Consider the following 72,089-nt stretch of genomic DNA (forward strand, 5'->3'; position numbering starts at 1 on the left):
CTCCTAGGGCAGTGTCAGCAGGAGCAGAGGGCTACTCTGCCAACTCCTGTTACATTAGTCCGGGCTACTGTCAAGGGCATCAACCCCTCACCCCCCAACACACACACACACACACACACACACACACACACACACACACACACACACACACACACACACAAACACACACACACACACACACACACACACACACACACACAGACACACACACACACAGACACACACACACACAGGCACACACTCACACACACACTCACACACACACACACACACACACACGAACCCCTCCACACTTTTAGTCATTGTCCCCAAGCTGGCCCCCCCTTTCCTCCTCCTCCTCCTCCTCGTCTCACCCCACCACCACCCTCGTGTCGACCCCTTGAGGATGATGATGATGCCCTCCAGCTCCTGGCTAAACAGCAGCGGACGGCACCTCAGAACGCACAGAATACGGAAGGGCGAAGGAGAGAAAGAGAGAGAGAGAGAGAGAGAGACAGGGAGAGAGAGAAAGGGACAGAGAGAGAGAGAGAGAGAGAAACAGGGAGAGAGAGAGAGAGAGACAGGGAGAGAGAGAGGGACAGAGAGAAAGAGACAGAGAGAGAGAGAGAGAGAGAGAGAGGGACATAGAGGAACAGAGAGAGAGAGGCCAGGATGGGGTTCAGTGGGGATAGAGAGAAAGACTAAAAGTGTAAACACAATTGAGGACCAAGAGAGAGGATACGGCAGAGGAGAGAGAGGGGATTTCAATTTGAGAGAGGATACGGCAGAAGTTTACATGGGGAGACGTGAGACGCGAGACCGGAGCACGTGGGCTGAGACCAGCTGCAGCAGAGGGGCTCCACCGGTCACGTGTGCGCAGTGACAACTGCTATCAAATGAGGGAAACAGGGCGCGCTCTAAAAACAGATGGGGTGTTCTTCTCTTTTTCTTCGTTCTCTCTCTCTGTCTTTCTTTCTTTCTTTGATTACATAACCCAATCCCTGTTGAATCATGATTACTGCCCCTTCGCACACAGAGCTCCGTGGCTCGTAAGGATTCTTTCGAGAAACAGCTTCACCCCCTGGGGACAGCAGTGGTGGTCGAGGATGCGGCTAGGGTGGTGGTTGCGATTTTGCGATGGAGATGGCAATGAGTATAGGTCTGCGAGTCCTCTTCGTTCGTCATCAGCAACTCCACTACCCTGAGCGCAATCTCCCAAACCGGCACGTTAATTCTGCCGCGGAGTAAAAACATGAGTTAATTACGCCTTTCCGTGCCCTGTGCCGCTGTGTTGATTCCGCTTGGCTGTCACCTGATTTGACAGGTCCAACTCAAGCCTCCCCTAATGAACAGAGACACCTGCTGGCCAAAAGGGATGGGGACGGGGACGAGGACGAGGACAGTCATCAGTTTATTTTTAGGAGCCGTTGACAGACACGCATGGGTCGATCCTGGGGCCTCGGCAGAACACTGCGTGTTGAGTAATATTATTTAACATAAGTTTTAAGCTCTGTAGGCAGTGTTTTCCCATCCCCCCTCACTCTTATTGTCCCTCTGTGCGTGTGTATGTGCGTGTGTATGTGTGGGTGTGTCGCTGCCTCGGCGGTAGGAGCTACATCGAGGAACGAGGACTCTCGCAGTGTGGCCTGGCTACTTCATAAACCATTTCTGTCAGGTTTCTTCCCACTGTGGTCACTCACCCCCAGAGGAAATGCCACTAAGCAACTTTGAAATTCAGATGATCTCAGATCAGTGAGACACACACACACACACACACACACACACACACACACACACACACACACACACAGCGGAAAGTTAGGTTGTATATGTGCCTGATCAGTCCAAGGTCCAGTCTCGGGGGGGCGGGGGTTCTGGGTAATTTTTTTGTGTTTGTGTATTTGTGCGAGAGTGTATATTGGTCAGTGTGTGTGTATGTGTGTATGTTTGTGTGTGTGTGTGTGTGTATGTGTGTGTGTTTGTGTGTGTGTGTGTGTGTGTGTGTGTGTGTGTGTGTGTGTGTGTGTGTGTGTGTGTGTGTGTGTGTGTGTGTGTATGTGTGTGTGTGTGTGTGTGTGTGTGTGTGTGTGTGTGTGTGTGTGTGTGTGTGTGTGTGTGTGTGTGTGTGTGTGTGTGTGTGTGTGTGTGGTTGTGCCGAGCAGCTGTTTGAAGCAGACTACTCGGGCAGGCACTTGTTGTTAATGCTCTTCAGATCTTCTCTGCCTCCCTATGTGTTTATCACTTTATCATCTCTTTATTCATTTTTTTCTTTCTTTCTGTCTTTCCCTCTTTCTAGTTCCCTCTCCCTTCTTACCCTCCTGGAGGAAGCCTCCTCCCACTCTTTCTCCGTCTCAGTGTGAGTCATGTGCACGGAAGAGACAGAGCGAGTGTGTGAGTGTGTGAGTGTCTGTGTGTGTCCGTGAGTGTGTGTGTCTCTGTTTGTATCCCGCCTCCTCTCCCTCCCTCTCCCACCCACCCTCTCTATGTCTATATCCCTCTTTCTTTTTTTCCCTTCCTCTCTCCCTCCTTTTCCTTCTCTCTCTCTCCCCGTCTCCCTCCCTCACTTTACCTCTCTCTCTCTTTCCTTTGTCTCTCTCTCTCTCGTTCCTTCCTCTCTTTCTCTCTCTCTCTCTTCCATATTCTCTCTCTCTCTTTCATCTCTCTTCTATATATTCCCTATCTCTTTCCTCTCTCTCTTCTTTATTCTCTATCCATTTCCTTCCTCACTCTCCTTCTCCTGTTACCATCTCATACCCTGTTTTCCATCATTCCTCTCTTGACTGCAAACACACACACACATACGATCACACACACTCATCGCACAGACCCACTCCCGCGCTCTCTCTCTCTCTCTCTCTCTCTCTCTCTCTCGCCCTATCAGCAGTGAAGAGGGAGTCCCTGTCACTCTCTGTACTTAACCTACCGAGACCTGTCTCAGTCTTCCTCTCTCTTCTCCTCTAATCCCTCGCTCCCCTTCTCTCTCACTCTCTCTCTCTCCCTCTCTCACACACACACCCTAACTCACTCACTCAGCACACGCTCACCTGTGATCACTCGTCTTTCCCTTTGACTCAGTTTTCCCGGCCGTGCAGGTTCTCGTCGTGGTTCCTCGTCGGGTGGAGGGCGTCCCTTCGCCTCCCAGCCGCTAGGCACCATTACCCCCTCTGAGAGACCCACGCTGGCATCCCAGCCGCTTCCGCGCCTCAGCCTGGGCAGGAAGACCCTGGTGGGGGCCGCCGTGGGTGTGATGCTGGTCCTAATCCTTGTGGTGCTCATTCCCGTGCTGGTGAGCAGCGTGGGCGACGACGCCGGCCGCTACGAGATGCTCGGCACCTGCCGCATGGTGTGCGACCCGTACACGGAAAAGGGCGCCGCCACCACCGGCACCGTCAGTACCAGCATCCAGGGAGAGGCGGAGGCGCTGAGTGACCACAGCATGGGCTCACCACTGCCCACCTACGCCCACGGGCTGCCGGGGAAGCCCGGTCGGCCCGGGAAGCCCGGACCCCCGGGACCGCCTGGAGAGCCTGGTCCGCTGGGTCCAATGGGTCCGCCGGGGGATCGCGGCGACTCGGATGCTGACCGGACCGGGATTTTAACGCTGGGGGGGCGGACGGGGGGGATCGGCACAGCGACGTACTCAACGGTTCCGCGTGTGGCATTCTTCGCGGGGCTGCGGAACCCTCAGGAGGGCTACGACATTCTGAAGTTCGACGACATCGTCACCAACCTGGGAAGCAACTACGATGGGGCTTCTGGGAAGTTTGTGTGTAAGATCCCTGGCACCTACTACTTCACTTACAATGTCCTGATGAGGGGGGGCGACGGAACCAGCATGTGGGCTGACCTGCTCAAGAACGGACAGGTGAGGGACGGTTCTGTATTCCATTAAACACACACACCATCTTCATCATCATCATCATCATCATCATCATCACAATCATCACTCCAGAAACTTAGTAAATATATCAGACATAGTAAATATATAGTATTTTGTATTGTATTCCTTTCTGAAGATTGATAAATATCACACACACACACATTCAATATAAACTGTACAACTGCACATAAATGTCACTCAATTCTTCCTTTGTATAGCTCCATTATTAATTACTTCATCACACTCACACTGTCTTGGTATCTGTCACCATTATCTTTGCCTTACAAAAGTTTGCGATGTATGTGTATATTTTGCTGCAAAATTAAACCTGACTAAATACACTTTCTAGGCTTACTCTAGATTACCTTTAAGGTTTATATTGATGTATTATCAAAACATTTTTACTTTTTGGTAATAAACTGTTTGTATGGACGAGGCTTTACATGGTTGTCCATTAAATCTTAAAGGTCTGACTGTGGGGAAAGTAGGCATCTGTATTCAAGTATTGAAAACGGGTGTGGGGGCGACAGTGGTACAGGAGGTAGAGAAGTTGTTTAATAATCAGAAGGTTGCTAGTTTGGTTCCCTGTCGAATTGTCCTTGAGCAAGACACTGAACCCCCTAATTGCTCCTGATGTGCAGTGTGCCATCAGTGTAACTGCAAAAATCCTTGTAAGTCGCTTTGGATAAAAGCGTCTACTAAATGTAAATGTAAATGTAAATCTTAAAGGTCTGACTGTGGGGAAAGTAGGCATCTGTATCCAAGTATTGAAAAGCGGGTACAATATGATGCTCCCGGCCAACTATAGTGTGATCAATTATTTCTGCTGATCCAGGTGGGCTTGTTTTACCCTGAAAGTTGACACTGAAACCTGCGCCCTTGCCCGAGTGCCGTTCTATCTGTTAAAATTAGACCTGTCTGCTTCTTCAGGACCATCACGGCATCTCCTCTCCATCTGCTCCGTGCGGAGGCGTACAGAGAGAGAGAGAGAGAGAGAGAGACAGAGAGACAGAGAGAGAGAGAGAGAGAACGAGAGAGGGAGGCATAGTTTGTTTAAAATAAAATAAAAACATAGATATTTCTTATATGAGTTTCAGACTCATTCATACCAATAAAGTGATTTGGTTTGAGAAAGAGAGAGAAAGAGAGACAGAGAGAGAGAGAGAGAGAGAGAGAGAGAGCACGGGGAATGCTTGTCCAGTCTACTCTATCCTTGATATATCTTCATGCAGGGAGTGGAGTGGCGTGCCCTGCCTTTGTCCATGTTAAAATTAGCCTCATGCGCTTAATGACATCAACTTTCTCCGGGGGCAGGTTATGCACTGAGGAGGCATTCATCCTTTCCCCTCTCCTCTCCTCCTCTCCGTTCACTCTGGTCTTCTCTCTTCATCCCTTCTTTCTCTGCACCAAGCCTGCCCTTCTCTCCATGCTGCCGTTTTATTTATTATTAGTTTTAGAAAAGCAGTATAAACAGCACTTATGAAATGTTTATAGATGATATTTCTAACAAGCAAACTGGTTACAAATGGCAGATATGATTATTTGTCCCGATAATCTGACCTGCTCTGCTATTTGCAAATATTCATATATATTCGTATTCCTGTGCGCTGTAACACTAGGGCATTCTAGATAGAAAATAAACTGTTCCTGGCGCTCAACTGGTTGCATGAGGTGCTACGACCACCAAGGTCAGAGGTCATGGGTCTGATTCCACAGGGCACGTGTAGCCTAACGCTAACATGCCATGACACAAAAACCTATACTGCGAGTCGCTTTGGATGACAACTCAGGGGCCAGACCTATAGGTTTATATTGATATATTATCAAAACATAAATATATCATTATCCTATTTCTGTTTGTGAACATGAGGGTAAACTGTTTGTATGGACGAGGCTTTAAATGGTCACATCAAAGTATTGAAAAGGGGGTTATCTGAATGCAGACAGCGTTAATGCACATGGAAAAGTCAGGTCAGATGCAAAAGCACTCACAGAATGGGGCAGAATGGGGCAGAATGGGGCAGGCCCGAGGCAGTTGAGGTGTGGCAGCAAATTGTTAATTTTGACAGATCACTTTCTTAAGATGAAGTAATTTGTTCACAAGAGAATGCAAAAAAAGGCGAACGGAGTCAAAGTCCCCCAGCGGATCAGCGGAGGGGAACAGAACCCAGACGAGTGACAGCTGAATTGCTGCAATGTGACATGAGAATGCGGAACAAAAGATGAGAAAAAACAGAGAACCCAAAAGTTGAACAATTTCACAACGCCAGCAGCCTCACCCCATCTCTCCCCTAAGCCGTCTGCAGGGTGTTCAATCACAAAGCAATTCTGACAGATTGTTGTTGTTTTTATTTATTTATTTACTTGTTTTCCCCCCTCTTTTTCATCCATCTTCCTTTCTTTCTTTTTTCTCCCGGTTGTTGTTTGAAAGGGTTCAACTCTTTCTATGGCCAAATCGTGGCCATTACAACTTTTCCCACTGGTATTGATTCTGTCCTATTAGTAGTACTGTACAAGTAGTCAGGGCCCAGGAAGTGACTATGTGCCTCTATTGTGCCAATATTTTGTCCAAAATATTGATCCAAATTTCCTGTTGAGCTTTTGTTTGCATCACAGAACTGAACACAGAGCTTACACTTAAGTGTTTGATTTTGGAGAAAAAAAAATGCACCTTTGTGGCATTGGTCTTGCTTTGTCTAAGTGGAACAAAACCGTTTGGGATTTGTTTTAGAGACTGAATCAGATTTGTACTTTGAAGTGAATACTAGTAAAGACCTCTACAAAACGCACAGGTCCAAAGATGGAGGATAACAACTGTGTGTATGTGCATCTGTGTGTGTTTGTGTTTGCAAGCATTTGTGTGTGTATGTGCATCTGTGTGTGTGTGTGTGTGTGTGTGTGTGTGTGTGTATATATGTTCGCAAGCATTTGTGAGTGTGTGTATGTGCGTCTTTGTCTGTGTGTATGTATGTTTGTGTTTGCAAGCATTTGTGTGTTTTGTGTGTAAGTGCATCTCAGTCTGTGTGTATGTGTGTGTGTTTGCAAGTATTTGTGTGTTTGTGTATGTGCATCTCAGTCTGTGTGTATGTATGTGTGTGTTTGTAAGCATTTGTGTGTGTGTGTGTATGTAAGTGACTGGAGATCATCAGACTGGAATTTTTCATTAACCTAGTTGTATAGTATTGAGTGTGTGTGTGTGTGTGTGTGTGTGTGTGTGTCTGATACTTTGGTACCAACCTGCTGTATTGTGCAGGGGGGAAAGGAGTGAGTGTGTGTGTGCATAAGTATGGCGTGTGCCTGTGCGTGCATGTGTGTGTAATGTCATCAGAATGAGACTTTAGAACCGAGAGGGCAGAGTCCGAAGACTCCTTGGACAGAGTCATCACCCTGACAACCGTCATTATGTCATTCTCAATCACAGGCTTCTCTCAACACCCCTGGCCATACAGGAGCTTCTGACAACACCCAACACCCCTGCCTCGCTCACACACACACACTCATACACTCACACTCACAAACGCACACTCACACACTCACACGCACAAACGCACATGGACACGCACACACACACACACGCACACACACACACACACACACACACACACACACACACACACACACACACACACTCACACTCACGCCCTAATGCAACTATAAACACCCCCTCTCTGTCATACATTCTAACCCACTGTTGTTTTTTCAGTCATAGGTATATATATATATATATATATATATATATGCCCCCTAACCCATACTGTCTCACACTGTCATCCTCTCTCATACACACATCCATGCTATATCCCTACATAGATTCACACAATCATATTCGTTCATACACACAAATAAACACACACACTCATTCTCTCTCACACACGCACATACACAGACACACACACACACATAAACACACACACACGTATATCTTGCATGTTCACCCAGAACTAATGAGTGTCTGTGGGACCAGAGTTTGGGCATGTGGTCTGACACACAGCGGTTATAAATAATCGGGGCAAAAAAAGATCAGGTGGAGCTAGACCATTAAAACACCCAGACCTCCAGGTGTGACAAGCCACAGGTTGGGAGCCTAACGACACACACCAACACAGTAACACACACCAACACAGTAACACACACACCAACACAGAAACACACACACCAACACAGTAACACACACACCAACACAGTTACACACACACCAACACAGTAACACACATCGACACAGTAACACACACCAACACAGTAACACACACCAACACAGTAACACACACACCAACACAGTAACACACACACCAACACAGAAACACACACACCAACACAGTAACACACACACCAACACAGTTACACACACACCAACACAGAAACACACACACCAACACAGTAACACACACACCAACACAGTAACACACACACCAACACAGTAACACACACCAACACAGTAACACACACACCAACACAGTAACACACACCAACACAGTAACACACACACCAACACAGAAACACACACACCAACACCAGTGGCGGCGCCAGAGATTTTTTTCTGGTGGTGCTATGGGGGTGCTCGGCGTTTTACTGAGGGTGCTATGAAATTAGGGTGAAAGCATATGAGTCTCATTTTTCTCTACTACAACACCTCCCCACCATATCGTCACATATGTTTACACGTTTGATCTCTAACGCGTCTTTGGGGTACATAAAAAGCGTCATTCAAATCGATCGTATTATTACTATTATCATTAGGCTACTTCTGACGGACGCGCACAAAGCCGCGTTCATCTCCGACGGTCAAAATGGATGCAGCATGTTATAGATAACGTAATCCCAAATACTTCACTTACTTCAGTGTGTGGATTAAAGTTTGCGCCAGATGACTAACAGGTCACCACTACCATGTGTGACAAATTAAACTAAACATACCAAGTTCAATACACTTCTAACTAAAGACGGCAGATTAGAATATCAGATATAGCCTAATTAACTTAAACAGGCAAAGAGTCAGAAATGCTTTCAAAAAGTGTATATTATTTTAAGTCACAATCAATAAAAACATGAATGAGACCAAACAGTAGGCACTCAAAAAACAATAATAAGAGATCAAAAAGTGTATCAAAAAGTGCACAAAAAACTATGCTTAAAACATCCCTTAATTGTTTCCTAATCATTTCTGCCATTACATTGATGATCTCATTCTGCACGTCATGGTGCACATACTTTGCATTTGACGGGTTGTTATCTAACTTTTTCTGAACGGTTTTATCAAATTTTCCAATTACAGATAGCAACTCGCGGACATTACCCCTGTTTGCTGAATCCTCATCTTCAATGTGGCCTCGCGGTGAGATCCCCTGACAAGCAGTGTGTAGCGCAAGCTTTCCACAACATTTTTGTAATATTGGTCTTTTCGGACCATCCTGGGCGTTCATGCTTAAGTCACCCAGGATGCTAGCAGCATGGCTAGCAGCGCCCTCAGTAGAGGTGAAGGGTTAACTTGGACCAGGACGTTCCTCTTCTTCTACATCAGAATCAGAATCCAATACCTCTTGCATTTTTTCTTCCTCTTGAACATCTTATTCAACTCGAGGAAATTTGCGGATCAAATACCGATCCATTTTCGTGATTTTGTGAACGCTTGACCGATCGCGAGGATTACTGTTACTTAGCCTACTACTCATTGAACAATCACGTTCACGCGCAACGTGTCTGTGTCGTGCTACGTGAACAATCTGTTTATTTCAATCTGTTATTTTCAGTTATTTTCTTTTGTGATTAAAATATTATTATCACACAATACATTTTATTAAGAACTCAGAATGAAATTAAATAACAATAATAGGCCTAAATAAACCATTATTTTCTTGGGGGTGCTATGGGGGTGCTATGGCCAATCTAGGGGGTGCTCTAGCACCCCCTAGCCCCCCCCTGGCGCCGCCACTGACCAACACAGTAACACACACACCAACACAGTTACACACACACCAACACAGTAACACACATCGACACAGTAACACACACCAACACAGTAACACACACACCAACACAGTAACACACACACACCAACACAGTAACACACACACAAACACAGTTACACACACACCAACACAGTAACACACATCGACACAGTAACACACACCAACACAGTAACACACACACCAACACAGTAACACACACCAACACAGTAACTCACACACCAACACACATCAAACACAGCAACACACACTGACACAGTAACACACATCGACACAGTAACACACACCAACACAGTAACACACACCAACACAGTAACACACACTGACAGACACCAACACAATAACACACACTCACACACACATCAACACAGTGACACACACCAACTTAGTAACACACACACACTTAACAGCGACACACAATAACACAATAACACACACCGACAAACACCAACACAATAACACACACAAGCACACATCAACATACACAAATACACACCTGACTACCAGTATACACACCCACCATCACCGCAGTACCTGCAGTGTCAACACTGATTGGTTGCACAAATCTGATTCATTGCACTTACTAAATATAGGAACGGAAAGTCATGTTGGGGGATAAACAACACTGAGAAAGAAAGATAGAAGAAAGAGGAGGAGGTGGAGGAAGAAGAAGAGAAAAACAATAACAGGCATGGTTGATTCACGAGGCTCGCTTGTCTCTACGATGTCATCAAAGGCAGAGCGTGAAGAGCAAGACTAGAAGAGACTAAAGTCCACCTCCTCTTCTTCTCCTCTTCCTTCTGCTCCCGCGCTTCTCCAGGTGAAGCACTAAAGGCGCGGATTCACCATTCCAGATGCTCACTCGAGGTCCCGCTTTTTTCTTCTCCTTTTTGGCAAACATACATTGCAGTCGGCACTTGTGTGATGCCGTTAGCATCTTTGTGGGGATGACCTCAGAGTGTCTCAGTAGTACTATAGGTTAGATGCCTATGGAGACTGGGGGGGGGGGGGGGGGCATTCCCGGGTCCCACTGTCTGACTCAAGTACCCCCACTCCCTCCTGACCAGATGAGTCACGGCATTAGTCACAGCGGCAACAAGCACGTTTTCTGCCGACGGGGACACTGTTACTCAGCCACGACTTCAAGGCCTGACATTTGGCTGACATCTAAAAGCATCCATCCCTCGCAAAGACATGGAGAGAAAGAAAGAAAGAAAGAAAGACAAACAGAGAAGGAAAGTGAGAAGGCAAAAAACGAGAGAAGAGTATCTCATAAATATTGTAGCCACGTGCCGGGTTAAAACAGGTGAAGTAAGAGCATTACGACCTACGACCTCTCTGATGTAGCTGCCGCTTGCATTTCAGGCACAGATCGACGTGTTCTCTAGACTCATCAGAATCCTTATTAAAATTAAATTTTCTTGCCCCTGTCGCCATTGTGCTTGCTCTAAGGGGGTTCAGGCACTGGGCTTTGTAAAGCGCCTTGAGACAATTGTATTGTTTTGGCACTTTATAAATAAAATTGAATTGAACCCAAGTCCACTGCTAAAAGTCAAGTTTTTATTACACCCTCTAGACTAGCACACAGGGGTTTTGAAGTCTAGAGGCATTATGTTTTTGTAAGGCAAAAACTACGTATTGCACCTTGGACTTGTTTTCCATCTGTATTGATTGAATGAGATGGGTTTGAATGCGCAGTCTGCTTTCCTAATCAAATACACTTTTTGTGAAATTTTGCAAATTCACAAAGTGGCTTGTGCAGAGCCGGACATTATTCGGGCCGGTCAATAACGGACACTGAAGGGAGGGGTGTGTTTGATTGTCTGATTTTAATGGCAACAACCTTTCATCATAATTGCGGACTGGGCCTTTAACCTTTAGGATTGTTAGGAATTATTCGTTTATATCCTCGATCCCAGACAGACCCCCTCCTCGAGGCTCGTATGAAATCATCAGCAACAACACGTCTTTATGGACATGACAAAGCAATGGCTCATTAGGCCTACAGCCCACTTTACTCTTTCAAGTCACAAAGAGAAACAACCCCACAGAGAACACATACAGCTGGGACGTGAGTCCACACACGCCTCTGCACTGTAGAAAACAGCACCTCACTGTAGGCTACTGTACAGAGAAAGACATGTTCATTCTTAAGCTCGAAAGACTTTCCCTCGGTTTTGTATGCTGTGTGCACAGGGCCTTGTTGTCTTATTCAGAAATTTATTTTTGAATTTCACAGCTTTCTGCCTGTGAGAAATATGTTGTGTTTTCTTTGTTGTGGGACCTCTTCATGCTGTGATACTTATAGAAAGGCGATTGGCGTCACAGCAATTACCATAAGGCAAAGACAAAAAAATAGCTTCATTAACAGTTATTTAGATATTTGGATACAAAACAATTCAAATTCATAACGAAGCACACCTTATGACAAGCTGTTTCACAATTTTAACTTCTGGAAGCAGTGTTGTTAGTCAGTGAAATTGCTTGACACCAAGACTAGATTCAACCAAGTCAACCATCAACTGCTCAAACGGTTGATTAAAAGCTGCATTCCTAGTTTTTTCAGCCACATGCTTAAGTGCAACTACAATACAATAGCTACAATAATCAATCAGCCATTATGTATCTTATCAGTATGAAGAGGCAAATGCTTGATAAGCCTGCTCAGTTTTGCAATTAATCCTGTTACTTACCTGTATGCAGTCTTTTCTTGTCAATACCTTAGCAGCCATAACAGATTCTGCTAAAAAAATGAACTAAAAGTAAATAATAGTGTAATAGTTTTCTTTGAAACTGCTTCAGACGTTAAATCACTCCATCAACAATCAGTCCCTTCATCAGCTGTACTCCCTGCTCAGTATCAAGTAACAAATCCTATCTTTGTGTGTGCGTGTGTGTTCGTGTGTGTGTGTGTGTGTGTGTCTGTGCGTGTGTGGGGGCGTGCTTGCGTGTCCCTCAGGTGCGGGCCAGTTCGATCGCCCAGGACCAGGACCAGAGCTACGACTACGCCTCCAACAGTGCGGTGCTCCACCTGGACGCGGGCGACGAGGTCTTCATCAAGCTGGACGGGGGCAAGGCCCACGGAGGCAACAGCAACAAGTACAGCACCTTCACAGGGTTCATCCTCTTCGCCGACTAGAGCATGGTTCTGGGGGTGGGGGGGGGGGGGGGCAACGAGAAAGAGGGGCATTGTCAAGGACGAGGAGAACTTTTGGGGGGGTCGGGGGAATGCCAGCTAAAGCATTGGTGATGGTGGCGGGGCGATGGAGGATTTTGGGGGGATGGGTCGAGGTGGGTGTGGGTGGGGGTGGGGGGAGGTGTGGTGGTCATGCCAAAATCATCAGTCTTGCTCTAATTCATGTGTCATATGAAACGGAGGGGTGGGGGTTATCGCTGGTTTCACCCATCATGTTCACGACTGTTGGAGGGGTATTAGGGGAGTGGGATTGTCTTTCCTTCCCCCGAGATAGTGATGTTTCATGGGCATGAGGGTCAGAGAAGCCCCCTCTTGTCTCTTCCATTTCCCAGTTACCCATCTTGGCTTGAGAGGGGCTGACTGAAAGTTTGAGCGCTGGCACGGGTAGTCGGGAAGTCCAGCTGAGAGAAGCTGTAACATGTACACAAAGATGTCTTAGTCTCTGTTTCTCTGCTCTGTCACTAACTCTGAGATGATGTATTTGTTTGCCTTCAGAGGACTTATGGTCAATCATTTTGTGAAGTTGATATTGAATAACCTTAAGTGATATATTCTGTCCACCATGTTTTGACTGTGACGCAAAAGTGACAAACCCCAACCCACCCCACCCCATCTCCTCAGTCTTCACATCTTCCATTAGCATCTGTATCATCCCTTTGTGAGTAACATAATTATGTGGGAACCACATGAAAACCCCTTGATGTGAAGGCTTACAGCCCCCAAACCCAACGTCTGTCTTTGATGCAAGTGTGAGGTTGTGGGTAAATGGTTATTGCCAACCGATATGTATCATGTACAGTACATTCCATGTCCGTCACGTTGTGTATCATTCAGCAGGGAATTTTTGTAAGCCTGAGCCAATGAAAGCTAATGTGCAATTTATCAGAACGAAAGAAGGAAAAGAAAAAACAAGAGCGAGAGGAAGGTGGGAAGTAAAGAAGGAGTGTGAGAGGAAATGCTGAAACAATATAGAAAGATGTTGCATACATGTGGGAAAATATACATATATATCTGTGTGTGTCTGAAATGCTATGGTGTCAAAATGGATATATACTTTTGGTAATAAATGGACCTTTTTTAAAGACTTTTGATGTCATAATTACAAGCTCTGCAAGATAAACACAATTACAGATATCATTGCTTCCTTGGATTCCGCTGGGGAGAGTCAAAGCTGTGACATCTCTTTCATCTGACCTCGACAGAACACGCAGACGAGACAAAAAGGAAATGGCAAACAAAAAAGGAGAGGGGGAAAAGGAAGATACCGTTAGGTAACAGCGGTTGACAAATGGCAAACAACTCTAAGGTGTGACTGACTCCCCCTATCTAAACTGATCTGCGTGCACAACGCTCCAATAAGGCGGAAAGATGACGCATAGAGACACAGAGAAGGAGATTGAGTAGCTAGAGGGAGGGAGAGAGAGGGACGACAGGAGGACGGGTGGGGGGCTACGAGTGAGATTCAAGTGAAAGAGAGAGAGATAAGGAGAGAGAGAGAGAGAAAAAGGGAGAGATAGAGAGAGAGAGTGAAAGTGGGAGAAAGAGAGAAAGAGAGAGAGAGAGAGATAAGGAGAGAGGGAAAAGCTCCTGTGAGGGATTTAGACGAACTGTAGGGAGGGTAATGGGGCATTTTGGAGCTCAAAAACTTCCCACTGAGGAAGGAGAAGAAGCATCGGGTGTGCGGCTAAAGCAGGGCTTTGGTTCCCAGCGCAGAGTGTGAGTGTGTGTGTATGTTTGTGTGTGTGTGTGTGTGTGTGTGTGTGTGTGTGTGTGTGTGTGTGTGTGTGTGTGTGTGTGTGTGTGTGTGTGTGTGTGTGTGTGTGTGTGAGAGTGTGGGATCGATAGCCTCAACCCCAGGAGAAAGAGGAAAAGGATGAGACCAAACTAACACTCACTGATTAGTGTCGCTGAGCTCTTACGGTATTATTAGGGGGTATTAGGTGTCTTTGTTGAAGAATGGAATTATGGGTGAAACACTTAACTCTGGATGGGGTTGTTTTTCAAGCACCAACATCTTTTCAAATCTACAGTCAAATTACAACGTGTGCAATAACATCTCTTTGTATCCTACAACAAAGATGGACAAGATAATAAACCATAATAACTGTCAGAAACATTTAGATAAACCCTAGATGTTCTATTGGTCAACCATTTAGATTAAGCATAGGTTTTCATAGGTGAAAACATTTAAACCATAGATATTCACAGGTTAAAGCATTCAGACAATAAACCATAGAATAGATATTCACAGGTGAAAACATTTAGACAATAAACAATAGATATTCACAGGTTAAAACATGTAGATGATAAACCATAGATATCCACACCTTAAAAGGCACTACCTTGCTATGCAGCAAAAAAAAGAGAGCACTCTACATTTACACTTGCGAATCCTTTGCAGCCTACGCAGTTCATTTGAACCGAGAGGAATGGAACATGAGACTTTGATATGACTGGGCCCTTAACCAAGCTGACATAGTGTCACTGGATATTCAACGTCTTTGCAAGACACAAGAATGAGAGAAAAAAAGGTCAGATGAATACAGATTTCATACCGTGTCTCAGTGCGTGTTCCCTTTGATCTGGCCGTATCTCTTAACTCAAGTGTTTGTCACCAAGCAGGCCATCATAGTGACATTTTATGTCAATCAGTATATACACAAGCACTGAAGACAGCAGCTTATTCGCCACCTTTCACAGAAAACAGGGCTCTCCTGTTAGCCCTCTGTCGTCCAACACACTGCATTCTCTCCGGTAGACAAGCAGACATACTAAATAATATATGTCTGTCAATGTCCGTCTTTAGCAGATTCACCAACACTGCAAAAATTGAAATCTTAGTAAGATAAAATATCTAAAAATTAAGGCAATATATGCTTGTTTTTTGGCTGACAGGATATTTCTCCTTACCAGGCATTTTTTATGTTAGAGCATTTCACTTGCTTCAAGTGTTTCAGTCCTTAATGATCTTAAGAGGGTATTTTAACTTGTTACTGAGATTTTATTACTGGTTCTGAACACGTTAATGCTTCAAACTAGTTTGATAACCACTGACAATTACAAAACTGCTTTATCAAATTCAGAGTCAAGACAAATGTACTTGTTTCTGGTCTGGCCACACTAGCTTTAAGATATATTTGGGTTCTATTTTTTTTTTGTAATCTTGGTAAGTTAAATTTTCCTGTTCTGTTGGCAGATAATTGTTCTTATTTTAAGTAATACTCCCCATTTTATTACTTGTTTTCTTGTCCAACAGTCATGGACAGCCCTGCATCAAAAGCATCTCATGAGACTGACGAGGTGCATGTTTTGTCAGCATACGTCCTCCCGGGGAGAAGGGCCCGTGACACTGATGTCCCCAGTGTCTAGCTCTGACATCTGTGGAAAGGACTGTGTGTGGGTTGCTTTAGCATCTATTTTGGTGACAGCCAGAAAGCACCCTTCAGTTCAGTCAAGTCAAGTGGAGGCAAAAGAGCTCTAAATCGAGCCAAAGCACAATGTGTTAGCATAAAGAGCGTAACATCTTGTGTATCAAACATCTTTGTCGAGCCAAAAGAGCTCTAAATCGAGCCAAAGCATAATGTGTTAGCATAAAGAGGGTAACATCTTGTGTTTCAAACATCTTTGTCGAGCCAAAACATCTCAAAATCGAGCCAAATCACAATGTGTTAGCATAAAGAGTGTAACATCTTGTGTTTCAAACATCTTTGTCGAGCCAAAAGAGCTCTAAATCGAGCCAAAGCACAATGTGTGAGCATAAAGAGTGTAACATCTTGTGTATCAAACATCTTTGTCGAACCAAAACTGCTCTAAATCGAGCCAAAGCACAATGTGTTAGCATAAAGAGTGTAACATCTTGTGTATCAAACATCTTTGTGGTTTATATCATCAAATTGACAGCATTGGCATACCAGGCATGTGTCGATCTGTCCAGCATCAGCCGGCATAAAAAAAAAAGAAAGAGATCCTTATCTGTTTGTTGTTGTCTTTGATCCGCGTCGTCACACAGCAAATCAATTCTCTTCTCTCCTTCTGAAACGGAGTCACTGCTGATGAGTCTTGGGAGATAAGAGAAGAGGAGAAGAGAAGATACCTCCATACACATACCTCCATACACACACACACACACACACACACACACACACACACACACACACACACACACACACACACACACACACACACACACACACACACACACACACACACACACACACACACACACACACACAAAGGAAAACAAATAATTGTCCAACAGTAACGCAACTCATGAATACAGCTAACAAAAGCTTTGCATACACATGACAAAATATGATTAAACTAAAAATAAAAAGCATTATGTGCATGTGTAAAGGGTTTGTTGTGTATAAAACACACATTATTTTTTAAACAGGTAAATCCTATGGACTATTCAACTGAATTTTAATCCAATAGACATGGTAACCTGGAATAAATGTACTTTTTTAACAGGGTTAAGTGCACAGCTGCATGTTGAGCAAAGTATGGTGCATGCTGGGAAAGACACCCGACCCTGGACTCGTCTGCTAGGACCAGCAGGGGGAGGTGAGGGTTGTTTATGTATGGTTACTGTACATATAATGTAATGTATGAAGTCGAGGCAAGGGGTGCCTCCTCTCTCCTCTTCTGTCTCATGTCAGTCTCTCTCCTCATCCGTCCCATTTCCTCCTCTCTCCTCATTTGTCTCGTCTCCTCCTCTTTCCTCATCCGTCTCATGTCCTCCTCTCTCCTCTTGTCTCTAAACTGCACTCTCATGTCTGTGGTTTCATCCTCCCTCCACTTCTCGCTCCTCTCATCTTCCCCTCTTCTCGCTCCTCTCATCTTCCCCTCTTCTCGCTCCTCTCGTCTTCCCCTCTTCTCGCTCCTATCCTTTCGTATGCCTTCGCATTAGCGTCTGCTAAATGACTAAATGCAAATGTAATGCCTCCTCTCCTCTCCTCCCTCTTTCCTATTCTCTTTCCTTCCATCTCATGTTCCCCCTTTGCTCTCCTCCACTGTGGAGACATTGAGCCCAGCCTGAGCATGAACATAAAAAGCCCCATATATTTGTAAGCAATGTTTAGGGGCAAGCATGTCAGATGTCCTAAACACTAAACACAAGCCTGATATGGGCGGACTGCAATGGTGCGTAATACACCATGTACTGTACACACAGAACCACATGGCCTATGTATTATTTGTATTATCATTATTTTTGGTGTCGCTGTTATTGTTTCTATATTCACATTAATGCAAATAAAAAAGGAATGAGATTTAAAGATCACTGTGTTATTTTCATGTACTGTTTTTAAATCCATAGGTTTACAGTCTCCTAGCTTAAGTACCCTAGCCCTGGTGATATAGGGGCCCTGGTGATGTAGGCCGGTATAGACTTTATGGATATTTCCAACCGTCCACCAGCCCACCGGGATTTATCCAAGCATGCCTGATGGCCAAGTGACCACTGAACGAGGACTGTGCTTCGATGTTTCATCTCAAGTGACCACTGAGCGAGGACTGTGCTTCGGTGTTTCATCTCAAGTGACCACTGAACGAGGACTGTGCTTCGGTGTTTCATCTCAAGTGACCACTGAGCGAGGGCTGTGCTTCGGTGTTTCATCTCAAGTGACCACTGAACGAGGACTGTGCTTCGGTGTTTCATCTCAAGTGACCACTGAACGAGGACTGTGCTTCGGTGTTTCATGTCAAGTGACCACTGAGCGAGGGCTGTGCTTCGGTGTTTCATCTCACTAAGAGACCACCGAGCGAGGACTGTGCTTCGGTGTTTCATCTCACTAAGAGACCACGAAGCGAGGACTGTGCTTCAGTGTTTCATCTCACTAAGAGACCACCGAGCGAGGACTGTGCTTCAGTGTTTCATCTCAAGAGAATGCTGAGCGAGGACTGTGCTTCGGTGTTTCATCTCACTAAGAGACCACGAAGCGAGGACTGTGCTTCAGTGTTTCATCTCACTAAGAGACCACCGAGCGAGGACTGTGCTTCAGTGTTTCATCTCAAGAGAATGCTGAGCGAGGACTGTGCTTCGGTGTTTCATCTCAAGAGAATGCTGAGCGAGGACTGTGCTTCGGTGTTTCATCTCACTAAGAGACCACTGCAGCCCTGGGGCTCTAAGGCTACATCATCTCTTCTGCCAGCATCATACAAAACAGCCAAGAAGCACTTCGTCTGCACTCAATTAGCGGTAGGGAGGATGAGGGGGTTGTTACCTTGGAGAGGTCAGTCTGGGCCTACCCATGATGCCTGCCTGGCCTCAACTCGTCTTCCTCTTGTATGGCCTCTTCCGACCCGTGCTCCCAGAGGCAGTTGAGTGTGTTGTCAAATTAGAGACTTTATGTCATGACGTCAGAGCGCAAATGAACACGCAGCTCATGTGGATGGGAGAGGAGCTGAACTGGACATTACAGTGCGTGTAGGGTTTTGTTTTGTTTCATGGTTGTTGTTTTTTATTTTTTATTAACTGGACCATGTGAATTTGTATCCATATGTAAGCAGACCAGTTAAATACTTTGAGATGCAGGAAAACTGTCCAAAATAATAGTCACATAAGTGCTGACTTTAAGGTTTAAGATATTGGCTACACATAAAGGTTAGTAAAAGAATATATCACATCTAATAATACATGTTGTTGAATGAAATAGTTTGCCTTGCAATGTTTAAAACTGAACAAGTGTGTGTGTGATAAAAGGATGCGCCCAACCTTTGTAATCCCTCAACAAACAATCTGAGCACGGGGAGATTTGAATTCCTAACATATATTTTTTAAACGATGTTGAACGTTAAACAAATATGCTGTCAGTTTTATGTCATATGTCGCAAGTGCTACAAGCAAATTATATTATTCTACATGCGCATATGTTAACTGCCACCCGCACAATATTAGTCCCAGTGCACACATTCCACAACAGAGAGTAGTTCAGGAAGAACAAAACACAGGGAGGGGTACAGAATGGTACCTGCACAAATAGAACTATAAATAGAGTTCCTGCTGGGCCAGCAGGAGGGCACATATGCTATCACATCTGAACTGTGCTAACGTGAATTAACCTGGCTTTTGACAATTTGGGGCTGTAAACAAGAAAGATACGTCTGGAGACAAATCCCTATGGAGAGAATAATGCATAAAGTTTTTGTCAATGCATGGACCGTGATCCACAAATATTCAATGATTTACAAATGTGTTTTTCCATCCACAAACACAGAACCCCTTACTCTCATTACAGTTCTCATTTAAATAGATGTACTATGATTTGTACTTAATGTATATTTGTAAATATAAACTTTATAACTTGTAAACTTTGCTTGTGCATTTGTCGTGAAATGTCATTTGTAAATCTGTAATTGAGGTGTGTTGTGAGGTGTTGAATCTGCATTTATGGAGCATCCCACACAAATGCATTCATCCCAGCTTCTGCTGATGTCATTTTGAGACATTCTTTTCGCTCTTTCGCAATCCACACACAAATAGGTCTTGATCCCCTCAAAGAAAGACATTGGAACAACCACTAGGTGGGTGCATTCAGTTGTTGAGAATAAGGCAATGTTGTAGCGAGCGTCAACAAATGTACTCAATATTTATCTAATTTCTGTAAAGCTATGCAGATAATAGTGCTGCAATTTATATTCTAGAACTACAAAATAGCCATCTAGCTCTGATATCTAACTTACAGTTAGCTAGCTGCAATATAATTTGTTTACTAGACTTGCTAGTGTGAGCTGAAATGGAGAAATCAAGATTCTGACAGGTATGAATGTCAAACGTTTAAGAACATTGATCTAGCTTTTCCTAGTAGAGATTATTAAACTGATAATTTCGACATTAATGGTCCTCCTAACAACATTAATGGTTGTGATCAGCCTGCTTAATGTCTCATGCGAGGTTAACAAAGAAATATGAAACTCTGACTTTAATCAAGTATGTGTTAATCATGTGCCTGTTAGCTAAAACATGACTTTTCTGTTTCTGTATGTCTTTGATTCTTAAGTGCTGACGTTTCTACCTATGTGTATGTGCTAAAGTTTTCCCTTTTGTGTGCGTGCATACGCAAGGGCTGATAGTAAAATATAGTAGTTCTTCTTTTTTGCCTTGCTGATGCATTACGTTGCAAAAGCATAGCAAGATGACTTTGGATGTGGGAGACCCACCACGTGGTTATCTCTAGTGCTTTGGTGTCGGAGAACCCTAACTTCATTCTATAAAAACCTTGTGTGATGTGTTTAACTTTGCTTCTCTCTCATCTGCTGCTGTTTGGGACTGAGCCCAGGCTCTCTCTCTCTCTCTCTCTCTCTCTCTCTCTCTCTCATCCACCAGGATGAGGTTGAGCCCATGTCTATCTCTTGTCTGTCAATAATGACTTAATTTTAATATTTAGAATAATAATTCTGTAGACAACATGATGGAGGACGGTGCTCTGGCTTCTTTGTTATGTTTTCACACATTTTTCCAGGACGAATGAAATGATTGGACAGGCTTTTTACAGCCCTGTGGTTGCCACATCTTGTTTTTGTTGTTAGAGCATTTATTTCTTCATTGCTGGAAAAATAAAGAGGATGTCAAGAAATGTAACAAAAGATGTTTCTGGAATAAATCCCCTATTCTGCCTTTAACAACATTCCGATTATTTCTGGCACTATCAGAAAGTGGTAGGAAACGAATGTGGGCCCAATCTATAAACAGGCAAACAGACACTGCACTGTTAGCAGTTGGAATGTTTGAGATGAATCCTCTATCTGGTGCCGATCAGGCCCAGAGTCAAAAACCATATGTGGGCTGCAGACGGATCTATAGGCTTTCGTGTGGATCATCCAGACAAAAGGTAATGCTATCTGGAATAGCAACAGGCATATTTTAGGGATATAATGGGTCTGGGTTGTCAGGGAGACAACATACACATGCATTTTATTCAACAGAATTCAGAACTTGCAAAAATGGTATTCTGCCATAGACAAAATGGCAACAGTCCCTCCCACACTCTATTCTCACGAGCAAAATAAAATTTCAATAGCACAGTAAAACTTTGAAAGCGTGTGTGCCCTCCTGCGGAAACTCTCTTTGTGCGCTTGCTGATTAATTTGTGTCGGTGGTATTCTTTGCCTCTCCCTATGTTTTGTGTCTCACACGCAGGTGCCTGTACTACTGTCGGCTGTGGAAATTGTACGCAAGAACCTATGTTGTACGAGTTGCAGTTAATATCTGCATGTGTGGAATAATATAATTTGCACATGAGCGTGTGTTATCTGACATAAAACTGACACCACAAACAAACCCTTATCATTCATGGCCAGATCCAGAACCCTCGAGCCTCCTGCCGGGATGAAGGGATTGTTGTTTATCCACCTCTTTATCTGTCCTCAGCATCTCTCCATCCACAATCCATTAGGGGCAAACAGGAGACCATCTTCATCATAAGGGGCTGAAGGTTTGCTGGCTAAGATCGGGAAGTCGTGTTTAGCTTGTGATAAAATGAAAGGTATAGCCTAAATTTAGAAGAAAAAGTTAAAGGCTTAGTCCTCGATTGGGGCCAAAGGTATTTGACAAAAAGTATTAACCTATGGATTATATGGTATATAAATTATTATAGGATCAAGGACTCTACCTTTAATGGAGTTTTATCAGCAGTATGGAACTGTGGGTTAAGACGTTGACTACCTGCTGACCATGTCATTTATGTAGCTTCAGTCACTTCCAGCAATGACGTAGTAATTAGGCCTTCACTGTGTTTGCATACTGAGAAAATCAAGCTTCTGGTCATGGATAATCTTTCCAAAAGTCACACCATCCTTGTAATGTGTCCTTAAAGAAAGAAAATCACAATCATTTCATACCGCCGGCCTCTCTTTCTCACTTTCTCTGTCACACACACAATGTCTCTGTATCTTACACAAACACACACACACACACACACGAATATCTCTCTTTCACACACACAAACACACAACAAAAACAAAGTAGACCTTCCACAGTTTGTTAAGAAGCACTAAAAGCAGTGGACACTAAAAGCAGATCAAGGCGACGAGATAATCCCTAAATGTCAAACACACCTCGGGACCAAAAACAGGGCCCGCGCAAAGCTTCAGACGCCCCCTGGAGAGACTGGCGAGGGCTTTCTTATCTCCTTCGCTGTCTTCCACGGCCTCACGCTGTCCTAATGTATCACTTAACATCATCTTCCGCTCATCGGCTCCTTAAGGAGGATAAAGGGCTTGAGTCATGCGGAGAATGAATGCTACAAAATTACTCTCTGCATGGCGCTGCAGATACTTGGAATTATAACCCCTGGGGTTGGGAGTTGGCAGGTAAGAAGGAGAACGTTTATTAGCCTATTATACGGCTCCTCCAAATGCTTCAGAATGTTCCATTTTTTGGGGAATTGGCCTCCCCAATGTTTGGAGTTCCTATATTTCTTTACATGCATTATACATTTACTTTTAGTCATTTAGCAAACGCCTTTATTCATAGCGACGTACAAAGGAGAGAACAATCAAGCTACGAGCAAGAGATCTTGGGTGACAATAAATACTATTTAACATAAGAAATAAAAAAAGGTGCAGGAATGTAACTACTGTAAGTTGGAGTTAAGTACTAGTTATCCCTTACTTATGTCCCTTACATAAAACATGTGTCATGCGTTATCCCTTATATACACCATATGTGTCATGCGTTATCCCTTATATACACCATATGTGTCATGCATTATCCCTTACATTTTTAATGGGCCTGTGAGGGACCGAGGCGGCCACTCCACGTTTTGGGATGTGGGCGACTGGAGTTGGTGGTGCAGTCAGGAAGAAGGGTGCAGGAGGTGGTGGTTTTTCATATACAAAATATTTTCTTATTTATTTAAAAGGGGGACTCTCCCCTTGGAGCCAACCACTGTATGTGGAAGCCCAGACCCGACCATTGTGGTAAGGGGTAGTCTACTCCACGAGGGCCATTTCCTCTCCAGTGAGTCACGTTGAGAAGGGGGGGGGGGGGGACGACAAACTACACAACTACACATGTGCAAGAATGGCTATTGATGTCATGGCATGGCAGCTGTTAACAGTGTATATTGTAAAACCTTTGCATACCAATTCTTATTAAATGTGTATAATAATCTCATATATGTTAGAAGGGGTGATCTATGGCTCTCCCTAGTGTGGCTTATAACAATGGTAACGCTGCTAATTAACATCAACTGTGCATTGTGGCACTGCTAATTAGCATCAGAGACCATATATACATGACATTTATCTCTACCACTGGCTGTCCTTAAAGATCCTTCAGCCTGACTTTATGAAGGAACACTTTAATATAATTCTTCAGAATTCCGAATTCCCGGTGAGGGTGACCTTACAATGGGTGGCAAGGAACCGGGAGCCGTCAGATGTGATTTGCATGCCCACTCTCACCCGGCATCGGACTAGCGGGTGCCAACCACACAACGCAGCGGTGGGCACGTGGGTGCCAGGACAGCCATGGTGCGGGCATGGTGCCACTGGGTGAGACGCATGCCAGGACAGAGTTGACGCATATGTGTGTGTGTGTGTATGCGGGGTGGGGGTGGGGTCGTTGGTCTTGCTCATTTTGATCTCTTGTGCATGACTTCCCGAAACAAATCCTTGTACAGATACTTGGGCTGGTCGCTGACCTGCATACGAGTGTGAGTGTGTGCGTGGGTTTGTGTGTGTGTGTGTGTGTGTGTCCGTCTTGCTTATTTTGATCTCTTGTGCATGACTTCCCCAAACACATCCTTGCCCAGATATTTGGACTGCTCACTTGGCTGAGACTCAAAGGGCAGATCAGATATGCATGTTTGTGTCTCACCCTCTGAACGCATTGTTGACTTTCAAACAAGACTCAGTAACAGTACACACATTAGAATATAAGAATACATTTGTACAGTAATAAATAAATCCACAGCTCATCACAAAAATTAGGCTTCATACGCCATGTGTCCATTGCATAACACATTCAGGCTATGAAGTGTTACACAAGGGATTTTGCAGTAAAAGCCTTTGTATGCTTTGCTGGTGTGACCTTTTCCCCTAACAATTTAAATGTTGTTCAAAGCTGTATGGAAGGGGAAGTTTTTATGCAAGTGAGAGACTGACCAGCAGTTTAGAAGGGGGTGGGGGGTGAGGGAGTGAAAAAGCCTCGTCCTCTGTTCCAAGATAGCACTTGGGGTGTGGAAGTGTCCTTTAAATACCAAGGGTGTGAGGAAGTCACAAGATTCAAACGCACACATACACACACACTTGTAGATTAACATATGTTCACACGCACACACAGACACTTCTCTGAGTTTTTGCCTGCTAGGCTGGGTTGTGGGTAGAACAGACTGCAGCACACACATACACAGACAGAAAGTCTCAAAGACAGACAAAAACACACAGGGTCTCAAAAGACACACAAACAGGGTCTCAACAGATGACACACAGACACACAGGGTCTCAACAGATGCCACACACACACACACACACAGAGTCTCAACAGACGACACACACACACACACACACACACACACACACACACAGCGGATGGCCAGCACCATCTACCCGTGGGCTCTCGTCACTCTGAATCAATCTGAGTTCTGCTGATGAAAAGAGAGGCTTGACCAGTAGCTTAAGAACACAAGGAACAACACTGCAGGACAGGCTGGGAGCTTACATCAACACACGAGGGGAGGGGAGGAGTGGAGGAGGAGGAGGAGTAGGGGGAGAGTGTACAGACGCAAGAAGAGAAGAGATAGGAAGGTTAGGGAAGAGAACAGAAACGAAAGAGGTGGAAGAAAGCAAACAAAGGGAGCTAACGATGATGAGATGGCAAAGGAAATTTAAACAAGGCTGAAAGGAGAGACTGTGAAGAAGAGCAAGAGGGGCAGAGAGAATGAAAGAAAGAAATGAGCGAGAGAGGGAGAGAGATATATAAGGAGAGAGAGATGGAAAGATGGAGAGAGAGAAAAACACCTGTATTGAGAGAAGACTAAAAAGGCAACAGCCAGAAGGTGAACAGATGAAAGGTGAGGAAGAGTAGAAAGATGCAGTATACAGATGAGCAGGGGCAGGAGTGGAGGAGAAAAAGAGCGTGCGAGACAGACACCCAACAAATGCGCAGGAGGAGGAGAGGACGGGGGGGGGGGGGGGGGCAGTCAGAGGGAAGGTTAAAGAGCAGACAGAGCTCTTCTGGCAAGAGAGAGGGCAGACGTTTGGCCTCATACCCGTAAGCAAAGTGTACACAAACACACAAACCACTATTCACACATCCACTGAGACTGCATTTCCCTTAGACAGGTACACAAGACATGCACACGCACACGCACCTCACACTCACACACAATGTACACCAGTCCACTTACAGTGTTAACAATCTTACATAGTACCTAGATTACATTTTTTACGCGGTACTGCAAGTAACAAGAAAAAAAGGTTAAATAGGAAATGTTTTAAAACAAAGACAAACACTTTTAAAACCACTGTGATTGTAGTTTCTAAATCCCATTTATTTCAAACAGGTAAAGACATGTGATATTATACATTGATCCTTCTCACAAACTGTAAGGTAGCAGCAGTTCTACTGAGTGCATCATGGCTGCTATCCATGTTCACTTTATTGAAGAAGGAAATAAATCTACCAATATATTTACAATGCTGCTACCTCCCAGTTAGTATGTTAGTGTGCAGCACCAACCAGTCACAGTGTTTTAGTGGTGTATTTAAAAAACATAAAGAAAAAAAAAATAACTATAAAAAATAAAAACCTGTGACCACACACACATGGAAAGTGGTGCACTAAAGATTACTGTTAAGATAACAGATTGTCCAATACATCAAGCTGTGTGACTTCATTCAATTACAGTGTTAGGATTCCGTAAAATCTATGTTTTAAAAAGCGAGTGAAAGTTAAGGAGTTGAAAAATAGAAAATCTTCAAGGTAATCAGCGCCCATCACACCTCACTCATCGCCATGGGAACCTGTAATTCCGCCCTGGAACCCCCCAGTCCCTGATAGAACTCCCACCCCTTCCCCTGGTCCCGGTTGCTAGGAGACCAGCAGCTTTATTGTATAGAGGAGGAGTCCACTGAGGCCGGCGGCGGCTGCCACGGCGATGGCACGGACCAGCAGGAACTCCATGGAGTCCTCAAGCGTGGTGTGGAGTCGCAGGACCTGCCTGTGGGTGTCCTCGCGGCCGCCAGAGTTCTCGATGACGTGGCTGGCCAGGCCCCGCTTCTCCTTCAGGGGCATCTGCGTGGCCACGCGCTGCTCCGCCTCCTCCTGGGTCAGCCCGTCACGCTGCATCAGCCGGGAGAGCTGCGTGGCCGGGTCACTGCGCGGGGAGGGAGGGTGTTTGGGGGGGGGACAGTGGGCCGAGAGAGAGGAGGAGAGAGGGAATATGGGGAGAGAGAGACAGAGGAATTGAAGTTGGTAGAAGGACATCGTGTTTGTGAAAGTCAGAGAGAAACACTGAGATGAGAGAGAGAACATTAGGAGCACAAATGGAGAGACGGAGAAAGCCAAAACGAGGGACAATAAGACCAAGACAGAGAAAAAAATAAGGCAGACCGAGATAATTTGGCTCAGTGGTAGAGCCAAACAAACAAAAAAGAAACAGTTAAAATCCTCTCTGCTCCTTTCAATCAATACCTCAACATTCCATGGCAGGTGGTTATAAAAACCATAGATACACCTCCTCAAGTTCACAGCAACCAACTTAGGATGTTGCTGGCTTAGTTTGAAAATGCCTGGTGAAAAAACCTGTGTGTGTGCGTGTGTGTGTGAGTAAGACAGACTCACCAGTAGACCACTACTGTGTGGTTGAGGAAACGGGTGAGTTTTCTTGTCTCGAAGAGCAGCGGTACGTCTAGAACTACATAGCGATAACCTGCAGCCAGAACAGACACACCACACACAAGACAAACACAGTTCACACACAGATTCTATACAGTAATGAAATCTATTTTTTGGATGAAAAATCCCCTCTTCATAACATAAGTATATGGACATGTTTGACTCCATGAACTGGATTCAAGGGGAAAAGTCAGGGGAAAGTCAGTCGAAATCTAATTTTCACGCCAAGTTCTTCCTCTCAAGTGAAGAAATTGAACGGAAAAACACTGATAGACACACTAGATGATGAGCACACGTGTCATGAAGAGCTGCAGTCACATCTTGCCCTGGACTGACTAACATGGATGACACTGAGCACACATGAGTGGTCATTTAGTGTGTTTCTCCCAGAGGAGCCCCCCATAAGGGCCTGACCTTTGAGGAAGTAGAGGAGGATCTGCTTGAGCATGGCCTTGTGGATCTCCGGGTGGGTGATGGAGTTGAGCAGGCGGCGCTTGTCCTCGCTGGCGAAGATGAGCTGACCCAGCTTCTTCCTGTCGATCTCGCCGTTCTCCTGCAGCACGGACGCCCCGAAGTGCTGCACTATCAGCACGTACGCCCTGCTGTGGGGCTCCACCACTGGCAAACACACACACACGCATAGAGAAACATGTATAAACACACACACACACAGATTAACATGTTTAGACACAGACACAAACACAAGTAGAGCGAGCGAGAGAGAGCGAGAGAGAGAGAAATTAATGTGTACACTGGATCACAAAGATACGTGCCTCTAGGGCATTAAATAAACAACAATTGCCAATAATTGTGTAGTGTTGTTTAGCTAACTAGCACATTGGGCTCGGTGACAGAGCACCAGAGGGAGACATGGGAGAAGATAGCAGAAGATGTGAGGGCAGGACAGCCAAGGGTTTAGGGTTTGGCCATTGTCAGACCATTGTGCCACGACACCGTGAATGGTCTTCAATATGTGTGTACTCGATGACTGAAATGTGTGACTGATAAAGAATGAAGACACTAGTATTTAACAGTAAGACTAACAAACAAGAGAGATTTGTTAGGCAAGTTCCGTACCTCACCTGGCTAAAACATCAACATCTATGATGGTATTAAACAGTAAGACTTAAAAGCAACAGTTTGAGTTGGCGAGCTCTGTACCTTGCCTGGCCACAACATCAGCATCGATGATGGGGCAGCCAAGCTCTCTGAGGATGCAGGACACAGCACTCTTCCCCGAGGCAATGCCCCCAGTCAGCCCCACAAGAAACATCCTACAAGCACAAAGCAGATGAATACATACAGACTTCACTAAGGATTTACAGTTTCTTTATTAAAGGCACAGTCTTTGATAAAAATCCATTCAACTTTTAGTCAAATTCTGATCAATCCTCCTCACGTTCCTAGAAGTGTCTGTCCTCTTGAGGGTACACTTAGGACTACCCCGGAGCTTGTGGTTCAGACCGAACCATAAACTATTCCAGCCAATTAAAAGCACACAGGGAGTGGGTAGTTGATTGGCCGTTGAGCTCAAATAACAACAACCTCTCGCAGGGGTAGAGCATTGCACCCTTAAAATGATAGGACGACTAATGTGTGTCAAAATCAACTTAACAAAGCCTCAGATGCTTCATGGCTTTACATTCTTATACTGTGTTTCAAAACAATTGTTAGTATGACACAAACTGACATGGTACTTGTTATGGCTCTAAATAAAGGACAATAGCACCCTCTACTGTTCATTGTAAACAACTTCTCCCATGATCAATTCGAAGAAAGGGTGAGTGATGAATTACCCCTACCAAGGCGGTGTGTACAACACTTGTCAGTATGTTTTATAGGCCGAAATCGTTCAATGAAATTACTATCGCACCTATAACCTAATGGAAGCGTGCCTATGTTCCCGCAGCCCTATGTTGCCACATTTCTAATAGCTTTTTCAAAATTAGGTCCTTTGTTCCCACAGCTCTGTGCTCCCACATTTCTAATATTCATAACAACATTAGGCCCTATGTTCCTACAGTTCCCACATTTCTACCCCTGCCTGGTAGTTAAGGGTTCATCATTCCGTAGCTGGCGATTTGAAGGAGCTAGATAGCTTCCAAACTCTCTTGACCTCAACACCGCTACTCCAACATGGGGTTGCTGTGGAGTGACAAACATGCAACATGCAAATTGACCGTATAATTGTGGAGGAATTGATAATTTGCTTTAGGCATGCATTTGTAGGCGTTTCTGTCCTGAAAACAGCTGTGGCTTAACAGGAAATGTGGGACCATAAGGTTCAATTTTCAGAAAAATTCTGAATTCTGAATTCAATTGTCAGTGAAAAGAAAATCCTTTGAAATGTTGGAACATACATAGGGCTGATCCCAACCTAATAATCTTTTTTATTATTCTGTAAGGAGAATCATGTAGTCTTTCCATGTTCAGAAATTGAGAGCTGAAATTTGATAACTAACGTCACAACCCACCCATTCGGAGACCAAAGATGTCAACAAAATGTCTGGGACACGTTCAAATGCGTGCTGGTAATCATGGCTTTGTTGGTCAGGTTAAAACTGATTGCACGCACATTAACCAAGTTATTTTAATGCTCACTTTAAGTTGCATACCTCAATAGTTTTCATCAAGCTATCGCTTCATTGTTTTCATATGGACACAGCGTACAAAAACACTTCCATTTACAGACATTGGGGACGAAATGTTTGAGTCCTTAAAACAGTAGCCTAACACTTGTCACCCAAATAGACTAAAAGTAAACAGATATCGATACGTTAGCTGGCTAGCTACCTCTTGGAATGAAACCATGGTCAGTAGCCATGATAACGTTAGTTGTAAACTTACTAGAACATGATTACATATTATCTATAATGTTGTTACTTGTTTTTCAGTGAGGTATTCATCGTCAGACAGTGCTACAGATATTAAGTTGACTTAGTGATTGACCGCTGTCTGTATATTTAACTGGCTAAGTACCCAGTCAGCTAACAAGAAATTCATAGTTTCAGCTTACCTAGGTAATGTTTAATTTTCAGTTAGACTGGTGAACATTTTAATATACATAAATACACCAACAACCAATAACTCCTGCTGTAGATGCAGCTACTTTGCGATGAGTAGTATCACTTACTTCTCAAACCTATATTAGCCAAGCTAGCAAGCTATAGCTAACTTACCTTACTTAACTTAAGGGTCAATGTTGTAACCGAGTTAGCAAGCTAACTAGCTATCGATACGGACAGGTCCTCAGTCAAAAGGACTGCGCTGACGCAAAGCCGCTTTGGCTTGGATTATATTGTTTCCCTGCACAGCTCTAACAACCTAGATAGAAAGCTAATCGTTTCTTTTGGGACATGGTACATTGACACCACTCTTGCAACAGTATGCTGGAGCGCACCACCAGCAAAGGAAAGTGAGACGTTTTGCGCAGGCGTGCACTGACATCTTACCTTCCTGAGCAGTGTACTGTATACTTTCTTCAAACGAAAACGTATGGAGTAGGACTAGGATAGGAAATATACCGATAAGCAGACAGTCACAGATGACAAACATTATAACGGACTTTTCGGACATTAAAACTGATTTTTCTTTTTTCTCTTACACAGTTTGAGTAGCCTATGTTTAAACAGCAGATGTGTGGGTTGCTAACCTCAGAATAGATTTGTTTTATCCCGCCTCCCTTCTTGTGTCCACTAGGTTAGGGGTTCTCAACCTGTTCTACACCAAGGCCCACATATTCGTATTTATAACAGGGTGGTGCCCAACAGACAACCTGCTTATTTAAGCTTATCCATATTCCATTCTTATTAATAAGCGATTCCTTTGTGTCACAAAGAGCCACATCAGCACCTGCTACAGGTGGGAGCCTAGACATTAATGCAAGAAAATCTACTTCTAGATATCGCACTATCTACTTCTAATCTACTTCTAGATATCGAAATTGTATTGTGCACCAGAAAACAACATAGAACCGCACAATGCATTTTAAGGCAAAAGGGATTTATTATCCAAAAGAGCTTTGAAACAAAGGAACTCATTTGCACAAAAAACAGCAGTTATGCAGCTTCACTGGCATCCGTCGACTCGTCTAACTGTATTAAAATGAACAGCAGTGGCGTACTATAGGGAGTGCAGCTGCACTAGGGCCCGTGGCGAAAGGGGGCCCGTCCTCAATATCGACGCAGAAGCGAGTCAATGAAGAGCTGACTGGGCCCCCTGCCCTCGACTCATCGGAAATCGTGTATGATCCAGTCCCATCAATTCGCAAACATTTCTCAATTACGGTGACTGTTATTCATAAATATGAGCTATCACTTGCCCAATAACCATTTTAACAATAGTCAGTCTTGACAACAGCAAAAAATTAATTTAGCCTCATTTTCCTTTTGCTGAATGAAACGAGTCTCGTTTTTATTAAGTAATATTGCCATCGAAAAATAGCAAGGGTGTGTGGGTAATTCGGCTCTTCGACCGTTGGGGAGACATTTTTCCTGGTAGAAAACAGTACAGCCAATCAAAGTGCCAGGGCGGGCTTTATACGATGTTGGACAGATGATCAAGCGGTAGATTCGAAATCCAACAAAGATGGCGGCATCTTGTGAGCCTGTTAGTGCAGATATTGACGGCGCATTCATTTTGAAAGAGGAACAGAGAAACGCGATTAAGGCATTTGTCGATCGAAAATATGTTTTTGCCGTCCTTCCTACGGGATCCGGTGAAGTTGAATGTATCAGATGGTCATACTACTTTGCTCTGATTAGTTCTAGGTATCCAATTGAGCGAAGAGGCATTTTCTTTCCTGGTTCGTTGAAACACGCCCCACAATCGCAGCTCAATGGAGCAGACTCAGACTCATATTCTGACTAGAATTATGAGTATGACATCGTCAGGCTAGTATACTGTCTGATATACTGTCAACTCCCATCGTTCACGTCCTGCTTTTCAAGCAGCGATCTCTCAGCAGTCATGAGTGCAACAGTTAGCAAAAGCTCAGATTGTGGATAACCACTTGGTTACATCAGCATTTGGTGAGGCGTTCACGGCTCTGCTATTGTTTCTTACCGTAGAATGCCATTCTAAACGTCATGCATGTTACGTTTTATAATACGCCTAATGCTACTTGAAATGTATTTTTTCGTGTCAATGTCGTTATTTGAATAAGTTACTTTGCGCATAGGTCTACGTGATATTGTTGGAGGAAGTTTGTTTTGTAATTGGTTGCAGCAGACGAGGCGCTGTTGAGCGGCTGTTCCCATAAATCCATGTACGTGTTCGTAATTCACAATAATGTTTGATAACCCCCTGAAGAAGTTGTATTAATGTTTTCCCATGTTTTGTCTATCTGCTCATTATACACTGTTTCTCCAAAATCAGTTTGATCGATGAAATACTTTGTTCATTGGTGTTTTTAACATATTGTAGCAACCCTTAATGTGTATTGTACATGCGTCTTACTAGACTGCAATATAACTGTTTTTACCTGACGTTACGACATTAAGGGGGCCCCATTAACATGATTTGCACTCGGGCCCGACATTGTTACGCCGCTGATGAACAGGCTACCTTTTATCCTTATCAGAACCTGGTTCTGCATGCTCAAGAACCAAATGGTTTACGGCAGAAGGCTCAACGTCAATATGTGATGTTCTCTTAAGCCCAATTTTATATCGCCGACACTTTTGAAATGGTCGCCGACAGAATTTCAGCATGGTCGACACTTTTAACCGTCGCTTGGAAGTGTCGGCTACATGGAGAAATTTCTACTGGCGCTGATGTCGGCTATTATGACAGGCCCTTGTCAGTGGCGTAAGGTAGATATGATGGGCCCTATAGTGCAAGCTTGTTACTAGTCATGAGGCATAAGGCGCACACACACACCACTGGCGAATATATATCAACAATGTGTTGGATTTTACGGTCGAATTATTTACTTCGGCTATTGTATTGGGAAAGTAGACAGATCAACTAGAAAGCGATCAGAAACATGGATAGTGTTAAAATGAAAAGCTAGCAAAAGGGCTCCTCCTCTGCTACGTAGCCAAGATGGCGCCCGTTAGGGCGAGTAGTGTCCATCGTTTTACATTACATTTTTTGACCGTTTGCAGTGCGCAATCCGGGCACTTTCAGTGCACTGAATTCTACTGATTTTGTCAGTGTGGCGCCCTAAGCACTAAAAGTCAGGACTCGAAGTGCTCAAGTGCGCAGTAGTAGACACGGCCAGCATATATGAGGGTTGTCTTCAAGCATAATGTGGGTATATTTAATGTTGTAGTGAATGTGACATACATAATTCACCTTTGTTGTAGTGTGGTTCTACACACTGTTCTCATACCGTTATTTAATGAATGTTTAATGTACAAGTATGACTTACTGTAACAGGATCGTGTTCCCTTTAAATATGTAATGTTGACGATGACGTTGTTTGTCTTGTCACGGCTCAACGCCATCTTGTTTATCGGTTTTACATGTCTGTCAAATTAAACAAGTTACACACTTGTGTACTCAACGTGAGAAGTTGCCTTTGCTGTTTTAATGCAATTTCCACACTGGTGACCCCGATATTTGTTTGCTTGACGTTTTCACAAACACGACTTGAACATGGCCGCGAACGCTGTTACCCTCAAACTCCCCAAATTCTGGGAATCGTCAGCGTCGGCATGGTTTGCTCAGACCGAAGCGCAGTTCGCCCTGCGGGAGATAACCGCAGATACAACACAGTACTACTAAGTTGTGTCAGCTCTCGGAAACTCAGCAGCGACCCGAGTGGTGAGTCTGCTTTAACATCCTCCAGCTGAAGGGAAATATGCAGCGCTCAAAGCCCACCTGTTAAAAACTTTTGAACTGTCTGATGCTGAGAGAGCTAGCAGGCTTTTCTCCCTCCAAGGACTAGGTGATAGCAAACCATCTGAGCTCATGGACCGTATGCTGGATCTCCTGGGTGAACACCCACAGCATTTTCTTTTCACCCAACTCTTCCTGCGTCAGCTGCCTTCACAAGTCAGAGATGCATTGGCCAACACCACAATCACTGACTGTCGAAAAATGGCTGAAGAGGCTGATACATTCAAGGGCACGGTGTCATGGCCGCCCTTATTCCCACGCACGTCACTCCGGTGGCAATGGAGGATTCCACGCTCGTCGCAGGTGTGTCTGAATTATCTTCATTCATGAGTGGCAGGGTCCAGGTATGTGAAACCATGAGAGGAGGGTAGAGGGCCAACCAGATCCACGTTGACATGGTCAAACCGCCTCTCTGGCACCGGGAAAAACTCTAATGGGGCTTTAGTGTGGCGGGCCCGTTGGCAATCAAGGCAAGTGGTGGCCCAGTCTCTGACGTTCTTTTTCAGGCCGTGCCAAACAAACTTTGCCGCCACTAGCCTCTGTGATGCCTTCGAACCAGGGTGGGAGAGACCATGGATGGCATCAAAGACGCGTTGTCTCCACCCCGTGGGAACGATCCACCGAGGGCTGCCTGTGGAGACGTCACACAGGAGCGTGGTGTCGGCCTCACCAAAAACCACATCCTCTATTCTCAAACCGGTAGTCGAGGTCGTCAGGGTGTGCACGTCTGGGTCTGTGGTCTGGTCCGCTGCCATGCGGCTGTAGTCCAGGCCAAGATCCAGCCCGTGACAGGCAGTCCGCCACCTGGTTGTCCTTACCGGCCACGTGCTGTAAATCCGTGGTGAACTCGGAGATGTAGGACAGATGACGTTGCTGGCGGGCAGACCACGGCTCGGCCACCTTGGCCATAGCAAAAACCAGTGGCTTGTGGTCGACAAAGGCGGTGAAGTGTCGTCCTTCTAGCAGGAAGCGAAAGTGCCTGATGGCGAGGTAGAGACCTAGCAGCTCACGGTCGAAGGTGCTGTACAGGCTGCCAGGCCCCGCCTACCCACTGTTCGTAGACGGCACCTACAGCGTAGTCTGAGGCGTCCGAGGTGATGGCGACTGAGGCTGTGGCTGAAGGATGTGCCAGCATGGTGGCGTGCGCTAGGGCTGCCTTAGTGTCGTCAAAAGCCTTGGTCATGCCCTCAGTCCAGTCCACAGCGTGCGCAGGCTTACCTTTAAAGGCCTCGTGCAAGGGCTGCATGAGCAGAGCGGCTCGAGGGATGAAACGGTGGTAAAAGTTCACCATGCCGAGGAACTCCTGCAGGGCTTTCACGGTGAGTGGGCGGGGAAACTGCGTGACTGCCTCCACCTTTGATGGGAGAGGGACTGCACCGTCTTTGGTGACTCTGTGTCCCAGGAAATCAATGGTGGAGAGACCAAACTGGCACTTGGCAGGGTTGACAATCAGGCCATGTTGGTTGAGACGCTCAAAAAGTGTCCATAGGTGCGACAGGTGCTGAGATTTGGACGTGCTCGCTACCAGAATGTCATCCAGATACACAAAAAGAAAAGGCAGGTCCCGTAAAACAGAGTCCATGAGGCGTTGGAAAGATTGGGCTGAGTTTTTAAGGCCAAACGGCATCCTCAAAAATTCAAAAAGGCCAAACGGCGTAATCACAGCTGTTTTTTGGATGTCCAGTGAGTGCATAGGCACCTGATGATAGCCCCGGACGAGGTCTACCTTTGAAAAAATGACCATACCTGCCAGATGCGCTGGAAAATCCTGAATGTTCGGGACTGGGTATCGGTCAGGTGTCGTTGCCTCATTAAGCCGCCGGTAGTCGCTACATGGGCGCCAGCCACCACCAGGTTCGGGTACGATGTGGAGGGGTGACGCCCACGGGCTGTCGGATCGGCGGACTATGCCAAAGCGTTCCATGCTGGAAAACTCAGCCTTAGCAACGGCAAGCTTGGTCGGGTCGAGGCGCCGAGCGCGGGTGTAGACAGGTGGACCAGTAGTGGCGATATGGTGCTCCACCCCATGCTTCACAGCAGACGTGGAGAAAGTGGGCTGAGTGAGTGCTGGAAAAGCGACCAGTAAACGGTTGAAGTCGTCAGAAATGGAGAGCATGCTAGACAGTTGAATGGAGTCAGCCCCGCTAAGCGTGCATGTTTATGAACAAAACGTGATGGCGTCAATCAAACGGCGGTTCTTGACATCCACCAACAGTCCATGTGCACACAAAAAATCGGCGCCAAGGAGGGGAACGGCGACCTTTGCCGTGACAAAATCCCAGCCAAACCGATGCCCTCCGAAACACAGTTCAACGTACCTCATGTGCGGATGGGGGTCCCATTAGCAGCTTCCATAGGGGGGCCATGGCTGTCAGTCACTATGTCCAAACGGGATGCAGGCAGTACGCTCCTCTGTGCACCCGTGTCGCACAGGAAACGTCGTCCGGAGATGCTGTCCTGGATAAAAAGCAGCCTGCCTAGGCGGCCGACACTCATGGCCACTGAGCGCCGGCCCTGGCATTTCCCAACCCGCCGAAACTGCAGGGCGAACGGCATTTAAGAGCCTTTGGTCCAAACTTTTCATGGTAAAAGCACAAGCCTGAAGAAGACTGCTGGGGGCCTGAAGATTGCTGCCGACCTGAAGGCTGCTGCCGACGAGAAGAGGTCGCCACTGACATCATTGGCATCTGTCGAGAAGACACGGGCATTCATTGGTACCTGGGTTGCCCGTTTCGGCACCCCTTCAGACATATCCTCTGACTGGGGCGCACATTCCACGTCTGAGCTGTGGAACGCGGTTGCCCAGAGCCTTGGAGTGAAACTCCACCACACAACTGCATAACACCCGCAGGCTAATGGGCTCTGTGAGCGGTTTCACAGGTCGATGAAGGCTTCTCTTTCGTGCCGGCCTCAAAGACTGCAACTGGGTTGACAAGCTACCGTGGTTGATGCTTGGCATCAGGACTGCACCGAAGGAAGACCTACAATCCTCATCTGCGGAGCTGGTCTATGGCCAGCCACTGCGGGTTCCAGGGGATATTGTTCCTGCCTCCACCGTTCCTTGGTCAGTGGCCCTCCAGCGGACCACGCTACTGGACAATGCAGGACTTTTCGCAGTCCCTCAGTCGCACATCCCTGCTGGGCTTAAGACGGCTGAATACGTTTTTATTCGCCAAGACGCTCACAGAGGACCACTACGCCCACCCTATGAGGGCCCATTCCGTGTTTTGGAGACGGGAGACAAACATTTTATGGTGGACATGGGCGGTAAACCGGAGAAACTCTCCATTGACCGCCTCAAACCAGCTCTGCACCCACCCCCTGCTCCCCTCCCTCCCAAAACTCCCACACTCCAAGCTCCAGGCCACCTGCCACGGTGGTGTCTCCTCGAACCCCTGTTAAAAGCCGCTCTGGCCGATTGATACGACCACCTCGCAGATGATTTTTTTTTTTTCTTATATGGTGAATTCTGGGGGGACGAGTGTAGTGAATGTGAATGGTTCTACACACTGTTGTCATACCGTTATTTAATGAATGTTTAATGTACAAGTATGACTTACTGTTACGGGATCGTGTTCCCTTTAAATATGTATTGTTGACGATGACGTTGTTTGTCTTGTCACGGCTGTCAAATTAAACAAGTTACACACTTGTGTACTCAATGTGAGAAGTTACCTTTTGCCTTTGTTGCCTTTGCTGCAATTTCCACAATGTAATATTTAATTATGTTGTAAGCGGTTTACAGCATAAGGCTCAACGTCAATATATGGGGGTTTATGGAGTAAGGAAGCTGTCAGAATGTTTGTGTGTATAAAATAGATATACGTGCATATTTTTTGAAGTTGAGCAGAAAATACATATTTGTAAACTCTTACAAACACAAAATGCAACTTTACGATAACAATTTCTTCATTACGAATATGAATTCACGAATTACAAACAATAAATACAACTTCACGATTACGGTTTCACAAATTTCAAACACGAAATGCAACTCCACAAGTTACGGTTCACAAACAGGACTAAACTGTCAAAAATACGTCAGCACTTTCATACGTCACCACAGACATTATTATTGAGCAGAGGATACATCAATCCCACAGACTGCGCATGCGTTCAAGTTCCCGACCAAAGCCAAGAGAAACTGATAGTGGCTTAACAACGCGATCGTGACCGGGGTGATAAAAGAATGAAATTTGGCACACATTTAGCTTTTACCCTACCAAATGATGTTAGAAGGGGTGCCCAAGTGAAACTGCTCGTTTTTTCGTTTTAAGGAAATTTTAGTTTTGACCGATCCATCCCGAACGGGTATGCAGACAGGCTAATCCCCAACATGTAGGCCTAGGCCTATTATACAGCGCAGATAAAAATGATTCAGACTACAGCGTTTATATGTTCAACAATATGAAACTTAAGGTGATTTTACATGACACCAAATTCATTTCGGATTATTCCACCAATTAATTTGGTGTCATTTTAAATCACCTTAGACTAAGTTTCATTCATTGCATTAAGACAGGGACAAACGCTTTTAATAACGTGCTTTCAAACACGATGATGCCGGTAACAAGCCAGCCTTCCCGGTTCCACCTATATAGGCCTAACAAAACGTAAATTCTTTCAGCAAATGAAGATGCATGAGTAATTATTCTCACGCATCTCAATGCATATTAGGCTCATTCATTGAAAATTGCAGATGAGGCACAGCTCGTCGCTGCCTCTCACTGTTTAAACAGGAAAATTAAAATGCTCGAAATTATTGTAATCGTGCAGAACATACATTAATAGCACAGACCAGTAGAAAAATGTGAATTGTGACTGGCCTTGCTAAATTTGACTTGGCTATCCAGCAAGTTAACAACTCAAAACTAAGAATGTCGATGTAAGCAAGGAATGTAGATAGACTGTCTTCCTTTCTTAATCTCTTATGCTTTAATTTCAAGCTGTAAAAGAGCATTGCCCTCGTGGGAGTAAGATATGATTAAAATGCAGGTGGAAATCTTAGAAACAGTAACTAGCGTTCTCCGTAATAATCAATCACACCAATTCTCTCAACACGGAGCGGGAAGCGTTGCTATGGATTCTAAATTATTTATAGAAACCAACTAAGGTCACAAGAGGGCGCTCTTACACAAGAAGTTAAACACTTTACAAATATTGAACCTGTGGTCTACTCAGACCATGACAATAATATTTATTTTAATTTTATCGTTATTTGTTTTTTACTTTCATGATGATAGATGGGGTGCTCTCGCATAGAACTGTGAGCGGGGAGCCAAGCTGCTGCTTCACTGAATAGGCCTATATGCTTAATCAATAAGTTATTTGAAGTCATGAAAGGTGTAGAGTAACCTGTAAGCGAAATACACTGGAAACATAGATTATTTGAAAATAAGTCAGTTCTCAATGTCGAAAAAAACATGCTGTGAAGGCTATTTATGTTGTTATTGTACCAGGACGTCGTTCCGCAATCTAGGATGAGCTTGCGCATGGTATTTTTGTCTGTTTATTTTAATTTTGCTACTTTGTTTAAACCAACACATATAAAAATCAAACTATAAAACACAAACATGCATGAATAACACTTATTTGGTGAGCATTTCTAGGCAAAAAAAATCAGTTTTGAAAATCGTACCACAGGTAACGCATATCCTGATATCGGTCAAAACTTAAAATCTCCTTAAAACGAAACACGTTTCACTTGGGCACCCCTTCTAATATCATTTGATAGGGTAAAAGCTAACTGTGTGCCAAATTTCATGTTTTTATCACCCCGGTCACGATCGTGTTGTTAAGCCACTACTATGGTTTCTCTTGGTTTGGTCGGGAACTTGAACGCATGCGCAGTCTGTGGGATCGATGTATCCTCTGCTCAATAATAATGTCTGTGGTGACGTATGAAAGTGCTGACGTATTTTTTTACAGTTTTATCACGTTTGTGAACCGTAACTTGTGGAGTTGCATTTTGTGTTTGTAATTTGTGAAACCGTAATCGTGAAGTTGTATTTCGTGTTTGTAATTCGTGAATTCGTATTCGTAATGAAGAAATCGTAATCGTGAAGTTGCATTTTGTGTTTGTAAGAGTTTACAAATATGTATTTTCTGCTCAATTTAAAAAAATATGCACGTATATCTATTTTATACACACGAACATTCTGACAGCTTCCTTACTCCATAGGGGTTGTCTTTATGCATTATGTGGGTATATTTAATGTAATTTTTAATTATGCAGTCGACAGTGTCGCAAAGTGATGCATGCACGATGTGCGCGACTACCAATCGGGTAGCGACTGATTGGGTAGTGCGCATGCTCGACTACCATCCGGTAGAGGACTGCCATCCGGTAGTGACAATTGCCCCAGACCTCTCTCGTTGACTCCCATGTGAAATCAATTTTGATCACAAAATAGAGCTCTCAATGCATTCTCTATGGCTTCCGGAAGGGCTCGCCCCTCCATGTTGTGTCATAAGTAATGGACGTAAAAGCCTATGGTAAAAGCCAAGGAAGTCACACAGCTTCGACAGAGGCATGTCAAGATGGCACCTGTTCAGTACAACAACTCCATCTGCTCTTTGACAGAAACGTACTTGGTTTCTGTATGAGTAAATCGGCTAACGTATTGTACCTACTGAATGGATCGCCTTAATCATTATCAAAAAAATTGCCCCCCATGAGAATTTCTTCAGGAGCCTCCACTGATGTGGAGCCATAACTGTGTGTAAGAAAGGAGCGTGTCTTATGTTACTTGGACCCCTCTACCATGCAAATGCTGATTGTTTGGTTAAACCACAGCTGACTTGGCTGATGAATCCCACCAAACTCTATTCTTCACCTTGTTTATGGATAATATACACAGTAGTTTTTTCATGCAGAAAATGTGATTGACAAAAAAATCAACTACATTTCCATAAAACTGTATCCTTTTGCAAAAATGTGTAAACATAGGCCAACGTTACCATTTCGTCATAGATTTTTGTTTTTAATGAAGAGAATATTTTCACAATTGCTTTATATTGGTATTCACTCAACACGTCCAGCTGGTAGCTAGGTTGCCATTCAACACATCCAGCTGGTAGCTAGGTAGCCATTCAACACATCAACATATGTTACAATACATCATTGATCATGATAATCAGATATTCTGTAATTATTCATATTAAAATCAAATAGATGTATTTAAGTGTATTGCCATAGAAAAAGATGTGTCATAGTTAAAAATGTCCTATACTGTATTTCATCATGTATTTCAGAATTCTTAAAATTTGACAAACTATATTCCATCATTTCCTCATTGTGCCCCATGTATTCATGGTTGCATTCATGTGTAAAAAAGACAAAATATTCAATTTCCATATCCAGCATCCTCCTTACCAAAGTGATGAAACCACTGCACATGTTGTAAGGCTGCCTGGTCTGCAGATCACAGTACACACATGTGTGGGTGTATGTGTCTGTAATGTATGAAGGTAAAATTAATGGTAGTATGTTTAATAGTATTTATGTTTACACAGAGTCTCTATAGCTCGTAGCTTGATCGTTGTCGCCCTTGTAAGTAGCTTTGGATAAAAGCGTCTGCTAAATGTAAATGTAAGGTTGATGTTTTAAGAGTGTAAAACATTAGGTTTGTGGGTTTAAGAAAATAACGCCTACAATGCAAATGTGTATTTCGAAATGATAGATGGTGACCAACTGGGTCACGGTGTTAGAATCACAGGGCATCCCTCATGAGTGACGGGCCAGGAGGCTGAAGGTCAGCAGACTGCAGCTTTAGTGAGAGATACCGTAAAAACAAGAGCTTCTGTTTTTTCCCCTTTTAATAGTTTTGTTTTACTACATATTCTTTGATTTCATTATGATTTTATTATTTATTTTTACTTTATTTATTATTTATTTTCATATTCAATTTTTAATCTGACTTTAATGTTTTTATTACTTTTCTTGAATATTGTGATTGATTGTTTAATCCTGTAAAGCACCTTGAGACTTTTTCTATGTTCTTTATGTTACGGGCCCTGAAGAACCAAAAAGTCCCTAGTAACATAAAATTGCCAGACTCAGAGTTGCAAGGTTTACAGTATATATAGAAATACAGACTGCGTAAGCTACTACAGAGCCTGCTATCTACGATTTTCTTTCATACCAATTATTGAATGTCGGATTTCTCCCCCTTTGTAGAAAACCTGTAGAATGGATACATTTGGTCTACGAGGTCCTAATTGTATTGTTGCCATTTTTTTGTCATAAGTATGCCGACCAAACGGACTGTCTTTCAAAGAAATAATTGAGTTGTTGCACTGAGCACTAGCCATCTCAACAGAATATGCCTTGGTCAAAGCTGTATGACGTTGTTGTAACCGATGGGGTGGGGTCATTTGAAGCACGACTTTTGCCTTGACTGCCTGGCTGTTACCTGATTGGACAATGACATTCAAAGGCATATCAGACGGTCTAGTGGTAGAATCCGACAGAAAAAAAACATGGCATTACATTTACATTTAGTCGTTTAGCAGACGCTTTAATCCAAAGCGATTTACAAGGAAATTGAATTCATAGATCAGGACTTTTTTCCTTTTCCCATAGGCAGTGCATCACCCCAATCGCCCTTGTGGACGAGCCGCCCCTGCTCTACGTACCGTCCACATACGGTACTTCAGCCTGTGAAGGTGAACAAGAGTAAGCCTCTTTTGACTTGTTTTGAATAGAAAGCCAGCGCCTGATCTCCTTTTTGAATAATACAGAGCCACTGCCATGCCGCTTTTAGGGTCTGATGAAATCTTTCAAGAGCCCCCTGACTCTGTGGGTCAGCTGACGCGACACCCTAGCAAACTGTTTGGACATAATATTTGTCCTTTGGTCTGATTGCATAACCCGAGGGATCGCAGAGATAGTGTTAGGTGAAAATTCACTTAAGTTACCTCAGGACTCCATAGTTGCCATAGTATAAGTATATTTATTAAACAACAATATCAAGCTTGTAAGACTCACCCACGTCCCGGCAGGTCAGAGAGACCCATGGGCCCTCTCCCAGAGGAGAGAGAGAATAAATATTAAACACATCGCACAAGGTATATTTAGGTAGAAGTGTAGCGTTCTCTGTCGCCAGAACAATTTGTCAGCAGGGATAACCAAGTGGTGGTTATCTGACGTCCGAGGACATCTTACTATGCTTTCTGTCTTGTAAAGATGTCAGTTTGACCCTTCCATTCCAAACCTCATCTTACACATATGCAGGCTGAGTGTGAGAGTAGTGCAGGGGGTAGTAATGTCATAAAACTTAAATTCTTGAAGTGAAGAAAATTGATTTAAAGCCATTTCACTTAAAGTTATTCATACATTCAACTATATCTACAAATTGGTAGAATATACTAAGAAACTTGTAGTAATGTCATCACACTCAGTAGAATATACTTATGTCATAAAACTTACATTTTTAAGTGCATTGTAATCAAATTGTTTAAGTACAGTAGACTTCATAAGAAATTGGGGCTAACAGTGTTGTACAGGGGGTAGCGGAGTCGTCCAGTGATCAGAAGGTTGTTAGTTCAATCCCCCAATCCTCCTTACCAAGTGTGAAGTGTCCTTGAGCAAGGCACTGAACCCCCAAACCCTGGAGTGTGTCTGTGTGTGTGAGGTCAGTGTGTCACTCTTATTCCATGTATTCTCTGCATCATTAGACATCTATCAGATATTGATATAATGATCATGTATGTTTCCTTTAGGACTTTTCTGTCTAAGTGTTACAAAAATAGGTAAAGCTGTGTTTAGTAGTTGACTATTACAGTTTTTTACGATCGGATACACACAATTTTGACTGCTTGGTTTTGTTTCACACATACCTCACACAATAAGCACAACCACACACCCAATGAGCAAAACACCTCAGATCCATTGCGAAATGAAACACTCTTGTAAAATCTATACACTAATTTAACAAAACTATATGAAACACACACATTGCATGTGACTGATTCTGTTTGTACCATTTACACACTGCTGTTGTAAACCTAAAACACTTTGTGTGATTAGAGTAGTGTAAGTGAAGTACACAGAGAAAGTGAAAATACACAATACAGTAAAAACACTACACCAATGCTGATGAAAATATTACGGTATTTACGTAATTCTCAAATCAGTCAACATGTCAACATGGAGAATCATAACAAAACATGTCCTAGTTTTCACGCTACTTCAGTAGTGTGCTGACACTGTAAGTACAGCAAATATCAGACAAATGTGAAAACTTCTACTTCCACCTTGACCTCAGCCTCATGGCATGGCCTCGGCCTCTTCCTCTTCCTCCTTCTCCTCCTCTGTGGATTCCCCCTCTCTCCCTCACTCTTCTTCTTCTTCTTCTGACCCTTCCATTTTGGTTGAAGACAGATTACAGTTACTCATCTGCTGCATATCTATAGTGCTTACGTAAACCTGTTTGTTGTGTCTACAATTAAGCAATCATGTGTTTGGGCACTTGATGGCTGTGTTTATTTGACCGGCTCATAGGTATGGTAATTTGGCAGTCAGTGTTTTGGAATTACAAGGAAGTGACCTCTTGATATATGTCTGGGTCTAAAGCATAAAAGTGTGTTTAGTGCTTTGCAAATCACTTGTGTGTATGGTTTCGCAAAAAGTGTGATGTTTAAATGTGCTTATAGTTGTGCAGATCTGAGCCGTTGTTTTGCTCCTTGTGTGAAGGTTTTGATAATTGTGTAATACTTTTGATTTTAGTGTGTATCCGATCGTAAAAAACTGTACCTACATTCTATCAGATATTGCCAGGGTAAGAAATTGATGATGATGAAATTGGTGAATTAGGCCTGGCCTTTGAAACTGGGATCTGTTATGTAGGACAAGGTGTTTAAATCACTTTCTATCTAAACACTGGCCAGCTGGTCCTCATTTACAAACATGAAATGATGACCTGTCAAATGAACATTTGCATGGGAGGTGCTCACAACCCTGCTCGCCTATTTGTAAGGGACCAAACAGGTTGAGCCTCACAGAATAAGTGAAGTTGAGCTGCTGATTCTTGAGCACATGACATGGATCACTGACCTTGGCAGGATGAAAAGACCCACATAAAACTTTTCCATCCAGGTAACTACCACTCTTCTGTTCACTGGAATCATCTGGCAGAGTGTGATTATGCCTCTATACATTCAGAAAGCTGCATATCGAATATACGTATATTTGAAAAAGAATGTTTATTCTGGATATACTTTAATTGATGATTTTATAATAATTCCCATGTTTGAAACAAATGAGTGTTGAGCCTGTAGTTTAAAGCAGCACAACGGATCAATAGATATTCGCTAAAGGTATGCTAGCAGCTAAAACTAACGAAATCTCTTGAAATGTGCTGACTTTTACATTATGACAAACTAGTTACTCAACGACTGTCCTTACACTGTCAAACATCAAGCAAGTGCAACATAAGACAAAGCAAGACGGCAAATAAGCTACTTACTAGATCGCCAGAAATTAAACAAGTCAGGTCGGCGGGCTGTGGCAGGCAAAACTACAGAACGCAGTTATATGATGGACCCTTCTATAGCAATGGCACGGAGGATAGCAATTCTCCATATTAAAAATCATTGTAGCGCCGCAATTTTTTTAAGCTGTCATTTTAAGGTTAAACTGCTTATCCTAACCCTAATCCTGAAGTATAATTGTTGCATAATGGGCCTTTAACCAAGTTGGTAATTTGGATTGGCTGGGTACTGCAGAGACCTTTGGAGGGGCAGGTGCTCAAAGTTAAAAAGGGGGCACATGTAGCACGGATTTGTAAAAATGTATTTATCTAGGCCTTTTCTATAGGCTATGTCCACTGGTGTGACGGTCATTTCCACCAGTGTGACGCTGAGTTCATTTCACACTATAGGACAGTGTTATCACAAGGGGTTGGTTTATACCCCCAGACACATTACAGTGTCTCCACAGCTGCCAACACACACACACACACACACACACACACACACACATACACACACACACACATACATCCATTTCACAAACAGGTGCATACTCATTAGGTTTTAAATGAGCAGGGGAACTATATGGGAACAAGGCCTTTAAACTATAATTTGACAGGCAGCAAGTACTGTAGACAGCTGTGTTTCACTGTGAGTATGAAAGTTGTCAAAAGGGTGCAATGTTTATAGTCAATGTGGGTCCATTTCAACATACAATTTTCAATGAGTGAGATGGATGGAGAGAGAGGGAGGGAGTGAGAGATGGAGATAGTGAGAGAGGGAATGAGACGGATGGAGCGAGAGGGGGGGGGGGGGGGGGGGGGGGAGAGATCCTGCTCAAAACGGATTGTCTGCACTCAAATACACTGTTGCTTGCAAAATTTCCGTGTTTTCAGTTTAAGTTGTCGCACTCAAATACACTGTTGCTATCAGAAATTCCCTGTGTTTCATTTTAAGTTCTCGCACTCGTTCTGCTCAAAGACTTCTGCTCGCTCTCGCTATCTGGCCCTCTCTCTCTCTCTCTCTGATTGATAAGAAAATAACGTTACCAAAATTCACCAACCAATACAAAATCATGACGTGAAATGAACGAAAATGCTCTCAGATTTAAAGACCACGCTCTATATTAAACGATACAAACTTCATACGTTGACAAGTTTATTTACGGGAGTTAATCAACTATTTTTGGCTCATATTTGCATGCAGTCATTTAGCAGACGCTTTTGTTCAAAGCGACGTACAAGAGAGAGGCATATAAGCACCTATAGCAAACTTTACACCAAGTTATTCCCGAGTCATCATGGCACATTTGGCATCACAAGGCTACTCGGCTTACCTAGAAAACGGGAGCTGTAGAGAAACTTATCCGAGGCGTCGGTCAGCAGGGCACGTCAGGGCAGAGGGGGGGCACGTTGTGGATCATGTGACCGACCAAGGTAGATCTAAATTATTATCATTTCGTTAAATGTATTATTATTTTGGGCCGCACAGACGGACTTTACACACACAAATTAAAAATAAATAATAATAATAATAAAAAAACACTCTGACAAAAGGGCACTTTGGGCATCAAGGGCAAAAGGGGCAGGTGCTCAAGCCCCCTTAGCCCCCCCCTCTGCACGTGCCTGCTGGGTAGTATTCACAAGTGCCAAAATGCCACAAGAACGAGTTTTAAATCAATTCAATTCAATTCAATTGTATTTGTAGAGCGCCATAACAATACAATTGCCTCTAGGCGTTTTAGTTTTGTTGGAGGGATTTTTTTTTTTTTTTGTATGTATTGTACCTCCTGCGGAAGGCTAATGGAATACATTATTGGTAGAAGATTCACAACTATTGCAAATGCTGGCCTATTTGAACTGTGTTATCTTACTGCAGTCAACTTTGGTCATAAACAACCTGCCATTTGTCTTTGTTTCCTTTTACAGGACATTTGAGGAGACACGAAGAATGGGGCTACCTGAGGCCAACTTTACAACTTTCAACCATCTGTGCCAAACAAATTATACTCATCTTACTGATACTGACTATCGCATTGTCTATACACTCTTAACTGCAGTTTCTGTGATCACCTCTATATCTGGCTTACCACTGAATGTCTATGTGGTATGGCAGATACTAATGGGGGCAGGAAGTGGAATCGGCCCTGAGTTTTTCACTCTCAACCTGGCTTTGAATGATATTCTCTTCTTCATTGGTTATCTGACATCACCATTTCATACATTTTGCCCAAAACTCATTGATAAAGCTATAAATTTCTTTTTTGGGTTCATTGTCACTGGCCACCCCCTGTTCCAGACCTGCATCTGTGTGGAGCGCTACCTAGCTGTGCTCCACCCTGTGCTCTTCCTGAAGTACAAGCCACTGAGATACAGGCTGACCTGCTCTGCTATCATCTGGTTGATGAGTCTAATGATCTGTATGGTGTTTGTGCTTGTCGATGGTATAATAGAGACATTTTGGCCCACGCTGTACTTGATCTTGTTTGTGTTGATGTTATTCTGCTGTCTGGCAGTGCTGTGGGGGCTCTGTAAGCCTGGACCAGGTGAAGGAGAGAGGGAGAGAAGGGGAGCCAATCAGGTCAAAATGAAGGCATTCAGAATCATCTCAGTGATAACCTTTGCCCAGTTCATAACAATTGTAGGCAATATAGTTTTATCAAGCACATTGAACTTAGAGCACCTCCAGAAGGAAATTATTTATGGAATTATTTTCTTAATCATGCTGAGTGCATTCCTTGCCCAACCTCTCCTCTACCTTCACAGCGCAGGAAAACTACCCTGCAGAGCAAGTCCCTGAAATACATCAGCGGAATTCAATATTACTGTGTCTTTCCTCTATGTACAATGTAGAAGGGTGTAATATCTATTAAATACCTTTTTGAAACAAAACTGTGAACTTTACATCTGTAAACTCTAGTGTGCTCTGATGAGGGATACATCTGGATAAAGAGTCAGATTTACTTTTCAATTAATATACAAACTTCATACTGACTACTAAACAATTTAACAGTCATGATGCCATTGTTTATTGTATCTGCTAGTGGGATGAAAACTAAGAAATGATAGGTGTTTACAAATGCAAACTAAATCCACAGACAAAAAGGAAACTAGGTACACTGTTTGGGCCCATAAGTTAAAGGTTAACTGATTCCACATTAACTTGGACGAGATAATGAATAATGAATAATAATACATAATTAATAATCATAATAATAATTATTATTATAATAACAATAATAATAATAAACTTTCTTTTTATAGAACCTTTCATGCAAAACAATGCAGCTTAAAGTGTTTAACATTAAAGAAATCACTGCACAAAGAAATTACATGCAGTGATCCACAAAAAATAGACAATAAAATAAAACATAAAAACTAGGAAAGTGTGCATAACATGAAAACAGGTTTAATTAACATAAAAACAGGGATAGATTGCAAAAAGATTTTTAAGATAAAATAGAATATAAAATTCATAACATAAGATATAAAATAAAACTTTGCGGGGATATATTTCACCTAAACCCTTAATATCTCGAATTCATGTCCACACAGAGCCATGGAGAACATGCTGAGCCTGGAACCAAAACAAACACAATTTGCAAATTTCACAGATGGGTTCATCAAATTTGAATCCCCTCAAGTCTGTGTACTCACTATCACACAGTTTGCTTGTGTTAAGACAACTTCATCATAGCTCGTTAGAGGAACTTCAACTACTATTGTTTAAACGCTTATTCTACCTGCATAACCTATGAAGTATGGACAAAAGACGGGCACAAAGTGTGATTTGACATAGAACATGTCCATACAGGGTTTTGTCCAGGTACGATATTGGCGAATAATATGGTCTTCATTTACCCAGCAAATTGACAGAGCAACAGTCAACTATTGTTTTTTGGCTATGATGTTTTGAATTCATATTTGCATCAGAGACACCCGTATATGTCCGATCTCTGCTGACTCATGGCACTGTATCAAAACAACAATTTGCATATAAAGAAGGTGCTTACTCCCAAACAAATTCAAATACATATGTTTCTTCATAAAAGAGGAAATCACAAATTATATCAAAAGGAAGGAGACCAAAGTTTTACAACATATCATGTTGATCTGGCTAAGAATGGAGTTTTCTTTTTTATTTATAAGGCACATGCGAGTCCGGTCAGGTGTTTAGCAGACACTTTCATCCAATGCAACTTACAGCGTCTCCTTGCAGTGGAGTGGAATTGAACCCGCTTATGGGGGAGCTAACCATGGTTCCACCATGACATTCTATTCACTATCCTAACATTCTAGTCAACTTACACAGGCCTTTAGGGTTGAGATGTAACTGTGCAAACAGTACACTGTATAATGATCATGTGTGTTTCCTTTAGGACTTTTCTCTCTAATTGTTACTGTATAACCTAAAGCTGTGTTTAATAGTTGACTATTAACAATGAACTACATTTATCAAACCTATCTATGTATAAAATGTATAATGAACCTGTCAAACATGGTGTAAACAGCCAATTGATATTTGCATAACAGAATAAACCTCTCCCTACAAACAACAGTCTCCACATAAAGATAGTCACTAACTAAAAACTTCAACCTTCAGCTTACAAAGAAAAGCAATTTACAGCTTATTTCTGCTTCATTTAGGTGGAAAGATAACACATAAATTAATTGGCATAATTGATATATTCAGACTGATTTGCCTGAGTAATGTTTAAAAAAAAGGCCTTAGATCGTTCTTAGTGCTGATTGACTGACACAGTATGACAGCATTAAGGTCCAAACTAGATTCTGCAGTTTCCTTCCAAAGCGGGCAGCTATTGTGGTTGAATATATGTGAATCAATAACCAATGTGTTATAACATGGCCATAGATTATGAACCATTAGTACAATGACCAGTATGGGAAGAACATGAACAATCAGTATAACCACTAGGATATTCATGGAAACAAGCTATTAAAACAACTGTACTACTACAAAATAAGTTATACTATTGACATGACTTACATGATGTGCATTCTATGTTTAAATGCAAGTCTATGCCCAGTGTGTGTTAGGAATAAATACACTGAGGGCTGTGGGGATCCTCTTTATACAGGCCTGACAACAGCCCCCTCCCCTTTAACTGCACTAAACTTGGCATGGTTCCAACCCAGGGGTGTGATGAATGACACGCCTGGAAATATGCTTCTATATTTGTGGGTATATTTTGAGTGAAAGACCAAAAGGATAAACAGCAAAGCCATATTTGTTCATAGCCTGTTTTGCTCAAATTCACTAAGGGAGACAATAATTGTGGAGGGCACTGTGTATATATATGGAGGTTTTGGAGGTGTGGACACATCAGGGAATTCATACACAATGTAAGATAAATAAAAACGTACATGTCATCCAAATCTAAATTAAATATGAAGCTTGAAATAAAGACCTATCAAAGCATTTCAAAACCTTAGACCTGAATCACATGAACCAACTGCCTTACTCCTAGTAATGCCATTTGCACCAGGCTTTTGACTGCACTCTACAGTTGATCCACCACCTCTAGGGGTGCTAACCACCTTGGCATGAACTACACTGTAGATGGTGCTATAATACCAGCAATGTGCACAAAACCTGTTACAGAGACTACAATATAAAAACAAAGTGATCTAGTCCTTTTTCAAATACACTTTTATTCTTTTTTTTCTGTGGGCTTATAGGCCCAAAGTGTTAGACAAAGCATCTTTCACATGTCCAGTGTTACCATGTACACTATCAAAAATTGTCTGCTGGATATGGTCATTACAGACAACAACATAAACGCAAGGCCTTGGGCACTACAACTATATACTGATTTCTGCACACTAATGATCACAGAGTTGTCCTGTTTGTCTGACAGTAATCAAATACACCATCATCATCAAAAGGATATCCAGTGAAAACATAAAGGCTATTCTCAGGACCAAAAAGAAGGAAAGTCTTTATAAACAAGCGTTCAGATTGTGCAGAAGTTGATTTTAAAATATATTACGTACATTTTAAGATAAAAAAACTGTGATTTATGTCACGGACATGTTTTGTCCCAGGTCTCAAGAATCACAGTTTTTTTATCTTAAAATGTACGTAATATATTTTAAAAGCCTCACCAAACTCATCAACAGGACAAGGGTAGCACAACAAAGTGTGTTTTGTTGTTGTCTAACATTTAATTTGTATTCTTAATGATATGATATGTGACTAGTACCTACAAAAACCCATGTCCGAAAGCAGGTCACATCACACTGGAATGCTTTAAAAAGTCTGAAAAGTGATATAAAATTGAACTTTATCTATATCATATGTAAATAACATAGTACTTATTTCACAAACATTAAAAAAAAAAAAAAAAAAAACATTTTGAATGTACTTTCTGGTCAGTTGAACATGTGTCCAGAGTTTTCGTCAACACCATCAGACTTTTTTAAATTGGGAAAAAAATCAGGAATAATTTAGGGCAGCTTTAACTCAAAGGACCCCTTTCCTTCCTCCTTGGCCTTCCTGGTGACATGAGAAAATTTGAGCTCTGGTAAGTTTTTAATAATACTTGTTTTTCATATCTATTTACTAATATGCACATTTCACAACCATAGCGTATCAACTCCAACATGGCTAAAGAGTCAACATTAGAGTAAAATGTTCTGCAATCTAGTGTTTATTTATATAGATTGGCTAGACCATGATCAACAGATGATAAACAAGATGGCTCCTGTGAGAATCTTGTGTGATATAAGGAGAAATGTACTTTTTTGTCAAAACCATCAGACATCAACACCATCAAAACACCATCAAAATTTGTGTCTGATGGTGTTGACTTTCTCTGATGGTGTTGACTAAGGCCATCTTAGTGTCCAATTTAATCATTTTAATGCTGTTTATAACAAAAATATCACTTCCTATGCATTTTTATTGCTATTTCAGTTGCATGTGTCGAATTAAATCTAGATTAGATATAGTGTCAACTCCTTCAGATATATTTTTCATAGTTTAAAAAAAAAATGGTATCTGTTTCATTCCTTGAAGGATATTTGTTCAAAGATTAACACATTTCCAATGTAGATGTGTATTTTTAATGCTTAAAAATGTCTCTGTTAAATCTGAAGGTTAAAGACAAATGTCATTTGTGATATGATTTCAATTCTACTCATTAAACATTGACTTCTTTGGCTCTAAACTTTTGTTTTTAATGATTTAAAGACCTGTGTAAATTATAAGGGGAACTGGGAAAACTAATGAGTGAAAATATTTCTCATAAGATCATTTAAAATAAGTATATTTATGTTTAAGATGGTGTTGACAAAAATCAAGTGCTGACCCAGCAAACATTCATTTAACATAAAAAAATCTACAACTGGGAGGTTGAACCAAAACATGTTTGGATAGACAAAACTTCATTTGACATAAATGTAATCATATATTTTGGAAGTTATCCAAATATTTTTGGGGAAAATCAAAACCTGTTTTGTCCCTTATCTCAAGAATCACTGCACACCAATATGCCATTAGTGACATTTCCTATCATAGAAATACTTGAATTCATTAATTTCCTATCATAGAAAGAATTTAATTCATTATTTTCCTTTAAAATTTGAGCTCCCGACATGTTTCAATATTGTAATTGATTAGACATTTAACAAACCATTATCAGCGGTCTAGATGGAGGTGGGACTGTACACGGGAGTTTAAACAACGCACTTCTAACTTTCGTTTTCCAAACGTCATAGTTTACGCTACAACTTCCGTGCTTGGCAGTGGTGTACAGAACACGAGCGGGGCATTTGTAAATATCATACAAAACATCACATCTTTAGAAGACTTGAGGTCGTCAGGCGTGGGATAGAGGTATGAAGCTAATGGTATATTTTCGATACGCTTGTCTGTGTAGGATATGGCCTGGGTGGGCTCACTCAGTTCCATAAAAGCAACATACACTTAAGCATTAGATACGGAAGTGGGCACAAGCCATGCACATTTGACAGTTTAGATTCAGATTACTATCGTTTGAAGCTTCCATTCTTATTTTATAGATTCTATTTTTAAATTAGCCGATTTGCCCAAAAATAATCGTAGAAGAATGTAATCCAATAGGCCTGTATATTACCAGAAGTCTTGCGTGGTTTAAGGTAGCCTTTTTGAAAGAGATCAATAGGCATACTGTCTTTGTTTTTGACTTCCATTAGCGGCAATGGACCCATTAGATTTCCTAACGCATGAGGAGTTACTACGAGTCTTCCACCGCAAGAAGACAGAGATGTCGTGCATAGACAAACCGCACATCTTCCTCAGGCAGTTACGAGACCACGACCTTGTGTCGGAGAAGCTCTACCAGGTGAGTAAACCCATTCATGTTTTAACTGTGTTGTGTTTATGATTGGTCGGCACATGATGTTTACCTATTAATGCGCAGGCCTGTCTTAAGCTATGTTTCTTTACGTCTTTGAATCACAGGGAGCACAGAATATTCTTAATGTTAGAGTTGGGGTTAAGGTTAAATTAAAGCTTACATTTAAAGTCTAAACATCTAAAAAAGTTATTACATTACAAAGTGTTATTAAGTACGGTTAGTAAATACATTCAATGAAGACAGGCTTACTTTACAAATTATAGCTATAATAAGATTTAAGAGTACGATTTGTGCCCCCCCCCCCCACACACACACCCCATCTGTTTCTCAGAGAGTGGATAGGATGAAGACAAAGGAGAAGAAGATCAAAGGTGTGTATGAGGTGCTGGACAGTCTGGAGGTGGAACAAGCAGAGCGTGTGAAGACCTTCTGGGGGTGTGTGTTTACAGACCACATCCTGCATCAGTACCCCACTCTCAGACTACTGAGGAACAGCCTCATGGACGGTGGGTTTGCACTCTCCTTATCGTGTGTGTGTGTGTGTGTGTGTGTGTGTGTGTGTGTGTGTGTGTGTGTGTGTGTGTGTGTGTTTGAGAGAGAAAGAGAGAGAAAGAAAAGTTAATGGTAACTTAAATAACACTGCCTTGTGATATTTTGGAACAGGCTCTGAATAATCTCCCTGATTTCATTTCCTTCCTCAAATTCAGGGTCTTACTCAGTCAATGAAAGTCAACCAGAGATGGACAGACTGGACAAGAGAAAGAATACGGAGGGAAAGAATAAAGACTTAAAAGAAGCAAAGGTGAAGAAGATGAGTAGACAGAAAAGAAAAGAGAGCAGCACTAGTGGAAGGGAGGAAGGAGAGGAGGAGGAAGATGAGGAGGAAGATCAAGCAGGGACTTCTAAATCCACAACCAGTCAGAAGAAGAAGCATCAGAAACCCATCTACTGTGAGTATACACTCTCAGCATTCTGATATTAAACCCATCAACTGTGAGTATACACTCTCTGCATTCTGATATTAAACCCACCTACTGTGAGTATACACTCTCAGCATTCTGATATTAAATATACACTTACTTAGAGTATACTGTACATACTTTCAGTCTCAACATACTTTACTGTTCATTTAAAAGCCATGGCTTAATTTGACTATACAAGACTGTACTGTGCTGTGTAGCACATTGCAAATCTGTGCTGAATCCTCAGGGTAAATGCTCATTATTAAATCTTAGTCTAATTAAATTAAATTATTTAGTAGTGCTGTCAAAATTATTTCAATATATTCATGGACACCTGACACAGAGCTTAGTTTAGTTCACAAGCTTGCAACTGCATTGAGCACTTCACCGTACTACTAACCCAATTGGATACTCACCACGTTCTGACTGGCTGACCAGTATGGTTGTAATTGTATTATTACAAGCTTCAGTCTTCAGAAGAAAATTAATTAATCACAGCAAATCGTGCAAATAACAGCACTATTATTTATCAGATGTTTCTATCTAGAGCAACTTGCATATCATATCAAAACTTTAAAATCATATCGCAAATCATATTTGAGATCTTTGGGAGTTCAGACTCATATTTCTGATTTATTTATAAGGACACACACACATGTAACAACATTTCTGTAAATATGCCCGTGTAAGCTAGCTGGCAAGTTTTCAACTGCAGTCCTTTGATGGGGTGTTTAAACATTAAAGTGATGAAATGTACAGAGCACAGAGCATTTGCAGAGGCCATAGTTCAAGTTCAGAGTTCAAAGTGCTTTATTGTCATTGTCACAAAGACAACGAGACAGTAGAGGCAGCAACAGACAGCTAAAAAACGTAGGATGCTGTGAACATTATCTTCCACAGCTAAATAATAATAAATAACAACTAGAAAATGCATTTCCTGAAGGAAATACCAGTGCATGAAATGCAAAGGTTAAGAAAGGAAGAAGAAAAGAAAGAAGAGTGAAAGAAGGAAAGAAGAAAGGAAAGAAGAGTGGAAGAAGGAAAGACAAAAGGAAAGAAGAGTGAAGAAAGGAGAGAAGAGTGGAAGAAGGAAAGAAGAAAGGAAAGAAGAGTGAAAGAAGGAAAGAAGAAAAGAAAGAAGAGTGAAGAAAGGAAAGAAGAGTGGAAGAAGGAAAGAAAGAAGAGTGAAATAATGAAAGAAGAAAGGAAAGAAGAGTGAAGGAAGGAAAGAAGAGTGGAAGAAGGAAAGAAGAAAAGAAAGAAGAGTGAAAGAAGGAAAGAAGAAAGGAAAGAAGAGTGTAAGAAGGAAAGAAGAGTGAAGAAAGGAAAGAAAAGTGGAAGAAGGAAAGAAGAGTGGATGAAGGAAAAAAGAAAGGCAAGAAGAGTGGGAGAAGGAAAGAAAAATGGAAGAAGAAAATAAGAAAGGAAAGAAGAGTGGAAGAAGGAAAGAAGAGTGAACAAGAGTGGCTCTGGATGAAGAGATAAAGAGAGAGTGAAAATATTGAAAAAAGGAGATAAAAATGGAGTGAAGAAGAGAGATTGAGTGTGAGAGAAAGTTGACTGAGAGAGAAAGATGGAGAGATGGAGGGAAAAAAATAGAGAATGAATGGTGTCTTAATGTTCCTAGTTACAGTTAAATTGAGAGGGACAGAGAGAGAAGAGGTTCCTTGGATTTGGCACAGGTGTCAGTAAAGCACAGGTGCAGGCCAGTTTAAAGACCCTATTATGATGACATAATGGCCCAATGTAAGTCAATGGGAGAAATTTATATTCGGTTTTCTTTAATATCTTAAAAAGTATAAAGTTTAGAAAAGTGAAAAATACATAGCATAAGTGTCGTTTACAAGACCTACGCGTCAAAGTTTGAATGAAGTTTCTACGTTAAGCGGTTCGGGCTGAATTAATCGCTGAAAAAGGTAACAAGAAGAAGAAGAACAAGAAGCCTAGGAATAACAATACAGGGCATTTCATGCACTGTAATTAATAAATAGATTATAAAATAAATAGAACCCAGACACAGCAACAGAAATATGAGCTAAAAGCACAGGAAGGCAAAGAGGAGCTGTAGACTTACATCAGGTGTAGACGAAGTAGGTATGACCTCAAAGTTCGGCAGTGAAATAGCCGCAGCTCTTTAAGTCCTTCTCTCCATCTCTATGCCAGTGCCAGACTCCAGTCAGCAAGAGTACCGCAGCAGTCACCAGGAGGACGACAGAAGCGAAGGAGACCAGAGAGAAGAGGAGGGAAGGATGGCAGAGGACAGAGATGACAGTAGTAACCATGGCAACATGGATGTGGACACATCCATGTTTGAAGGAACTACTCTCCCTGTCCAGTGTGGGTCTGTCATTGGAATACTGCAAAAAGGCCGCTTTGCGTCTGGTGAGTGTGTGACACGTGTGTGTGTGTGTGTGTGTGTGTGTGTGTGTTTCAGTGTGGGAGTTTGTATACTCTACATAGTAAGACAAAACCCCCTTTTTCCTTGTCTAAACATTTTTTTAAGTGACCTCTGAGTGTAGTGGAATTTCAGTAGTGGACAGCAAAAATACTTTTCAAAAATGTGTTGCTAACATTAATGCAGAAAGAGAAAACAAAGAATGGTGGATTCACTAGATCAGCACGATTGACTCTAGTTCAGATGCTGGCGTGTGACGTAAAGTGGTGCTCTGCTGAGCAGCCTCATTTTCTAGGCAGCGACCCAACACACAGTCATTCATACTCGTTCACACTCATTCACAATCATTCACACTAGGTCCAGGTCGCTTTTACGTGCAGTTAGAAGGCGGCAAAATGTAATCCCTGTGACATAACATTTGCCGATTACCTACTTTTGACACCCTCGGACAAAAAAAAGACACAGCACTGAGTGACCCGTGGTGATCTTTGACCTGTATAGGAATTACAGGAAAGTGCATCCGCACAGAGGAGAGCTGGCTGACCCCAACAGAGTTCATCAAGCTGAACCCTGACCTGAGAGATGGAATGTGGAAGAGAGACATCACCTGCAGAGGCCAGCCCCTTGGCTACCTTCTACAGGTAAAGAGAGCATCAGAGAGGTTCTGTTTGTGTGTGACTGTAAAGTTATTTTTTTTGCATGATAAGATGCCAAGAATGAACAATGACCTAAAGTTATATCTGTGTGTGTGTGTTTGTGTGTGTGTGTGTGTGTGTGTGTGTGTGTGTGTGTGTCTGTGTGTGTCTGTGTGTCTGTGTGTGTGTGTGTGTGTATGTGTCTGTGTGCAGAGGAAGATACTGCAGGTGCACTCTCTGCTATGCCCGTGTCCTATGTGCAGCCAGGAAGAGTCAGAGCTGGTAAGATCTCTCTCAATCTAAACCTTGAAATCTGTGTCACCCTTTTTTCACTGGTGGGTTTCACTGGTAAGCACTACTTTGGCTGAGGCTTCTGTTAATGCAAACACGTACTAAGAGTTACACTACAATGTACAACTAGAATGCGTTTCGTGAACAAACTGCGAGAGTGTGCTTGCTCTGTTGCAGCCATGACAGAGAGAACAAGTGCCTTGGAATTGGGGCAGGTGTCAGCCGTGCGCGCCTACCACACACTCTCCCTGTTGGATGAGCATGCACAAATGAGTATGCATGAGTGAGTAAACATGAGTGAGTATGCATGAGTGAGTATGCATGAGTGAGTAAACATGAGTGAGTATGAATGAGTGAGTAAACATGAGTGAGTATGCATGAGTGAGTATGCACGAGTGAGTAAACATGAGTGAGTATGCATGAGCGAGTATGCATGAGTGAGTAAACATGAGTGAGTATGCATGAGTGAGTATGCATGAGTGAGTATGCATGAGTGAGTAAACATGAGTGAGTATGCATGAGTGAGTGTGCATGAGTGAGTATGCACGAATGAGTAAACATGAGTGAGTATGCATGAGTGAGTATGCACGAGTGAGTAAACATGAGTGAGTATGCATGAGTGAGTGTGCACGAGTGAGTATGCATGAGTGAGTATGCATAAGTGAGTATGCATGAGTGAGTAAACATGAGTCAGTATGCACGAGTGAGTAAACATGAGTGAGTATGCATGAGTGAGTATGCACGAGTGAGTAAACATGAGTGAGTATGCATGAGTGAGTATGCACGAGTGAGTAAACATGAGTAGTATGCATGAGTGAGTAGAGCCCTGGTATGGAAGGTGTCTCTTAATATTCCTAGTTATACAGTTGAATCGAGAGGTACAGAGAGAAGAGGAGCCTTGGGACCTTGGCGCAGGTGTCAGTGAAGCACAGGTGCAAGCCAGTTTAATGACCCCATTATGATGTCATAATGCCACAGAGTTCTGCCATGCAAGTCTATGGGGAAAAAAGGTGATGAAAAAGAGGAATAAAAAAGGAGAGGCAAGGAGTACCGCCACGAAAAGATATAGCAGGTTGCAAGCACACTAACAAGCATATAGTGTGTGCTTCAGATCTTTTGTACAGAATACACAGAATATACCGACTCTCCACCGGCATTCCATTGATAATTCAGAACAAGCTGAGTGCCTCTTGACTGCTGCTGTGTGTATCTGTATGTACTGGCTTGGTTTTTACTATTTTAAAACTAATACTACTGTGAATACTGCTTGAATACTCATTGGATAGGCAATCAGGCAACTTCCTGAGGGCAATCAATCTAGTTTCACTCAGTCACTTTCTGAATTGCTAGGACACACCTGAAGGTAATTAGGCTCCTTTGTCTCTGCAACTGCTGGGCGGGTCTTCAGCCGGACGCAATCAGTGAATCTGCTATTTCAATAGGACTGATACTGAAGCGTCAGCGTAAGTGTCAGCCCTCGTGTTGAGCCCTTTTCGTGTGAAGACATTTTCGGGTAAAGACATACAAGTCTACCTGTGCAAGTCCACCGAAGCAAGGACACGAACAAGGTAAACCTTTCAAACCAATACAAAAATTTTTCTTTCTAGTCATGTGTCACAGCAGTATCTCTGTTGTCACTCGCTGTCACAAGAGATCCCAGCGCACCAGAAGGCAGCGCAACCTGGGTAACCTCCGCTCATTTCAACAAACCTCATCTGCTGTAACCTCCTTCTCTGTTGGCCTGTGGAACTGCCAGTCTGCAGGCAACAAAGCCAACTTCATTTCAGGTTATGCCAATCACCTCTCACTAGGGCTCTTAGCTCTCACTGAGACTTGGATCAAACCTGAAGACACTGCTGTCCCGGCAGCACTCTCCACTAACTACGCCTTCTCCCATACATCTCGGCCATCTGGTCGTGGAGGTGGGACGGGGCTGCTGATCTCGGAAAACTGGAAATTTACTCCACTGCTGTCTTCAAACAGGTATGCCTCGTTTGAATATCATGCAATTATGGTAACTGCTCCTGTTGAAACATATGTGATTGTTATCTACCGGCCACCAGGACAACTGGGCGATTTCGTCCATGAGCTGGACACCCTGCTGTCAGCCATCCCTGACCATGAGTGTCCAATACTCATCCTTGGCGACATGAACATCCACCTAGACAACCCCAACTCGGCTGACTTCCGGACCCTGGTCCACTCGTTCGACCTACAACAGGTATCCACTCCCCCAACTCACAAAGCAGGGAAAGAGCTCGACCTCATCCTTGCTCGGAACTGCACCACGGAAAACCTAACTGTAACCCCTCTCCATCTCTCAGACCACTTCTTCATTCGCTTTGATGTTCGACTCATTGAGCAACCCTCTGTCCCTCCTCCTATGGTCTCGTTCCGGCGCAACCTCCGCACACTCTCCCCCACTCACTTTTCCTCCCTGGTTTCCTCTACTCTTCCACCTTTATCCACCTTCTCCTCACTAGGTGTCAATGACGCCACAGAATCTCTCTGCTCCACTCTAAGCTCATGCTTGGACAGTTTGTGTCCACTTTCTACCAGACCTGCGCGAGCTACCCAGTCTCATTCATGGCTGAGTGATACCCTCCGAACGCAGCGCTCCAATCTCAGAGCGGCTGAGAGAAAGTGGCACAAATCTGCAGCACAGGACGATCTTGCAAGCTACCAGACACTGCTGGCCTCCTTCTCAACCAGCATCACTGCTGCTAAGAAAACTTTTTTCAATGACAAAATCAACAGTGCAACTGATGCTCGGAAACTATTTTCCACCTTCAAAACTCTGCTCTACCCTCCTCCTCCTCCCCCAGCTACTAACCTCACAGCCGATAACTTTGCTTCCTTCTTCACAGAGAAAGTGGCAGCCATTGGGAAACAATTCGACCAACTGTCTTCCCCCCCTAAGGGCGCTACCATCAATAACTCATCTTTTCCCTCCTTCACCCCCCTCACTGAGAGTGAGGTCTCCAAAATCCTAGCAGGTAGCCGTCCAACTACATGCCCGCTGGACCCTATCCCATCCAACATCCTTCAAGCCATTTCCCCTGCCGTCCTACCGGCAATAACACAGGTGATTAATGCCTCTTTTAATTCTGCAACATTTCCTTCTTCATTCAAGGTGGCTCGGGTGACGCCGCTGCTCAAAAAGCCGTCTCTCGATCCCACTCAGGTGGAAAACTACCGACCGGTCTCACTTCTCACTCTCCTATCTAAAACACTTGAGAGGGCAGCCTCCAAACAGGTCACAGAGTTCCTGTCAACAAACAATCTCCTCGATCCAAACCAGTCTGGATTCAAAAGCGGTCACTCCACCGAAACAGCCCTGCTATCTGTGACAGAGGCTTTAAAAACAGCTAGAGCAGCAGCTCAATCCTCAGTTCTTGTCCTGCTTGACCTATCAGCTGCGTTTGATACAGTCAACCACCGCATTCTTCTGTCCATACTATCAAGTATGGGCATCTCAGGCAAGGCGCACTCCTGGTTTGAATCGTACCTCTCTGGGCGCTCATTCAAGGTGTCATGGCAAGGTCATCTATCTGTACCCCACCACCTCACCACTGGGGTGCCCCAGGGGTCTGTAATGGGACCACTTCTCTTTGCCATCTACACCACCTCGCTGGGCCCCATCATCCGCTCGCATGGTTTTTCCTACCACTGTTATGCCGATGATACTCAACTGGTTCTGTCCTTCCCTCCTGAGGACAACACTGTTTCGGCACGGATCTCAGACTGTCTTGCTGATATATCCACATGGATGAAAAACCACCACCTTCAGCTGAACCTGGCCAAAACAGAACTGATGGTCTTCCCAGCCAAACAGTTCATCCACCACAATATCAACATCAAGACTGACTCTTTATCTCTGGCTCCATCCAAAACAGCAAGAAACCTCGGGGTCATTATTGACGACCAACTAACCTTCACAGCCCACATTGCCTCTGTCGCGAGGTCATGCCGCTTTGCGCTTTACAACATCCGCAAAATCAGGCCGTACCTAACCCAGTATGCCACCCAGCTCCTGGTGCAAACCTTGGTGGGTTCCCGCCTCGACTACTGCAACGCCCTCCTAACGGGCCTGCCGGCATGCGTGGTAAAACCACTACAGATGATCCAGAACGCGGCGGCGCGCCTGGTGTTCAACCAACCAAAGAGGGCACATGTCACCCCGCTACTCACTGAGCTCCACTGGCTGCCAGTAGCTGCTCGCATCAAATTCAAGTCACTTATGCTTGCCTACAAAGTGCTTACTGGGTCTGCTCCCACCTACCTAAATGCTCTTGTAAGGGCAAATGTCACACCTAGGACGCTGCGCTCATCCAGTGAGCGTCGTCTGGCACTGCCCCCAGTGCAAGCAAGGCAATCCAGACTATTCTCAGTTGTAGTTCCACGTTGGTGGAACGACCTGCCTAGCACTACCAGAGCAGGAGCGTCCCTCCCTACCTTTAAGAAACTCTTGAAGACCCAACTCTTCAAAGAGCACCTCTCTTCCTAAACTGGCACCTTGGCTCAACCTGCACTTAAGCAGCAACAGGCCCGCACTTCTTTTTTTATTCTTTCTATGTCGTTTTATAAGCAATATTTATGGTTACACCAGGTTTTTTAATGCTCTTAGCTTGATTGTTCTCCCTTGTACGTCGCTTTGGACAAAAGCGTCTGCTAAATGACTAAATGTAAATGTAAATGTAATGATAGCTTTCCTAAATCATGCAACCGCAACTAACTACAGACCTAAAAGAGAGTTCTGTAATAATAAAGTAAGAAGTGTTTTCTTGCCCTTTAAAAAAAAAAGTAGTGTAGATCGATCAGTATGTATACACAACGATATTTAACTGATAAACCCGGTTACACTTGTATGTGGCCCTCGCTAAAACTTTTTGCTGCCTGATACAAAAGGAAAACTTGCACTGTTCTCATTTTCCACAACTAATCTACAAGAGACATCACATCATGGTAGGTCAACACTGATTGACTTACTTAATTTCTCCCTCCAAAATCCCTTCAGAAGAGCCTACCTTTGTGTTTGGTGTGTCTAAACCAATTATATAGCATTCAAGTTCAAGAAAGTATAGTTTGCAGAAAAAAGTGTAAAAAAAGTCAGGTTTTTTTTTATACTGTATATCACAGAGAAAGAATACTGCAATGTCAGTTCTTTTTCTAATATCGTGCAGCCCTACTGGTCAGTTAATAGAGGGGATGTGTGTGTCTGTTTGTGTGTGTGTGTGTGTGTGCGTGTGTGTGTGTGTGTGTGTGTGTGTGTGTGTGTGTGTGTGTTTCAGGAGCAGGGAAATGATGACTACTGTTTCATCTGTGGAGAGCGAGGAGAGCTGCTGTGTTGTGATGGGTGTCCCAGATCCTTCCACAGAGACTGTCACTTACCTCCTCCACTACCAGGGTAAGATAAAGAGGGAGAGAGAGAGAGAGAGAGAGAGAGAGAGAGAGAGAGAGAGAATACGGGATACTACTATGTCACAATTGTTTGTTAATGTGTTATAAATGTGAATACTATTCCTTCATTTTTCTGTGTGTGTGTGTGTGTGTGTGTGTGTTTGTGTGTGTATTTTTCACACAGAGATGAGTGGCTGTGCACGTTCTGTGTTTTGAAAAAGAGTCAGGAATGGCGCTACACGAGTCACATGACCCAAAGGCAGGTTCTAGACAGCGGAATATCCGACTATAAGCTGGTGAGCTCACGCTGTTGGACAGTCAATCAATTTGTGCTTCATCATACCATCATACCCTGTGTCTAATTTTCTAATTCAGTTTTTTTTTTTTCATTTTCTTATTTTATGCACCTGATATTTGGCAGCATTTAAGATCAAAGACTGTTGTCTAGTGTTTGTCTAAACTGTGTGTGTGTGTGTGTGTGTGTGTGTGTGTGTGTGTGTGTGTGTGTGTGTGTGTGTGTGTGTGTGTGTGTGTGTGTGTGTGGATGTGTGTGTGTGTGTGTGTGTGTGTGTGTGTGTGCTTTGTGTTTGACAGCAATGCCAGTACCTCCTGCTGTTTTTACTCAATGTTGATGAGCAGAAAACCTTTACCACTGATCCCTGCCTTACTGTAAGTGGTGTGCGTGTGTGTGTATTCAAGTTCAAGTATTTCTTTTGTCAGATACACAGAAAAACAGAGTCAGACTGGGCCCTGAAATTCTTAGGACAAGACACCGCACAACAACCTACCATAGCATAACATAACATAACATAACATATTGTAAGTACTCTGAACTTAAATGACACATATAATAAACAAATCGTACTGAATGAGTGATACTGCAACATGGACAAAATAAACATCTAACAATAACAAAACAAACAAACAGCTAGGCAGTATTAACGGAGCTCTCATTATTGCGTTAACCCCGTGTGTGTTTGTATGTGCACCATTGTTTTACCACCCTTGTTACTTTGACTTATTATACCCTGTGATTGGCAGGCATCAGGGTACTCATCAGTGGTACCGAGGCCCATGTGGTTGGAGAAGGTGAGAGAGAACCTGGAGGGTCGCTACCGTCTGGTGGGAGAGTTCATCTCAGACGTGCGGCTCATCTTCAAGAACTGTGCCATCTACAACAGGGTAAGTATGTGTGGTTAGGGTGGAAAATGTCTTTTAAAACTGTTAACTTTTTCATAATATCCTTCATGCATGCCTAACTAAGACATTTGCAGGTATTACGGAGACAGGTTGTTATTTATTGAGAAACATACTGTTTACACTTATTTATTGTTTTTATCAGATTGAGTTGAAGTAATTAGGAATGCTTTTTTATTTGCTTTCATGAATGCATCAATATTCTTAATGTATCTACACGTGTGTTTGTGTGTGTGTGTGTGTGTGTGTGTGTGTGTGTGTGTGTGTGTGTGTGTGTGTGTGTGTGTGTGTGTGTGTGTGTGTGTGTGTGTGTGTGTGTTTGTGTGTGTGTGTGTGTGTGTGTGTGTGTGTGTGTGTGTTTGTGTGTTTTGTATAGAACAACTTGAAGTATAAAGAACTGGGAATGCAACTCAGTGACGTGTTTGAGAAAGAGATCCGCTGCACCTTCAACATAGAAGAGAGAAGTAGGGAAAACAGAATGAAGGGAATGATGAAGAGGAAGGAAAAGGAAAACACCAGAGTTCTCCACAGCACAAGCAATCTGCCCACCCTTCTACCTGCAAGGTGACAGAGAAAGTGGGGGGCTGGAAACAAACTGAGGGAGAGAGAGAAAGAGAGAGGGAGGGAGATACTGGGAGGGAGAGAGAGAGGGAGGAAGATACTGGGAGGGAATTTTGTATTTTTAGAGGCATGTGAAACAATAAATAAGGACATTTCGCTGGTCAGTATTTTACAGATTGAAATAGAACTCTGAATAGATCTGCATCTGACTGTAATCACTGTACAAATGTTACTTTACTTTATTTTCCATGGCTGCAGAATTCAGCCATTATGACAAATCTGTAACAAGTGTAAAGAACTTAATAGTTATAGTAGCTTACATGTTAACCATGAGAGGAAAATGTCTTCACATACTACTGGTAAGTCTCATCATGTTTCTCTGATGTATGTTTGCTGTGCATTTTGAAGGGCCCCTCGTCAGAGCAATAGTGCACAGAGGACCTGTGAAGCCTGTTCTGAAGTTCCTGACTCCAGCCACTGGGTCCTGGTGGACCCCGAGGTCTCCACAGAGAAGAGGGTTTCAACCTGCAGCCTGAGCTCTCCTGCAGGGAGGTATGAGTGCTCAGAGTCTGGTCTGCGCTGGTCGTGTGCTGGTCAAGTCACCCTGCAGTACTGCTTTGTGGACTGGCATCTCTTGGCTGGAGAGCTGCCTAACATGCAGTACAGACCAGCTGGCCCTTCGATGGACATCAGGCTCATCTCAGGAGAGCTGGAAGAGATCCACCTGCCACATTTCCTCTGTTTGGGAGGTAGTCGGTCCTGTCTGAAGGATGCTTTGAAGGTTCTGCACAAGCAGGACAGTGGAGTGTGTTTGGAAAAGTTTGAGCTGAGTCGCTTCCATGCCAGGCTGGTGAACCCCTCCTTTTCTCTTCTTGGACCTTTCTACTCTTTGATGTCGTTCATACTCCCTGGGAAGGAGGAGATGGAGCCGATGAATATCCATGCTGATGTTCAGGTCTATCGGAGCAGCACCTCCCCCCTCAACTTCCGCTTGTACCTCCTGCCAGAGGATGCCCATCTCAGAAAGTTATTGACGGACGAAGAGGAAGGTTTCCGAGGCTTCAGACTTCCTAGGCCCCGACCTTTGAGACCTCTTCAGATGAATGAGTTCTATGGTTTTCATACAACTCCAGAATCCATCAGAATTTATCCACCAGAACTAGACCTCAGAGTCAGCAATATAAGCCCTTACTTCGCAGAGGTTCGTATAGGTGAGGCTCGTGAGTTTAAAATTAAGCTGCTCAGCTCTGCAGACCAACAGACAGTTTGGGAAGCAGACATCATGAGAAGTGAATGCTATTGGACCAATCCCCACCAGAGTAGTGACAACATATCAGCTGCTGAGTTCCTCAAAAGGCACCAGGCAGATCTTGTTCAGAAGGTGAAGAACGTGATGCCATTAGCAGATAAGCTGCTCTCAGAAGGCCACATCAGCGCTGACAATTATGCAGACATCCGCACAGAATGCAGTGACCAGGACAAGATGAGATGTGTGTTTAAGGTCCTGGAGTCATGTGGGGATAGAGGGAAGCGCGTGTTCATCACAAACCTTCAAGATCAACACTCTGACCTGCTGGAGGAGTTGGGCATGCCTCCTGGATGGGAATATGAAAACCCCATTTAGCTATTTTCATTTGTAATTCTGTAACTTTGTCTGTACTCATGCTCACAAGGCCAGTAAATCAAACGGTTGCAACGTAGAAAGCAACTGTTGTCTAGCAATCTAACTACTGACCAAGCATGCAAAAACCATACAAACACCAACAACAGCACAGTTGTCACTGATAAAAGGTTTGCTTGCATGCTAACTCATGTCTTTGGTGATATTGTTGGCAATTTTTAGCTGTGAAACCCCTTTTTTTACATATACATTTTCACAGGGTGGTCCAAAGCCTGGCCTTGCAAACAACACCACCAAAGTTAGAATTGAAAAAATAGTGGAAGTGTTTCCAAAGTCATTCTATGAAATCTTTAATTTTCTGACACAGAGAACTAAATTACATAGCGAGTTTTCCTATACCCTTGTTTCATAAATATTTCCAACCCTTTCCCTAACCCGGTTCATCCTCTCCCACCCCTTGCGCTGGATAGCCTGTGGAATGCGATAGCTGGGTGTTTTTCTTCTTCAAAGAATCAAATCAGATGTCTGCACTGCACAGTTGATCTGGACAGAAAGGGGGGGGTATTGAAAGAGCAAAAGGAAGGTGGAAGTTACACCCATGTCTGAAGTCCCTTATGTTGTCATAGAGGCCATGCTCTATGGTACTTTACTTAAAGCAGCACTAAGGAGTTTCGGTCGAAAACTAACAATCTAACTGCTGAAAAGGCTGAAAGGCAGAAACCTTACAAACACCAACAACAGCACAGTTGCCACTGATTAAAAGCTTGCTTGCCTTTGATGTCTTTGCCAATTTGCCAATGCTATGAAAGCTTTTTTTTCCTACTCTTGCGGTGTAAAAAAAAACCTAGACGGCTAGTTGGAACGACAGTTATGTTTATCTGTCCTTCACATAATCAAATGACCATATACCATGAAAATGAATTAGAGGATGATACCAGTACCAGTTGCTTACAACACCTTGTCTCAGAAAACGTAAAATTCTTGCCTATTGTAAAATTAAGAATAACTAATGATGGCTCTTGCCATTCAGTAAGTGATGAAAAACTATGACTCAGCCTGGTACAACCAAATAGAAAAAGTATACCTAACATTTTTATGCTGTTAAGTTGCATTATGTGTTTGGTGCAAATGCAAATTGTGTTTTCTTTTTTTCAAAATACTGTTATACATACATTTTATGGCTACATTTGGTGATTAGGATTCATGATAGGGGAAGATATTAGGTGAGTTTATGTGTTTGGATTTGCAATAAATATAGCAAGAAATCTGGAAGTGGAGTCAAAATATAATATGTTAAGAGTATGCCTACTTGAAACACCAAAAGTGTCATACTCCAAGATCTAGGAAGATGTCTACAATCTGTTTATATTTTGATTATTATGATTCTTAAGATTAGTGTCTTTCATTAAAATATATTTGTTAAATCCTGAAATGCATATGTAATCATCTTTTCTTATCATAATTAGAATGTTGAAGATTGTTATTACTGTGATAGATGTTTTTCATTATAATGGGCTATATTTATTTTGTTGTGACATTATGAAACTAATTGTGTTATAGTGTTGCGTTCATTGTTTATGTTGTTACAACCGGCTCGTAAGATCGTAACATAAGGAGGCAGACAGCGAGCTCAATAGTTATGTTAATACGTTTATTGAGTCATGAGGTAGATTTTATCAAAAAAACGTCTAGGGGGTTCAGAGATGAATGGATGGAACGAGTATGTTCGTGAGTAGGAGTGTTTACAAAAAGTAAATAGGAGAGGAGCGGAAGATGAAGGGCCGCTCAGATAGTCCCTGAACATTAAGATAGTACTACACAAAGATAGTACTACAGTCGGTTCACCACAATCTGCTGCCTACGTGTTTACGCAAATCTCTCGTTGCCAGCCTCCGTATTTACGAAATTAAAAGATTCGTTTGGTGTGAAAAGTAAATCCGATTCGGAGGCCCTAGACTTCGTGTGCAAAGCGACGCACAAAGGAGAGAACAGTCAAGCTACGAGCAATATAACCTCGTGTAACAATACATGTAGACCCAGGGGCGTAGCACCAGATTCTGGGCCCTATGCACAGTAGGTTCATAGCCCCCCCCCCCCCCCCCCAAAAAAAGAGTGCCACGCCCCCTCCCCCCTGACGGTGAAACTTTGCAAATTGAAGGTAGTTAGGAAATGGCTTCCCTTCCTTGTCTTTTGCTGTAATTGTATTTGTTTTTATGTTGCTTGCCAGTCTGTGAACAATTGTGTCTCTCTCTTCATTAGTTCATTTCTCTGTCCATAGTGCTGGATCTTCTGGCATACACTCCCTGGCGCTGGTCTGACTACTTTCTGACCTCTCTTCATCCCTTTCACTTTTCTCAGAATCTTCTCTGCTATCACTTCCTTCACTTGTGTCATCCTCTACCACATTTTCTCCATCTTCCTGGACAGAAGCATGAAGCATCTGATAGATATTACTGTAACAGGCAATTCCAATGTAGCCTAATTTGTGTGACTGAACATGTTTAAAGGTAGAGTATGGGATGTTTTCCTGGAACACTTTTTACTATATTGCTTAAAATCCCCTTCACACCCTGATTGCAACAAAAAAAAAGTCACCTTTGGATGGAACAGCCTGTGTTGCTATTTGCTAAACACATTAAGCCTACAGTATAAATAGCTAAAATTATGTACTTTCATTTTAAACTGCTCACCTTGCCTCAAGACCACAGTGTCAGAGGATGAGGGGTCTGCATCACTAGCTGCTTCTGAAACTGAGTGCCATGTTTCACAAGTTAACTTTGCTAGCCAACTAATTTGACAGCCTAATCTTATGAATTTATTGAGCCTAGACTAGCCCTACTAGCCCTTTAGCAGAAGTTAAGGCTATTAGCCTAATTATGTTATGGCCTAACAAATATTAATTTAGCCAAATGTTCTAATTAGTATAGACCTACTATTGCAATGGTGTGGTAGGCTATGCATAAAAATGAAAGAATACCCGCACACTGTTGCTGCAGCTCCCGTGTATTTTATTGGCACAACGTTTCGACCAGGTGTTCGTCAGGTGTCAGCAGCAACAGTGTGGGTATTCTTTCATTTTTACGGATCTCTTTTTACCCTGCACCTGGATTGGATGTGCGTGCAACACACTCTGCAACTGTGGAAGGCTATGCAAACAAACATGTATTTAGAGTTTACCTCAGATTACAGATAGGGCATGTTATTTCTAATTTTGTGTTATGCCGTTTTTAGCAATGACAATCGCGGTGGTATTGATTCGTTTTATTACCACATCATGAGTTCATTTAATGTAGGGTGTTTGCTTTCACATTCGGGCTCACCTTTCTTAGGAAAGAAGTCTGTTAGTAGTTGCTTTCCCTCGTCTCTTTTTCTCTCTCTTGCCTGCCTTTCTTTTCTTTTCTGAAACCCGGATTTAACGTTCTTGGACATCTTCAATGCGCACCGTTGCCTCAGTCGAATGAACGTTAACATTCATCAAATGCGCCTATAGGTAAAAAGAACACTGAAGGCGGACTAAACCATTTTGTGCGTGAGCCGGGGGGGTGAGGGTCTCCAGACATTATATGTAGACTAGGACACACAATTCAATCCATCATTCAACCAATTTATTAACCCAAAACATTAAAATTATATTAGTTAGCAAGAAAATTTGGACCTTTAAATGATATTAATATTTAAAGGAAAAATAAAATTCCACACTCCTCAAGGGCCCTCCCCCACAGAGGGCCCTGGTAACTCAGTCCCCTTTATCCCCCCCCCTATGACGCCACTGTGTAGACCTATGCATTTACATTTAGTCATTTAGCAGAAGTTTTGTCCAAAGCGACGCACAAGGGAGAGAACAGTCAAGCTACGAGCAATATAACCTCCTCGTGTAACAATACATGTACATGTATCATACGGACTCTGTAGGCTATTGGACTGCAGGGCAGCGGGGTGTGCACAGGGGGTCGTAACAATGTTTATTTAGCTGTTATGGTCAACTGAAATAGTTGAAGACTGGCTCACAAGGTGTCCCCTTAACGGCTGTGCATAATTACATCACAACTTTCCTACACGTGAACGACAGTTAAACAACTTAAGCAACATTACCATATATATGTTTTGTTAATTACTTTGGATGAAATTGTCTGCTAAATAGCTAATTTAAGCTTTTAACTAATATGACGTTGATTGAATGAATTCTGTGATTACCGCTGCAACATGACTGCAGACACGTCATAATAGATACTACGCTGAGAACGAAACAATATCTGAATAAGAACCACGAACATTCTAAAGCATGATCAGAATTGCTTTTGCATCGAACTGCGAAGGTAAGCAACAAATGAGTTCCCCTAAAATACAAGTTATTTGATTTTTAACGGATAATTTAAAGCTAAAATCACAAAGATGTTGAAGGATTTTTTTGTTAATACCTTAACCTACCTTATGAAACGGTTTAAATTGCTAATTTCATTTATAAATAGTTTTAAACTGCTCCATAATAGCTT

The 72,089-nt window shown here is 43.0% G+C and overlaps 2 protein-coding genes across 3 annotated transcripts; one reads left to right on the forward strand and one right to left on the reverse strand.

Moving 5' to 3' along the window:
- Positions 1 to 3,154: 3,154 nt before the first annotated feature.
- c1ql1l (complement component 1, q subcomponent-like 1-like) lies at positions 3,155 to 12,961 on the forward strand (the record flags this gene model as incomplete). The annotated part of the gene is made up of 2 exons (XM_080835851.1): positions 3,155 to 3,844; positions 12,782 to 12,961. The coding sequence occupies exons 1-2, from the start codon at positions 3,227 to 3,229 to the stop codon at positions 12,959 to 12,961; spliced, it is 798 nt and encodes a 265-aa protein (XP_080691977.1). The 5' UTR covers positions 3,155 to 3,226.
- Positions 12,962 to 26,501: 13,540 nt separating this feature from the next.
- dcakd (dephospho-CoA kinase domain containing) lies at positions 26,502 to 31,403 on the reverse strand. Of its 2 annotated transcripts, none has more exons than XM_080833925.1 (5): positions 31,313 to 31,403; positions 29,022 to 29,134; positions 28,275 to 28,478; positions 27,807 to 27,894; positions 26,502 to 27,339 (listed from the first exon to the last, which is right to left on the reverse strand). In XM_080833925.1, the coding sequence occupies exons 2-5, from the start codon at positions 29,131 to 29,133 to the stop codon at positions 27,054 to 27,056; spliced, it is 690 nt and encodes a 229-aa protein (XP_080690051.1). In that variant the 5' UTR covers position 29,134; positions 31,313 to 31,403; the 3' UTR covers positions 26,502 to 27,053. The 2 variants fall into 2 exon arrangements, with proteins under 2 accessions (XP_080690051.1, XP_080690050.1); XM_080833924.1 differs by lacking the exon at positions 31,313 to 31,403 and adding an exon at positions 31,040 to 31,247.
- Positions 31,404 to 72,089: the final 40,686 nt, after the last annotated feature.

This window comes from Sprattus sprattus (assembly GCF_963457725.1).
Source record: "Sprattus sprattus genome assembly, chromosome: 3".
NCBI classification, from domain to species: Eukaryota; Metazoa; Chordata; class Actinopteri; order Clupeiformes; family Clupeidae; genus Sprattus; species Sprattus sprattus.

Excerpts from the sequence above, each read along its gene's own strand:
- dcakd (XM_080833925.1), bottom strand. The coding sequence starts at position 29,133 with ATGTTTCTTGTGGGGCTGACTGGGGGCATTGCCTCGGGGAAGAGTGCT. Across the intron at positions 27,895-28,274 it reads CCTCCTCTACTTCCTCAAAG|GTTATCGCTATGTAGTTCTA; the intron begins GTCAGGCCCTTA and ends TTCTGGCTGCAG. Across the intron at positions 27,340-27,806 it reads CACACAGTAGTGGTCTACTG|TGACCCGGCCACGCAGCTCT; the intron begins GTGAGTCTGTCT and ends CTCCCCGCGCAG.